The 72089-nt window shown below is 40.4% G+C and overlaps 3 protein-coding genes across 7 annotated transcripts; 2 read left to right on the top strand and 1 right to left on the bottom strand.

The window, feature by feature from the left end:
- The first annotated feature begins 1330 nt into the window (after nucleotides 1-1330).
- LOC108960628 lies at nucleotides 1331-4740 on the top strand. Of its 2 annotated transcripts, none has more exons than XM_039314973.1 (6): nucleotides 1331-1420; nucleotides 1677-1810; nucleotides 3149-3204; nucleotides 3302-3356; nucleotides 3434-3472; nucleotides 3892-4740. In XM_039314973.1, the coding sequence occupies exons 1-6, from the start codon at nucleotides 1372-1374 to the stop codon at nucleotides 3943-3945; spliced, it is 387 nt and encodes a 128-aa protein (XP_039170907.1). In that variant the 5' UTR covers nucleotides 1331-1371; the 3' UTR covers nucleotides 3946-4740. The 2 variants fall into 2 exon arrangements, with proteins under 2 accessions (XP_039170907.1, XP_039170906.1); XM_039314972.1 differs by having other exon boundaries at nucleotides 3434-3484.
- Nucleotides 4741-17663: 12923 nt separating this feature from the next.
- On the top strand, nucleotides 17664-22188 carry LOC120286434. 4 transcript variants are annotated; one of them, XR_005552202.1, is made up of 5 exons: nucleotides 17664-20686; nucleotides 21206-21253; nucleotides 21457-21685; nucleotides 21778-21839; nucleotides 22007-22188. XR_005552202.1 is itself a non-coding variant. In XM_039315624.1 (4 exons), exons 1-4 carry the CDS (start codon nucleotides 20396-20398, stop codon nucleotides 22073-22075), a joined length of 324 nt encoding a protein of 107 aa, XP_039171558.1. In that variant the 5' UTR covers nucleotides 17664-20395; the 3' UTR covers nucleotides 22076-22188. The 4 variants fall into 4 exon arrangements, 2 of the variants coding, with proteins under 2 accessions (XP_039171558.1, XP_039171559.1); XR_005552201.1 differs by having other exon boundaries at nucleotides 21457-21839; XM_039315624.1 differs by lacking the exons at nucleotides 21457-21685; nucleotides 21778-21839 and having other exon boundaries at nucleotides 17664-20497; nucleotides 20582-20686.
- Nucleotides 22189-42374: 20186 nt separating this feature from the next.
- On the bottom strand, nucleotides 42375-71333 carry LOC120294532 (probable LRR receptor-like serine/threonine-protein kinase At3g47570). Its single transcript, XM_039314681.1, has 3 exons — nucleotides 70725-71333; nucleotides 42910-44230; nucleotides 42375-42760 (listed from the first exon to the last, which is right to left on the bottom strand). The coding sequence occupies exons 1-3, from the start codon at nucleotides 71331-71333 to the stop codon at nucleotides 42375-42377; spliced, it is 2316 nt and encodes a 771-aa protein (XP_039170615.1).
- Nucleotides 71334-72089: the final 756 nt, after the last annotated feature.

Below are 72089 nucleotides of genomic sequence, written 5' to 3'. Positions count from 1 at the left end.
GCACCGTCGCTGGCGCCGGCCCAGCGCGATCGTCGGCGACGTCGAGCTCGCGGCGGCGGCGCCGCCATCACGAGCTCGCGACTCCTCCATCGCTAGCGCGTCTCTGTACTCATCTCCGCCTCTTTCGAGAACCTGAGCGCGCTTCGTTCGGTCGTCTGGCGGTTACGGCCGAACGACGCGTTCCTGTGATCTTGTTGCGTGATTAGGTGGTTGCGTTCATCACTGCGTTAGAGCTTCTCTATCGTCAATGTCGTGTGATGCAGAGGGTTCCGATGAATGTCCAGTTCTTACTCGGTCTGTCTTAGCTCGGGGCTCTGTTGACGAAGGAGTTGGAGACGCTAGTTCATAATCGGGAATATAAGCCCTTGCTTTCGCTAGATTTGAGTTTTACGACGCAGTATTGCCGCACAGAAATTTTTAAGGGAAAAGCGCCTTTGTTTGATGATTTTCCGCTTTGGTACATGGTGCGGCAAGTGATATGAATGTCTTTACAGTTTGAAGATGGAGGAATACTTGCAGTACAGGAAGGCTCTGTGATATCGAATGAACGGTACTTCTATACCTGTCGTTCTCTGAAAGAAAAACATGTACACCTTCTGTAAATAAATGTTGCTGAGTTGCAATTGTGAATTGAAAGATGTGGAGGATCAGGCGGCCAAGATCTCAGTCGAAGAGCAGATGCAGATTACTACCATTCAATCTCTGGAAAGCGACCTCACTTCTGGTTCAGTTTATCTCTCTCATGTGCTACTTTCTCTTACACACATGACCACGCTCAGGCACACATGATTGATGTATTTGTGAACTTATGTATTACCTGATCTACACTTTTGCTTATCTACCTGTGGACTACATACTAAAAACCGCAATAACTTTCTGCAAGAGTTCAGTATAGTATGCAATGCTTTCTCTAAACTCATTGCCTATATTCGTGTTGGATATTTAAATTCAAGCGAGATTCATGCAAAGCTTTTCATGAGTGAATGCTTTTCAGTTAAGCTGACATTATTTTAACTCTCAATATGAGTCGTCCCTGGGTAGTACTAATTACACTAAATGTCAATCTTTTATCAAATTAGTGTTGATTATCATTTTAAATTTACATATAAGATGAAGATGATGGTAAGTTGAATCATGATGATGCTTTATTAGCGGAGTTGTAGCTGAAAGACGTTTAACTAAAGAGGTGCATGCTTGCTAGGTCTCTTTGTACATGAGAACACCCAATTATTTGATGCGCATTAATTGATAATTCTGTTTGTTTCAGAGAGCATCTTTCCAATCCATAATTGATATTTCTGTTTGTTTCAGAGAGCATCTTTCCAATGCTGAGCTGGTGTTTGTTCTCCTGTCCCTATCAGTTGATGGGTTATGGACCTTGTTGTAGGGATTCAAGAGCTGCATGATTCTTCTTCACCTCGTGTGTGATAATTACAGTAACTTTTTAAATTTAAGCTTTACTCTTCTTCTATATCTCCTTGAAAGTATTTACACAATCAATTCGTGCAAGTTATTGTTAGTTTGGCCAAAATCTTTTATCCTCGTGTTTCAATCATGACTGCTTTCGGGTGATTTTGTTGTGCAAGCTACTGTATAGACTTGTTAAAAGCAAACAATCTTTTCCTTTTCTTAGAGGACTTAACTTCCTTTTCTTTTTAAAAACGTTGTTTGTCCAGCAAAATCTGAAATTCAGAAGCTTAAAGAAGGAACAGAGCAGATGATGACTTCAAAAGGTCAAATATGCTCTCAGATATTGGACAAACAGAGAAAGGTCGCTTCTTTGGAAGCTGATTGTCGCACACTGATGCAGGTAGAGCTCCTCCTTATTCAAATATGTGTAATTTAATTAATAGTGATGAGTTAGACAAACTTCACCAAAAGAGAGGAAAAGAAGAACACGATCACCTGTTGGGTTCTGAAAAAGGAAGTGATCTTCAGCCTTATATCTGATATGCTGAACTGTGATATCCGTCCTTCACCGAGATCTTGTGATAAGATGCTATTCTACCTGCCTTACTCATTAACTCCAGAGATAAATCTTACGCTGAGATGTAATGTGTGGAACTTGGAAAAATCTTTTCCACCATTCTATCACGTTGAAATTCAACTTTGCATCCAATTCAACAGAAATAGTATGCCGCGTCCTTCCTCAAGTATATGTCTCTCTATTAGTTGATTGGTCTTTTGCTTGTGTTGATGTGAATAATTTGTTCAAGCTGCTAGCTTCATGATATCTTAAAGAAAATCTGTGACTTAAAGTTCAGGCCTTAGTCCACTCCGAGATAGAAAGATACCAGATGAAGAGAAGTATTGAACTCTATTGTTTGCAGCGATTATTTTTTGTGTAATGGCTTTTCTGATGATCAGGTTAGTGCATAAAAGCACTGTAATATGTTGTGGGAATGGAGACGATCATACATCTCAAAATAATTCTGGAGAGTTAGACATTGTATTAAAAACTAATATACCACCGAAGGTTGATAGATAGCTTACAGAGAATAGTTTCAAGATTACAGTTTGGCTGCTTTAGATGGCTAGTACATAGCTTGGGACGTCAAGCAGAACTCTAATGTCAACATGGATTTTAGATTTGGGTCAGTAGCAGAATGTGAGGATGGCGAGGAAGTTGGTAAATTTTCAAATTTGTCTTTCAATTTACCGGACATGGACGTTTATCTGATATGAGCTGACATCCTAAAAGGCAGTCAGACCAGTGATGAAATGCATAAATATCTTTTTCCTGGAGCCTTTTCATAGTTTCCCTGGAGACAAATTTTATGTGCTAAAGTGCTATTTGCTTTAATACTTGGCTGTCGAAGCAGCTAATACTCGAATAGGAATTATCCAAATGTGTGAAGATAGGTAATTTTTCACTCATTTCTGTGTTGATTTTCAAGTTTATCCATGTAGAACTGGCAAGAGCATATGTAATTTTGATTTTGACACTTTTAAAGTCAATTGTGTGAGATTTCTGTACTGTGCAACCTTGTGTTTATTATTTATATTTAAGGAAATTGAGTTGGATCTGATATGGTGGACGATGATATATATGCTGGAGTGTGAGGCTTTCCACATGATCGATTATGCTTAATAAAGAAAACTTGGGTAATTTTATCTTACCATAAATACTTGTTGGAGTTCTTCGCAGACTTTGGAGCTAGTCCACCAAGGAGTAAGCTTATTGGCCAAACTTGTTGAGAAAAGGTTACTGGCCTGTTCTCAAGTATCTAATTTTGTTGTGTCCTTGAACCCAAAAGATGCTGTGTTCTTCACCTCTTCACTGAATTTCTTGCACTTTCAGCACTTACTATGCCAAGGTTGCTGAGGATATAGATGTCAAATTCCAGAAGCTACAAGTAAGATTTCTCAAGTTTTGACCTCTCAACTTCAGAATGTCCACCAAGCTGACAGTTTTTTTATCCTGTTCTTTTAGGGATGGCTTAACTGTCGCATGCCAAGCCCAGACACAGGAGTGCATGACTTGGTACTCCTTTTTGTTTATTCTTCTTTTGGACTTGCTGTTACCTTCAGATTTTAAATTTGTCATATGGAGGAGGATCATCCTTTGTTGTGCTCCAACCATATATGTACTTTTAAATTCGCTCGCTCACAAACAAGTACAAACATCTTGGTTTGCATTACTTCAGTCACTTTTTTCCCTCTTGTAGTTCCTCAATATTGATCTTCGAAAGGCTGAACATTTTTTATTTTGTGAACTGAAGGCTGAATTTATGATGGGACCTCTAATTATATTATGGTTCCCCTCTCGGAAAGAGTCTGTTAACCACCTTCAATTCTCTTATGTCTGCCTTGGCTATTACCTTGCAGCCAAATGGTTAGTAATAAGCTTATTAGACCATAGCAGTGCTTTGCTAACCAGAATATTGGCAGGTCGAGGAAACATTGGATGAAGAAAAGGTTACAGCTGGAGGTATGGGTATTTAGCCTTTTCAAGTTTGACCTATTAGACCATACATGTGATCTTCTTTGGAGTTTTTATTTTCATGTCGTCATGATCTATTGTGCTTTTTAACAGCTTGACACCTGTTTCTTCAGCATAGATCATCATTTTGCCATACACTTAAAACAAGAATGGTTTCATTTTTCTTTGCTTTGGTATGAGTTTAGTTTGACAAATATATTATTGAGATATGTTAGCCAGTTCCCTTTAATAACTGCTGAGTCTCTGTCAACCTTTCCTTAATTTATGCTGGAGCACTGCCAATTGTTGTCAGGCTGTTTGTTGCTTCATCTGGTCATCGCAATCTGATGTTTCAACTTAAGGCAGGATCTACACCAGGAAAACTTATCACTTGCATGTAAGTGTCAGTAAGCAGATACAATTGGAAGCCATGCTCCCTGTACTGTACACCGTGAGGTTTTGTGTTACAAAAACTTCCATTGCGGTTTACTTTTGATATCTAATGCTGATACCTTTGCAGCAGGAGGCAAACTTTCCAATCACCTCCTTTTTGATAACATGGTACTTACATACAAAACTAAAAACAAAAGAATTATGTTCATTGAACAGCGTAGTTACTTAAATTTAATGCTTGAACTGACAGAACAAGGGTGGATTCTGTTACAGCAAAACTTGACGAGATCAAAAGAGCAAAAGCTAAGCTAGCTGTAGAAAATTCTGCAGTTAAGTTCATATCTAAATTTCACAATGTATTGATTTCACTTCTCTGATTAAAATGATTTTCACTAATTGTCAAAGCTTAGAGCGGACATGTGATAATGTGCACCACACTGCTCATCTTGGAAATAAACACTAGAAAAATAGAGCATGCCAACTCAGGGTCCTGAATGAAGCACATTCCATTCCAATTTTATAATCTGGCAGAAAACTGCCATGGAGCAGGTCGATTCAAATTACATGCCTAATCGACTAAACTGATACCTCTAGGGGGGTTTTAGCTTTGATTTGGTACTCATGCCTCCATCATTATCTGTTAATTTCGCCATTTGGCATGAGTGTGATGTACAATTTTTAATCACTAGAAGTAAAGTTGTTAAGAGGCAACTAAACATTAGGAGCTAATATCCTTGATTTACAGCTTATCATCATTTCTTCATGAACACTAATGGTGCTAGTGCAACGCCTATTATTGCAGATGAAGCAGCAAATTGAGCAACTTAAAAGCCAGTCAAATGAGTTCCAGGTGAGTATCAAGGCAATAGGTTTTGTCAAGTATAGGTTATACTCAATCACCATAATACTTGTAGTTCATGCAATACCGATGTAGAATGTCTGCATTTGGTTTTAATGAACCAAATCATTACAAATATAGGCAACTTGAAGTTCTATTAATGCGGTTTGGCTTATCCGCTGAACTTGGTTCTAAAATGGATCCTTAAAGTGCAGGTCCGGGACTTTTTATTGATTGTACTTGGTTGTATTTATGTCTCAACATCTGTTGTTTTCTGTGGTTCGATGCAGGGTGAGCTAAGGGTAATGGATGTTGAGACCTTGGAGAAGGAACACAAAGATCTTTTAGCTGATATTGTTGGGAAACCGAGTTCTGCAGTCTGTGCAGAATCAGATCGAGAAACTGAGGGTAAAACCATTCCAAAACTCTGATTTTCCTTTTTTTGTTTTAAACGTGAAATGGGTTGTCAACAATCTCCTATTTGAACAATGTGCTGTTAAGTGGAGGAGTGTACCCATCAGATAGGATTGGTTTCATCCTATATTCAAACTCTGTTATCTTCCATATTTGCTGTCTCAACTCAAATGAATAATTATGTGACGCAACCTTCTGTTCAGATATTTTCCTTAGTAACCTTGTATAAATGCATTGCCAAAATCATTTGTTTATTTGCTTTTACCAGGGAATATCACAGCTCGTGAAGTGCGCCTGTGGACAGGAGTACAAGATTGAGTTAGATGCTTGTGTGTGAACAGGAAAAGACAGCTGCCAGAACGTTGGATATTCAGAAGTTTTAGCTACTAACTAGCGTAGTAATATGATATTGGACTGGAAGGACAAATCGCTCTAAAGGAAGTTTCATCAACAAAAGGAAGAGTGAGAAAAAGGAAGCAAAAAGTCATGAGAAATGGTGATCGAGTCGAATTGTAGAGGCCACTGCCCAACCAAACAACCAGCTGCTTCATTGTAACATCCATACTTGGTGACCATATTGAGCGGAACACCTTCCAAACATAACGAGGTCAGGAAGTCCTCAAGAAAGAGTTGCATAAACTATTTCTCCTCCTTTCCCTATACTTTCCACATGATTAACATTATGAACCATAGGAGATTAAAATAAATGAAAAATGTCAAGCCATTTGGTTATTTTAGCTACTAATGCCATGAATTTCATTCAAATTCTTGCCTTGTCGGCTGTACTAGTTGACCTCGCAAGTAGAAGAATTAATTCAATTTTTTTTTTTTTTTTGATAATTGTGATGTCAACAAGAGAAGTTACTGTTGCTTCTGCATAATTGACTAGCTCGTGGACATCAAGGACCGGAAACGAAAACGGAGCAGCAACTATATAAATGGTTGGCAACAAGACCAATCAAATCTCAAAACTTCAAGCTCTAGCATTTCACCTCTGATGCAAACCACTGCTTGCGGTCATGACGGAAACAAGTTTTTTGCTTTAATGTAATGTTCGAAAGTTAACCTGAAAATTAGAATTGTAAATCGAAGGGACGCTACATTCATATAAAATCCATTGCCATCTATTGCTTGAGAAAAAGATATTGATATGATATTTGGAGAAACAACAAGAATTGGAAAAAGGAAATTATTTTATTCACGGTTACTGTATATTTAACATCATGATAGGCTAAGTATCGATATGATATTTGGAGAAAAAATTGCATGTCCAGCTTTCTTTCTTAAACCTTCGTTGTAGATCCGATTCTCTTGCTTGAGAAAAAGAGCGTGCTGGCTGTCCTTGGTCGCAAAGGCCGCTATACAATCTAACGCTCCCTCGTTGTTCTCACTGGCCCTAATCCAATTCAACGGCAGCGGCCAACCGAGGAATCGCAATGATCTTGTGGCCAGAGTGGCCCTATGCGCTCCAGCTTGCCTCTCTTGGTCATATCGACGCGCTTCGTGAATTGAGACATTGCCTTCAAGATGGTTATGGCTTGCATCGTGACATAGCTGAGGGACGAAAACTATTGATCCTAGCCAATCTTCGAGAGCTAGAACTGATTTTTACTTGCTATTATGATGATATTGGAAATTGGCACTCGCATGTAGATTTACAGTTATGATCTCTACCCTATGCTCTTCTTAGGAATTTCGAGTGTCATGTGCCCGCACCGGAGTTGCACCTAATAGGTTTTTGTAGGAGTGGCTTGAATTGGGTTGAAGCATGTTAGAGGAAGGGCTTAGGATGTGCTCAAATGTGGGATGCAGTCGCCTTGAGACTCGATCTCATGAGTTAGACTCAATCTCATGGCTTGAATTTCGAGTGTGATGTACCACATCCTCAGCTTCTTAGGTGGGTAAAATGGTTCTCAAAATAGTTTTTTTAGAACCAAACATATGTTATAATTATGATTATAATTATGGTTAATGGATCAACGAATGCCAATAAATTAAGATACGTCTTTTCTATTCACGTATCTCTTTTGGATTCATGAATTTCTTAAATTTTTCCGTTCACGTATCTATTGAATTCATGAATTTCCTAAATTCATGTATCTTTTAGTTCATGTATTTATTGAGTTCATGAATCTCTTGAATTCACGTATCTCTGGATTCGTGAATCTCTTGAATTCATGTATCTCTTGATTCATGAATTTCGTGGATACATGCATCTATTTAATTCATGTATCTCTTCTGTACATGAACTAAAAATCTCTATAAATAGATGGGAGCATAGAGCTTGATTATGGTCTTTGGTTTTTCCGACTCGATTCCAAAAAGGCTCTGATACACTTTTCTACTCTTCTGATTTTTCTGAGTGTGCTGGTTCAATTGAACGATTCGACTAAGTCCTGTTTGCATAGTGCTAATCCAAACAGGTTCGAGGTGTTGTATTTTGGGAGGCATAGTTCATGAATCTGCGGAGCACCATTGGCAAGAACTAATTGCCTTAAGGAGATTCGGATAGCTGTACCTCACCTCCAATTTCATGTTCTGATTGTAACAAACAGTTTGTGTTTTCTTTGGATTAATTTCCAACAATCTTTAGGCAATTATTTTCACTCGCTGTTTGTTGTTCTTGTCAGATTATTGAGATGTCTGGAAACAACCAAGTGCCCTTCAATGTCCCGAATGTTTCAGGAGACGTTCCTATGGTCGATTCGACCATTGCTATGGAAGATGTTCAACCCTCGGGGCTTGAATTTGTAGCAGCCAATGCTACGGGCCCTTAGGCTAACACCAATTTTGGTGGTGCGGGTACAAGTCATACGACCGGTATGCCCGGACTATTTTTCATAACAGTACAAGCCAAATGGCTTTTGGCTCCATTTCTCGGAGGGATGGTTCAACGAACTTTGCCTACCGTGATGGCAACACCTCCGATTACAGCTAATGAGAAACCAGAGAAATTCACCGAAGTGGGCTTTAAACAAAGTGGCAGCGAGAAGATGTTCTTCTATCTCGACCATGCTCAATCCGACGAAATATTTATCGGAGGTGTGCCCAATAATTAGTCCAAATGAGCAAGACGTCACGACGCTTGGTGCGTTGGAGGCTTGGAAGCATGGGGACTTCTTATGTCGAAATTATATCCTTAACGCTTAGTGAATTCTCTTTATAATGTTTATTGTAATATTGAATCTGCTAAACAGTTATGGGAGTTCTTAGAGAAAAAATACAAAACTGAGGATGCCGGCACCAAGAAATTTGTGGTTGCCAAATTCTTGGACTACAAGATGGTGGATTCTAAATCTGTCATGAGTTAGGTTCAAGAATTGCAATTAATTCTAAGTGACATCTCGGCTGAGGGAATGATACTTAGTGAATCATTCCAAGTGGCGGCTATGATTGAGAAACTACTTCCGGGCTGGTTAGACTTCAAAAATTATTTGAAGCACAAACAGAAGGAGATGAGCCTTGAAGATCTCATTCTGCGCCTTAGAATCGAGGAGGACAATAGAAGGAGTGCGAATCCTTCTTCTGAGCCAAAGGCCAATGTTGTGGAATCTTCCAAATCCAAGCAAGATAGAAAAAAGAAGATGTCTTTTCAAGGAAAAGGCAAGCAGAAGGAGCAATTCCAGAAATTCCAAGGAACGTGTTTCATATGCAACAAGCCTGGCCATCATGCTAAGGATTGCAAGAAGCGCCGGAAAAAAGGCAAGAACGAAGGTGCAGCCCAGCAACTGAATTTGACAGAGCGTGACAATATTGAGAGACTGTCTGCTGTGGTAATGTCCGAAGATCTCTGGTGTCAAATACTAATGGCTAATGGCTAGACACAGGTGCCACAAATCACATCTGTGCAGATAAACACATGTTCTCATCTTATGAGAAGGCTGAAGAAGATGAGAAGCTTTATATGGCTAACTCTACATCAGCAAAGATTGCCGAAGAGGAAAGGTGATCTTGAAGTTTACATCTGGCAAGGAGGTCGCCCTGCTGAATGTGCTGCATGTACCAGAGATTCAGAAAAATCTAATTTCCGGCCCTATGCTTGTCAAGAAGGGTTTCAAAGTTGTATTTGAATCTAACAAGTTTGTACTTTCAAAAGGAGGGATGTATGTGGGGAAATGGTACTTGTGTACCTATTTAAGGCCAATGTGGCTGTCATTGATGTAAACTCAAAGTATGTGTACCCAAAGACTATTAATAAAGAAAAGTCTTCAGTTTACACTGTATCTCCTTTTCTATGGCATGATAGATTAGGACATGTAAACTATGGTACAATGAAGATAATAGCAAACTTGGGGTTAATTCCAAGATTTGAGTTGGATGCCTATTACAAGTGTGAGACTTGTGTTGAGGCCAAGTTTGCCAAGAAACCTTCAAATCCATTGAAAGAACGAGTGAACCTTTACAATTAATCCATAGTGATCTATGTGATTTAAAGTTTGTAGAAAGTAGAGGTGGAAAGAAGTACTTCATCACATTTGTGGATGATTGTACTAGATTTTGCTATGTTTATTTACTAACTAGCAAAGATGAGACTATGAGCACGTTTGTCAAGTATAAAAATGAAGTTGAAAACCAACTTGATAAACGAATCAAAGTGCTTAGGTCCGATAGAGGAGGAGAATACAGTTCAATCAATTTGAAAGAGTTTTGTGCTAGTTTTGGAATAATTCTCCAAACGACTGCACCTTATACTCCACAACAAAATGGAGTTGCTGAACGATTGAACATGACACTAAAGGAGATGGCTAACGCCATGCTTTTGAGTTCAGTTTACCTCGAACTTGTGGGGGAGGCAATTTTAACTGCAAATTATATTCTTAATAAAATACCCCACAAAAGATAGGTAAAACTCCATACGAGTTATGGAATGAAAAGTTGCCATCCTACAATTTTCTAAAAGTGTGGGGTGCTTGGCCAAGGTGGCGATTCCTCCTCCGAAACAAACTCGGTTGGGACCTAAAACGGTGGATTGCATATTCATTGGTTATGCTCAAAATAGTAGCGCATATAGATTTTTGATTCAAAAATCTGAAAATGCACATTCCTAGAATCAAGGGATGCTGAATTTTTTGAGGATATATATCCTACAAAAAGAAATCAAGGAGAATCTTCTCGGAAAAGGCTTAGAGAATCATAATCTGAGAATGATGAAGTTGTGGCCAAAGAAGCCGAACTTCGAAGGAGTAAAATGTCTCGAATCAAAAAATCCTTCGGACCCGATTTTCTAACATACATGTTAGAAGGTGAGCCCCAAACATATAAAGAGGCAATGTCATCTCCAAATGCTTCTCTCTGGAAAGAAGCTGTTGACAATGAAATCCATTCTATCCTAAGTAACCATACTTGGGAATTGGTTGATCTTCCACCTGGAAATAAACCAATTGGATGTAAATGGATTTTCAAGAAAAACTAAAAGCTTATGGTTCCATTGATAAGTACAAAGCTCGGCTTGTAGCCAAAGGGTTTAGACAAAAAGAGGGTCTTGACTACTTTGATACTTATTCACTTGTCACAAGAATAACATCAGTAAGGATGTTGATTGCTATAGTTTCGCTATACAATTTGTAAATACATCAAATGGATGTGAAAACTGCATTCTTAAATGGTGATCTCGACGAGGAGATTTATATGGAACAACCTGAAGGGTTCAAGGTCAAAGGACAATAACACAAAGTGTGTAGACTTGTCAAATCATTGCATGGACTTAAACAAGTTCCTAAGCAATGGCATGAGAAATTTGACCAAGTAATGATTCAAAATGGGTATAGAATCAATGAGTGTGACAAATGTGTGTACACTAAATCCACTACAGTTGGATATGTACTTATTTGTCTATATGTTGATGACTTATTAATTCTTGGAGATAACATTGAGGTCACCAAAATCACCAAGAACATTCTCAAGAAGAACTTTGAGATGAAAGATTTAGGTGTTGCAGATGTTATACTCGGCATCAAAATTCTAAGGAATTCTGATGGCTTAGGTTTAACACAATCACATTACATTGAAAATGTATTTGAGAGATTTAAAGGATTCATAAAGATGCAAACAATCCTTTTCTTCCACACCTAACTTTAAGAAAGAACACTAGAAATAGTATTAGACAGCTGGAATACTCTCAAGTAATCAGCAGCATCATGTATATCATGAATTACACTAGACCTGATATTGCGTACTCAGTAAGCAAACTAAGTAGATATACTAGTAACCCAGGTCACGAGTACTGGAATGCTTTGATGAGAGTATTAGGATATTTGAAAAGGACAAAAGACTATGTTCTACAATATGTCAAATATCCAGCTGTTTTGGAAGGTTATTGTGATGCCAACTGGATTTCAGATTTTGATGAATCGAAATCGACTAGAGGATATGTGTTCACGCTAGGAGGTGTTGCAGTGTCATGGAAATCCTCTAAACAAACTCTAATAACGCGCTCTACAATGGAATCAGAGTTTGTTGCTTTAGATAAAGCTGCTGAAGAAGCAGAATGGCTTTGACATTTTTTAGAAGATGTTCCAATATGGCCAAAACTTATGCTTGCAATTTGCATACACTATGACAATCAAGCGGCAATTGCAAGGGCGCATAATGTGATTTATAACGATAAGTCTAGACATATTCGTCGTAGACATAATACCGTAAGGCAGTTGTTCTCAAATTGAATCATTTCTTTAGACTTTGTAAAGTCAAAGGAAAATATTGCGGATCCGCTGACAAAAGGTTTGTCGAAAGAGCAAATAAACTGCGCATCGAAGGGAATGGGTTTAAGAGCCTTAACCCAATAAAGAGATTCTAGGGTGGAAACCTAACCTATGTGATTGGAGATCCCATGGTCTAGGTTCAATAGGACAACACAAATTTTGGAAACTCTAGTGTAAGCACTGTCTACCATTCCTATGATGCAACAGTGTTTTCCTATAGCGTTATTAAGAGTACGCTATGTGTTTAATGATTCCTATAACTTGGAATATAACATCCAAGTGAGATATGGTAGGATATCTTTAATAGGAATGCACCTATATGCGTGGAGTTGGCCGACTCTATGAAAATCTTTAAAGGCTAGATTTTCTAAAGCACGCATGAATCCCGAGAGATTCAGGGCCAAAAGAATGAACACAACCGAGAACCAATCTTGAATTGGAAATACTCCGTGTGAGGTTTATTGTCTAGGCTTACACAAACAACTGGCGATTCAAGGCTTAGTCCATCGACTAGTTAAGTAAGTCCGATAGGCTTTCACTAAAGAAGGTTCAAGGCGAAAGCTACCTATTTTGATGCAGTGTATTTCAACAGGTATGCTCAGATTCCTTCGAGTCAAAAATATTTTATTGATCCATTAATGTGGGGGATTGTTATAATTATGATTATAATTATGGTTAATGGATCAACGAATACCAATAAATTAAAATATGTCTTTTCTATTCACGTATCTCTTTTGGATTCATGAATTTCTTAAAATTTTCCGTTCACATATCTATTGAATTCATGAATTTCCTAGATTCATGTATTTATTGAGTTCATGAATCTCTTGAATTCACGTATCTCTGGATTCGTGAATCTCTTGAATTCATGTATCTCTTGATTCATGAATTTCGTGGATACATGCGTCTATTTAATTCATGTATCTCTTCTGTACATGAACTAAAAATATCTATAAATATATGGGAGCATATAGCTTCATTATGGTTTTTGGTTTTTCCGACTCGATTCCAAAAAGGCTCTGATACACTTTTCTACTCTTCTGATTTTTCTGAGTGTGCTGGTTCAATTGAACGGTTCAACTGAGTCCTGTTTGCATAGTGCTAATCCAAACAGGTTCGAGGTGTTGTATCTTGGGAGGCATAGTTCGTGAATATGCGAAGCACCATTGGCAAGAACTAATTGCCTTAAGGAGATTCGGATATTCGTACCCCGCCTCCAATTTCATGTTCTGATTGTAACAAACAGTTTGTGTTTTCTTTGGATTAATTTCCAACAACATATTATTGAAAAAACAAATATACTTGTTGATTTTCTGTCTTGACCAAAATAATTTATAGTTATCACTTCCATAAAAAGGTATGTGGTAAGGATTCCCATATGAGGCTTTAAGACTCAAGAAATGAAGCCCAAATGGCCTTCCTATTCGTATCCACTAGAAGTCCCTAAGCTCATTGAAGACAACGTTCTCTTTTAAAATATAGGAAGTCTTATGATAATTTATGTCTAAACATATCTATGCATGACGAAAATAATTATCATTCTTTCACCTTTGTAAGTCAATGGTCATTTTTTAAAAAAGGTGTTTTAACTCCAAATCTATTATAGAGCTTAAATTCAAGGGCTCTCCTCAAGAGCTTTCCTCGATGGAGCACATATTCAAATGAGCAAATCAATGTGTTGATATCGCGGCCATAGGAAGGACTAGGGGTGAGCATGGTCCGGGTTGGGCCAATCTGCCCCCTAACCCTAGGACCAATCCGCACAGTACCAGTCCTCAATTTTTGGGACCGAGGATCGACCCTATTGAGCTTGGGATCGAGGACTGGACTGACCCAATGGGTTCAATCCTATTCCAAAGTCAATTTAGGATCAATCGATAATTTTTTATTACATTTTTTGTACTCCTTAAAAAAGCGATTGAGGACCAAACTAACATAATGGGTTCAGTCTGGTTTCAAGATCAATCCAAGACCAACCAATAATTTTTTATTTCATTTTTGTACTCCTTAAAAAAGTGAATGAGGACCGAATTGACTTAATGGGTCCGATTTCAGGATCAACCTAGGATAAACTAATAATTTTTTATTTCATTTTTTGTACTTTTTAAAAGGGCAATCGAGGACCATACCGACCCAATGGGTTTGATAATGAGTGAGGTCAGCTAAGAAAGGCAAGCGGTGAAGGTCAAGTAGGGTGAGCATCGAACAAAATGAGTATCAAATGTCCAACGGGAAGCAACAAGCCTAGCGAGCATTGAGCGGCGAGCGGCATGAGTGACTTAAAGCAAGTGAGGTGAGTGTCAAGTGGTGAGCAAAAAGTTATTTCTTTCGATTTTGACAAATTGAAGACTAAGAAGACAAATAAGATGTAAGAGAACGAATACTAGAGAATGATGACATAATGAGCTGTTTATGCATTTTTGGACGCCATGAGAACTCCTCACAAAAACATTTTCCTCCTTCATAAATTATAACTATTGACGTTGTAAAAGATATTAAAAATCTAAGTTATTAAAGAATAATGTAAAATTACTTGAACTCCTCCCTAAAAAGCTGTTTATTATTATTGACACTGTTTATTTGAAAGTTTTTCTATATAAAAAAATTATAAGTAATATTATATATATAGTCGGGGTTGGTCCGAGTTGGACCGATCCGAAACTCTCAAGACTGAGAATCAATCCGCACAGTGCTGGTCCAAGAATTCTATGACCAATGACCGACCCAATCTCCCTGAAAACCGGACTAGGATCAGTAGGGTTGAGCCGGTCTAAGATCAATCCAGGGTTGACCCTGGATCGATGCTCACCCTTAGGAAGGACGCGTTCTATCAGGAAATCTACTAGTTATGTAAGACCAATCCTCAGAAATTTTAGAAGTTGCCTCTTTCCAAGAAACGTCAAAATTTCGTAGTTCATGTCTCTTTCTTTTCTTTTTTTTTTTGGACCTTTGCCTCTTTCATTATATCCCCCTCCCCATACCAAAAAAAAAAGCTTTGCTCTCACTAGGATTACGATAAGGAGGCAGAGATGAAAGAAACTTGTTCAAAATGAGCTGTTTTCTTAAATCAAACATTTGATGGTAAGTATAGAATTCTTGGTCTAACTCAGGGATCATGGATCCCAATCGTTCCTTTCCAGCATTTTTAACTCCTGAGGAAAAGGACCCAAAGGATCAAAGTTAAGTGAATATTCGACTGTGCAAGTAAAAGTCCCCGTTTTTTTTTTAAAAAAAAGCTGGGCACGTCAATTTAGTGAAGGGTATTAGCGTCGTTTCAATCTTCTTCTTTTTTTAAAATTCATTTTTTTTCCTGCTTTCCGTTCCGGCGGGTTGGAAATCGGCGGCTCTTTGGCGCCCAATGTTAATCAAGTTCCTGACGTCCGATCCTCCCATCCTCCGCTCCACCTCCACTCCCCACTCGCCTCCACCTCTCTCTCTCTCTCTCTCTCTCCCCCTCTCCGATCGCCGTGTCGCCGAAGCCAAACCGCTCGGTCGTCTCTCTCTCTCTCTCTCTCTCTCGTCAGGTGCGTCTCTAGCTCTTCGTCGTCTAGGGATCGCCGCCATCACGAGCTCACGACACCGTCGCCGGCGCCGATTCAGCGCGATCGTCGGCGACGTCGAGCTCTCGGCCGCCACCATCACGAGCTCGCGTCACCTCCATCGCTAGCGATTCTCTGTACTTAGCTCCGTCTCTTTCGAGCACTCGAGCGCGCTTCGTTCGGTCATCTAGCGGTTACGGCTGAGGGACGCGTTCCTGTGATCTTGTTGCGTGATTAGTGGTTGCGTTCGTCGCTGCACTAGAGCTTCTCCTTGTCAATGTCGCCTAATACGGAGGGCTTTAACGAATGTCCAGTTCTTACTCGGTCTGTCTTAGCTCAGGGCTCCGTTGACGAAGGAGTTGGAGATGCTACTTCATAATCGGGAATTTAAGCTCTTGCTTTCGCTGGATTTGAGTTTCACAACACAGTATTGCCGCACAGAAGTTTTTAGGGAAAAGGACCTTTGTTTGATGACTTTCTGCTTATGTACATGGCGTGGCAAGTGATATGAATGTGTATGTACAGTTTGAAGATGGAGGAATACTTGCAGTGCATGAAGACTCTGCGATCTCAAATGAACGGTACATCTCTACCTGTCATTCTCTCGAAGTAAAACATGTATACCTCTGTGGAAAAATGTTGCTGACTGGCAATTGTGAATTGAAAGATGTGGAGGATCAGGCGGCCAAGATCTCGGTCGAAGAGCAGATGCAGATTACTACCATTCGATCTCTGGAAAGCGACCTCACTTCTGGTTTGGTTTCTCTCTCTCTTATTCACTACTTCTTCTCTCACACAGATGAGCACGTGATAGGTGTATCTGTGAACATATGTATTACCCCTCTGTTTGTCTTCAAGGTGAATGTTTAGCTTCGCTTACGGTATCTTTCCTGTTTCCTAATGGATCCACCAATGACTATGATCTTTCTTAATAATACTATCGGTTATAGATGACAACTGTTTTTACTGGTGCTTATCTACCTGTGGCTTACATACTAAAAATGGCGATTAGTTTCTGCAAGAGTTCAGTCTAGTATGTAATGGATTCACTAAACTCATTGGTTATATTAGCATTGGATATTTAAATTCAAGCCAGAATATTCATGCAAAGCTTTTCATGAGTGAATATTTTATTTTTAGTTAAGCTTACATTATTTTAACTCTCAATATGAGTTGTTCCTGGCTAGTACTAATTACACTAAATGTCAGTCTTATATCAATATATTGTTGATCATCATTTTGAATTTACATAAAGGATGAAGATAGTGTTAAGTTGAATCATGATGATGCTTTATTAGTGGAGTTGTAGCCGAATGACGTTTAATCAAAGAGGCGCATGCTTGCTAGGTCTATTTGTACACGAGCAAACCCAATGTTTGATGCGCATAGTTGACATTTCTGGTTGTTTCAGAGAGCATCTTTCCAACCCTAAGTCAGTGTTTGTTCTCCCTCCCTGTCAGTTGATGGGATATGTGGACCTTGTTCTAGGGTGTGAGGTAACTTTCGTGAGAATCTTCATTTGCTTATCGTAGGGATTTGAGAGCTGCGTGATTCTTCTTCACCTCGTGTGTGCTAATTACAGTTACTATTTGAATTTAAGCTTTACTCTTCTTCTATATCTCCTGGAAAGTATTTACCCTACTAATTCATGCTAGTTATTGTTTGCTTGCCAAAATCTTTTGATCCTCATGTTTCAATCGTGATTGCTTCGGGTAATTTTGTTGTGCAAGCTACTGTATAGAATTATTAAAAGCAAACAATCTTTTCCTTTTCTTACAGTACTTAACTTCCTTCTCTTTTTTAAAACATTGTTTGTCCAGCAAAATCCGAAATTCAGAAACTTAAAGAAGAGACAGAGCAGATGATGATTGCAAAAGGTCAAATATCCTTTCAGATATTGGTCAGACAGAGAAAGGTCGCTTCTTTGGAATCTGATTGTTGCACACTGACACAGGTAGAGCTCCTCCTTATTTAAGTATGTGTAATTTAATTAATAGTGACGCGTTAGATGAACTTCACCAAAAGAGGAAAAGAAGAACATGATCACCTGTTGGGTTCTGAAGAAGGAAGTGATCTTCAGCCTTATATGCAATATGCTGAACTGTGATATCTGTCCTTCACAGTCATCCTGTGATGAGATACTATTCTACTTGCCTTACTCATTAACTCCAGAGATAAATCTTATGCTGAGATGTGTAGAACCTGGAAAAATCTTTTGGACCTTTATCTTGTTGAAACTCGACTAAGCATCCGATTCAGCAGAAATAGTATGCCGCATCCTTCCTCAAATATATGTCTCTCTATTAGGTGATTGTTCTTTTGCTTGTATTGATGTGAATAATTTGTTCAAGCTGCTAGCTTTGTGATATCTTAAAGAAAATCCATGACTTAAGGTTCATGGCTTAGTCCACTCCGAGATAGAAAGATACCAGATAAAGAGAAGCATTGAACTCTATTGTTTGCATCGATTATTTTTTGTGCTATGGCTTTTCTGATAATCAGGTTAGTGCATAAAAGCACTGTAATATGTTGTGGGAATGGAGACGATCATACATCTCAAAATAATTCTGAAGAGTTAGACATTGTATTAGAAACTAATGTATCACCACAGGTTGATATATGGCTTACAGAGAATAGTTTCAAGATTACAGTTGGGCTGCTTTGGATGGCTAGTACATAGCTTTGAATGTTGAGCAGAGCTCTACTGTCAACATGAATTTTAGATTTGGATCAGTAGGAGAAAGTGAGGATGGAGATGAAATTGGAAAGGTTTCAAATTTGCCATTCAATTTACCAGACATAGATGCTTATCTGATATGAGCGGAAATCCTTAAAGGCAAACAGACCAGCAATTAAATGCATAAATATCTTTTTCCTGGACCCTTTTGAGAGTTTCCCTGGAGACAAATTTCATGTGCTAAAGTGCTATTTGCTTTGATAGTTGGCTGTCAAAGCAGCTAATACTCGAATAGGAATTATCCAAATGCGTGGAGATAGGTAATTTTTCAATCATTTCTGTGTTGATTTTCAAGTTTGTCCATGTAGATCTGGCAGAGCACATGTAATTTTGATTTTGGCACTTTTAGAGTCAACTGTGTTAGATTTCTGTACCATGCAACCTTGGGTTTATTACTTATATTTAACGAGATTAAATTGGATCTGAAATGGTGGACGATGATATATATGCTGGAGTGTGAGGCTGTCCACATGATTGATTAAGCTTAATAAAGAAAACTTGGGGTAATTTTATCTTACCATGAACATTTGTTGGAGTTCTGTGCAGACTTTGGAGCTAGTCCACCAAGAAAGAGTAAGCTTATCGGCCAAACTAGTTGAGTAAAGGTTACTGGCCTGTTTTCAACTATCTAATTTTGTTGTGTCCTCGAACTCAAAAAGATGGTGTTTTTCAACTCTTCACTGAATTCCTTGGACTTTCAGCATTTACCATGCCAAGGTTAGATGTCAAATTCCAGCAGCTACAAGTAAGATTTCTCAAGTTTTGACCTTCAACTTTAGGATGTCCACCAAGCTCACAGTCGTTTATCCTGTTCTTTTAGGGATGGCTCAACCACCACAAACCAAGCCTAGACACAAAAGTGTGTGACTTGGTACTCCTTTTTGTTTATTCTACTGTTGGACTTGCTGTTACCTTCAGATTTTAAATTTGATCTGGGAGGATCATCCTTTGTTGTGCCCCTACCATATATGTACTTTTAAATTCATGTGCTCACAAACACGTACAAACATCTTGGTTTCCATTGCTTCATTCAATATTTTCCCTCTTGTAGATCCTCAATATTAATCTTCGAAAGGCTGAATTTTTTTATTTTGTGGACTGAAGGCTGAATTAATAAAGGGAACTCTAATATTAATTATATTATGATTCCCCTCTAGGAAAGAGTTTGTTAACCACCTTGAATTCTCTTATGTCTGGCTTGGCTATTACCTTGCAGCCAAATGGTTAGTAATAAGCTTATTAGATCATAGCAGTGCTTTGCTAACCCAAATATTGGCAGGTCAAGGAAACATTTGATGAAGAAAAGGTTGCTGCTGGAGGTATGGGTATTTAGCCTTTTCAAGTTTGAACTATAGGCCAGTGAATGCATACATGAAATCTTCTTTAGAGTTTTTATTTTTATGTCGTCATGATCTTGTGCTTTATAACAGCATGACACCTATTTCTTCAGCATAGATCATCATTTGGCCATAGAATTAAAACAAGAATGGTTTCATTTTTCTTTCCATTGGTATGAGTTTAGTTTGACAAATGTATCATTGAGATAAGTTCGTCAATTCCCTTTAATAACTGCTGAGTCTCTGTCAACCTTTCCTTATTTTTTGCTGGAGCACTGTCAATGTACCTAGTAAAGCAGAGGTAGTCAGTAACTCAATCGTGTCCATCATGAAAGCCATATTACTAGTCTAGTCCTTAGTGTTGTTGGGCTGTTTGTTGCTTCATCTGGTCATCGCAATCTGATGTTTCAACTTAAGGCAGGATGTGCACCAGGAAAACTTATCACCTGCATGTAAGCGCCAGCAAATAGATACAGTTAGGAGCCATGCTCCCCGTACTGTGCACTGTGAGGTTATGTGTTACAAAAACTTCCATTGCGGTTTACTTTTGATAGCTAATGCTGACACCTTTGCAGCAAGAGGCAAACTTTCCAATCACCTGCTTACTGACAACGTGGTACTTACAGACAAAAAACTGAAAACAGAAGAATTATGTTCATTGAGCAGAGTAGTTACTTAAATTTAATGCTTGAACTGACAGAACAATGCAGCAACCAAGGAACTGATCTTCAGTGTGGATTCTGCGACGGCAAAACTTGACGAGACCAAAAGAATGAAAGCTAAGCTAGCTGCAGAGAATTCTGCAGTTAAGTCCATATCTAAATTTCACAATGTGTTGATCTCACTTCTTTGATTAAAATGATTTTCACTAATTGTCAAAGCTTAGAGCAGATATGTGATAATATGCACTATAGTGCTCATCTTGGGAGATAAGTGCTACAAAATAGAGCACCACAACTCATTGTCCTGAATGAAGCATGTTCCATCTCAATTTTAAAATCTAGCAGAAAACTGCCATGGAGCAGCTCGATTCAAAATACATGCCCAATTGACTAAACTGATATCTCTAAGGGGGGTTTTAGCTTTGATTTGGTACTTATGCTTCCATCTTTATATGTTAATTTCGCCTTTTGATTTGGTACTTATGCTTCCATCTTTATGTGTTAATTTTGCCTTTTGGCACGATTGTGATGTCTAATTTTTAATCACTAGAAGCGAAGTTGTTAAGAGGCAACTAAACATTAGGAGCTAATATCATGATTTGCAGCTCATCAACACTTGTTCATTAACGCTGACAGTACTAGTGCAACGCCTATTATTGCAGATGAAGCAGCGAATTGAACAAATGAAAAGCCAGTCAAATGAGTTCCAGGTGAATATCAAGGCAATAGGTTTTGTCAAGTATGTGTTATACTCAATCACCATGATACTTGTAGTTCATGCAATACCTATGTAGAATGTCTGCATTTGGTTTTAATGAACCAAATCATTACAGATATAGGTAACTTGAAGTTCTATTAATTTGGTTTGGTTTATCAGCTGAACTTGGTTCTAAAATGGATTCTTGAAGTGCAGGTCCAGGACGTTGTATTGATTGTACTTGGTTGTAGTTAAGACTCGGCATCTTTGTTTGCTGTGGTACGATGCAGGAAGAGCTAAGGGCAATGAACTTTTTTTTTTCTTTTGGTAAGATAAGGGCAATGGACTTTAAGACCTTAGAAAAGGAACAAAAAGCTCTTTTGGCAGATATTGTTGGGGAAACCAAGTTCCAGCAGTCTCTGCAGAATCAAACGAGAAACTGAAGGTTAAATTATTCCAAAACTGTGATTTTCATTTTAAAAAAAGAGTGAAATGGGTGGTAACAATATCGTATTTGAACAATGTGCTATTAACTAGGGAGTGTGCCCATAAAACAGGATTGGTTTCACTCTACTTCCAACCTCTGTTATCTTCCAGAAGTAAGAGATTGTTTTTCTATGGTGTCTATTTTTCTCTGAAATTTACTGTTCTTCCAAATAAGCTGTCTCAACTCAAATGAATAATTATGTTTCAGATCCTTCTGTAATTTTTTAGTACCCTTATTTATATGTATTGCCGGAATCATTTGTTTATCTGCTTTTAACAGGGAATATCACAGCTCTTGAAGTGCGCCTGCAGACAGGAGTACAAGATTGAGTTAGATGGTTGTATATGAACAGGAGAAGAATTAGCCAGAACATCAGATACTTGTAAGTTTTAACTACTAACTAGCCTAGTAATGTGATACTAAACTGGAATGACAAATCGCTGTAGAGGAATTTGCATCAATATAGTAAAAATGTGAAAGAAAAGGAAGGAAAACAATGAAAAACGGAGATCGACTGCCCAACCAAACAACTTGCTGCTTCATTGTAACATCCATACTTACCGACCATATTGAGCCGGAATACCTTCCAAACATAACATGGTAAGTCCTCAAGAAAAGTTGTATAATGACGTTTCGATCACTTCTCAATAATGGGTTAGCTCTTTGGCTTTGAAAGATGGAAATGCGGACAAAACAACAATTATATAAAAAGCGGTTGGCAACAAGACCAATCAAATCCCAAAACTTCAAGCTTTAACGGTCAAACTCTGATGCAAACCGTTGCTTGTGGTCAGGACTAAAACGACTTTTTGGCTCAAATGTGATGTTTGAAGATTCACCTCAAATATTGTTAATTGGAGGACGCCACATTTAATATAAAACCCATTGCAACTTGGTTTTTATGGGGTGCGGATAGACCTCAACAAGTTGCAATAAAACTTTTCAAGGATCATCATTTTTTTCTGGCAGACTTACAAACCAGATTCAATCAACAACGTCAGCTGACACCCAAATAGCGATGGAGCCATATAGCGAGCAGAGCCTTGTGGAACTCAGAGGGACACTTCTCCCATTTCGTGCATATTGAATCCGTAATTACAGGTCAATTTCACTCATAAATTTGGCTTTTTATCCCATTAATTTGTCATGAAATGTCATTCTGACAAAAAAAAAAAATTGTTAAAAAGTGTGAATTGATGGCTTAAAGTAAGAATGTCGGGATGATACTATTTTAGATTTACAAGGAAACTAGGAAAGCAGACATCCGTCCTTTCCTTTTTCATTTGCAAATAGCACTAGAGAGTCATTATAGGAAATGAACATGCTACTTTCGATGTCATGCAAATGTGTCTCATCTATCCAAGGAAAGAAGCTGCAAAAAGTTTCTTCCTGATTTAGAGCAGCTGGGTTACGACTTTGTCGATGCTCATGCGTCTTCTAGGCTCCACCACAAAGCAAGTGTCTCACGCCCCGAACTCCGGGTACGCGTACATCTCTTGGCGGTCGATTAAAAATGCAATGTTCCAGGACTCGTCGCCGACCTATTCTTTTTATCTTTCAATTAAACGCATGCGGAAGCGAATTAAATAAACCCCTGGTTGATAAACAAACATAGGGATAGTAAAAACAGGACGGCAATCTTTCACAAACTACGCTTTATATATATATCAAGTCAACCTTATGAGTTCATATATACAAGTCTGCCTCAAAAAGGAACTCCTAAGTGACCTACACCCTGGACCCCTTTGACTCGGGCTCTAGATCCACCACGACACTGTTCGGGATGTCAATGTCCATAGGGTGACCTACTTGCCCATCCTTGGCTCTGATGGACAGTCCATCAAAACCCTGCAAGGGACCCTCCCGACCACTGTTGGACTCATTTGAAGCGATGAGGCACCACATCAAAGAAACCCTCATCAACCCAAACCGTAATCACTACTAACTTACGAGTTCGGTTGGTCCCGAGGATAGGGTAGAAGGTAGACTCTACCTCCATATCCCATGGAACCCCGAATCGAATTGGACGGATCTCCATACTAAGGACTTGAAAATGTTTAACTATGATGGGGTGAGATAAAATCTCAGCGAGTTAAACCTAAGCCTCGACTAGGACGCAAATTGGCCGTGAAGACAGCCTAAACAGGCACCACACATAAACTCACCTTGCCTCAGCACACCCTTACAGGTTATCACGTCACATATGCCGTTATCAATATCATAAGCATAATTAATAACCATAACACATAATTCTCATTCTCTAAGCAGTCACACGGGTCTCGATTATAAGGTAAAACTGTTTTGGCACGTCCCATACCATGCCTAACAATTTTGCCTCATAATCAAGCGCAAAGCATCACAACCATTCAGGCGTGTTCCGATTATTACGACCTCTCAGCCACGGCTAACACAAAAGTCGACGGTCATCCAGCATAACCGGGCATCATCCCGCCCCATTGGGCACGGCAACGTCTAGCACCCCCACCTAGACGGCATTCCATAAAGGAGCATCGATCCGGCCTCAACTGCAACTCGGCATTCCGTTGACTTGGGGGCATCCGAACTCAATCAGGCATCGCTCCCAACTCTTGTCGAGTGACGGGTTCCATTAAGTGACCATACAAGCACATATTTAGCTAAAAACACCATGCTTTGCGTTCAAATACCTTGTTTTCAAATAATGAACTTGCTAATTTTTCTTCTTATTAAAAATCCCGGAAAATAATCGTGCGTGGTCACGTATTCAAAATCGAACTGTCAAACTTCGTACACTCCCATTTTAAAACCCCACGGTTTTATCTAGGACATAAAAGTTGGCATCCAAACCTAACATCTCGCATTTTTATTATTTAATTGCCCATAAAAATGAGTTTTTATATTAAAAATCAATAACTATCATCAAGCAATCAATTGCATATCATAGTACATATAAGCCATCAAAATCACACATAATTCCATCCAAGAAAACGGACGTAAAATTCTATGTAACACCTAATCCGTCACTAATTACGCTAATTACGATTAATTAAATAAATTGCGATTAATTAAGCTAAACCAATTTAATTAACCTAACCATGATTAACTTAACCTAATCACGATTAACTAACCTAACCAAGCTTAATTACCATTAATTTAGGATTAACTAAAGCTAATCATCATCAAGACTAATCTAACCACCCTAAGCGTAATTAATGGCCTAATTAATGATTAGGGAGTTAACTCACCGGCTTTCGACGGTGGTGGGCTCGTGGTGATGGTGACGCGACGGCATCGAGGACATGCCACTCGAGGATCAGGGGCTCAATGGCAGCGGTGGCGGTGAAGCTGGCAGGTGGGGCTGTGGGCGGAGTGGTAATAGCTGGATGTGGCGTGGAGGTGGTGAGGTGGTGGCAGCAGCAACGAAATGAAGGGAAGCAGAACCGGTGAAAAGAAAACGGGGCTGCCGTGATGGTGCTATTGGGATGATGGGATGATGGTAGGTGAGGGCGTGCGGCAGCAAGATGGGAAGAAAGGGAGAACCAGAACATGTGGAGAGAAAATGGAGGTTGGCGGGTTGACGGTGGTGGTGGATGGGCGGGTGAAGTTGGCGGTGGGAGCTGCTGGTGGTCGCTCGGTGAGGTGGTGGGTGGAGCGGTGGCTGTGTGGTGCGGCAGCAGCAAATTAAAAAGGAAAGGAAGAACCAGCTGCAGGTGAAAGAGTAGCAGAACCGGTGGAGGGAAAGAAGGAACGTGGGGGAGAAGATGAGAAGAAGGAGCAGAAGGGAAGGGTTGGCTGCAGCGCGCCGGGGGTGGGGCGGGGTAAGAAACGTGCGTGAGAGAGAGAAAGTCAAGGAAAAATATCCTAATTCATCATCCCTTAAGCCCCAAAAGTCCTATGCCTCATCCAAGCTCACCCAATAAAAAATTACCTCTAATTTCCCACAATTAAAATCTTTTTGGGCAACAAATTCCCCTTTTTCCTCTTAATCTGAATTTCATTTTCCCTTTTCTTTTTGTCCGAAATTCATTTTTCTGCAAAAGTCCAGACTCGACGAAAATTTGCCGAAAGATGAGACGACGTCTAATAAATAAATCGTGACACGCTCGAACGTTCGATTTTCGAAACCGAATTAAATTTCGTGGTTAAAATCGATCGAACGCAACTTTAGTATAACCTAATCTACCGAGTAGGTTTTAGGGATTTTAGCGCGTTTAACACGTGGTCGATAATTTTCGATCCATGTTTGTGCATCTTCAAATCGTAGATGACCCTCGGTTTTCATAAAATTGCGAGGGTTCAATTACGTGTCCTGAATACAAATTGATAGAAAATCCGGTTATTGCCGTTTGATGCAAATATCGTAATCATGCAGAACCACCCGTAATTTGACTACATGATTCTATCGAATCGACTTATATCCGTTCCCTAATCGATTTATAACGGTGTAGTATTGACCATTGCCGATTATTATGGTCGAGTGGTCAATTTCCAATCGAATTCTCTAGTCTATTGTGTTTATATTCCTTAACAGCCTCACCTAATAGATTAGTTAACTCGTGAGTGATTTGTTCCGAGTAAATTAACCATAAGCGCGTCGACGAAACAACCATTTCATATATTCGAAACAGGGCCAAATATCGGGATGTCACAAAGCGAGTCCAATATGATATACTTTTTCCAAGCATTCCTGAAATATGTTGCTTCTTTCGTGAAGCGAATCTTGGAAACTGTTGTGGCTGTCTCTTTCATGAAGCAGCACGGGATTGGTGATCTCCACAGCTCGTTGTGGTAGAGCCTCAGCAACATAATTATGAAGAGTCGTGTTATCTCTAAACATGTTGCTAGTGGGACTTAATCCCGTGAACATATCTAATAAGAGGATGCTGAAACTATAAACATCACCTTCTCTTGATACCTGGCTTTCACTAGCATATTCTGCAATTTACACATATCGTGGCATAAGAAATGTCAAAAACATGAATTTGAATTCACAAAACAAAAGAACACTAGTCTCTATAAGGACAAGTCGATAATGATAGGGTCTAAGCTTTCTTTTGGGGGAGAGATGTTTACCGGGAGTGGCATAACCAACTATTCCTCTTAAAGCAGCAGAACTCATAGTTGCTCTAGTGTTAGACATGGATTAAAGGACAATCTTTGCCAACCCAAAGTCATCAAGATGTCCAACCATATCTGTAACATCCCGGGCCCCACTGTGTAATATTGTCCGCTTTGGGTCACCTGCCCTGGCGCAGATGAACCGCCATCCCAGCCACGGTCTTTTCCCTCACGGCTTTAAAACGGGTTACACAGATTAGAGGGACCCAAGTCTTATAAGCTAACCAAGACCTTCCTCCCTAGGCGATGTGGGACAAGAGAGGAGGTTATCACACTCTCCACCTCTTAACAGAACAGTGTCCTCGCTGTGGCCCCACGGGCGTCAAAACAGCATTCGAGTTGTGGTCCCACACGCGGTCGGGAGTCGGCTCTGATACCACTTGTAACATCCCGGGCCCCACTGTGTAATATTGTCCGCTTTGGGTCACCCGCCCTGGCGCGGACGAACCACCATCCCAGCCACGGTCTTTTCCCTCACGGCTTTAAAACGCATTACACAGATTAGAGGGACCCAAACCTTATAAGTTAACCAAGACCTCCCTCCCTAGGCTAGGCGATGTGGGACAAGAGAGGAGGTTATTACACTCTCCACCTCTTAAAGAATAGCCTCGCTATGGCCCCACGGGCACGTAACGCATTCGAGCAGTGGTCTCACACGCGGTTGGGAGTCGGCTCTGATACCACTTGTAACATCCCGGGCCCCACTGTGTAATATTGTCCGCTTTGCGTCACCCGCCCTGGCGCGGACGAACCGCCATCCCAGCCACGGTCTTTTCCCTCACGGCTTTAAAACGCGTTACGCCACGGTCTTTTCCCTCACAGCTTTAAAACGCGTTACACAGATTAGAGGGACCCAAGTCTTATAAGCTAACCAAGACCTTCCTCCCTAGGCGATGTGGGACAAGAGAGGAGGTTATCACACTCTCCACCTCTTAACAGAACAGCGTCCTCGCTATGGCCCCACGGGCGTCAGAACAGCATTCGAGCTGTGGTCCCACACGCGGTCGGGAGTCGGCTCTGATATCACTTGTAACATCCCGGGCCCCACTGTGTAATATTGTCCGCTTTGGGTCACCCGTGATATTGCTAGTATGAGTACCTAGAGGGGGGTGAATAGGTGCCTAAACAATTTATCGATATACGGAAGCAATTCTTAACATATGATAGAAAGTAAATTTTCTCTTAATGAAATACGATTGAGGTAGAGAGAGTGAGGAAGAGAAAATTGAACACAGGATTTATAGTGGTTCGGCTTATTCCAAGCCTACGTCCACTCTTCCGCACCGACACCCACCTCGGCTGGATTTCACTATGATCAAAAGAGGAGTTACAAAGAGCTTTGCCTTGATTCCACAAAGTGTAGATGTTTTACCACACTTCCTCAAGGTCTCTCACAAATATAGACTCTCTCTTTGTATATAAGTATTCGCTCAAAAGATTTATCTAAACAAATAGGAGCTTCGAGACTTTGGAATTCTTCTATCGTGCACTTCTCTAACAACTAAGAACGTCTTCCTTATATACTCCTTTATGCCATCATACCCGTTGGCACTTACCAAAGGAATTCCTCCAATCTACCCGTTGGACGGAATCAATTAGGAAGATAGTTCGAGCTATTAAAGGAACGTGTTGATAGCCCATCAATCCTCGTTCGCCCATACAATCGGGATCTCGGTTTCCATAAGTAGAACCTTCCAATAATATTTAGATAATCATCGAATCTTCAGTCATTGAATCAATCTTGATCAATCAAAGGATTCTTATACGTCTTCTCCAACCACGAGATCTTCTCCAGATGATAAGGTTAAATCGAACAAAACATCCAGGTTCCGGGATAACCTTTCTTCAACGGATTAGAGACTGTCAATGAGGATAGACTTTGAGTCTTGAGTCGGCTGTCCTAAGTCTTCGACTTTAACCAACAGAGTCCGCCGACCCTCGACTAGACCGATGGAAACGTTTTGTCAACTTCAAAACACTTTACGAAGATTTCTCCAACAACCCGCCCCCGGCGCGGACGAACCGCCATCCCAGCCACGGTCTTTTCCCTCACGGCTTTAAAACGCGCGTTACATTAGAGGGACCCAAGTCTTATAAGCTAACCAAGACCTTCCTCCCTAGGCGACGTGGGACAAGAGAGGAGGTTATCACACTCTCCACCTCTTAACGTAACGGCGTCCCGCCGTGGCCCCACGGGCACGAATAGCATTCAAGCCGTGGTCCCACACGCGGTCGGGAGTCGGCTCGATACCACATTTTGTAACATCCTGAGCCCCACTGTGTAATATTGTCCGCTTTGGGTCACACCCATGGCGCGGGAACGCGCCATCCCAGCCATGGTCTTTTCCCTCACGGCTTTAAAAACGCGTTATGCGGGGGCAGGCGCAGGCCCTCCCACGCCCTCTCCCAAGCCATAATATTGTCCGCTTTGAGGCATGCACGCAGCAACCCTCCCCCGACGGCTTTGTTTTCAGCGCAGCAAAGCGTAAGCGTACACGTACGCTCGCTGCGCTGAAAACAAAGCCGTGAGGGAGGAGGTTGCTGCGTGCATGCCTCCAAAGCGGACAATATTATGGCTTGGGAGAGGGCGGGAGTGGGCCGCGCCTCTGCCCCTGCATAACGCGTTTTAAAGCCGTGAGGGAAAAGACCGTGGCTGGGATGGCGGTTCGTCCGCGCCAGGGCGGGTGATCCAAAGCGGACAATATTACACAGTGGGGCCCGGGATGTTACAATATCAGCATCTAGAAGGACATTATTTGGCTTTAGATCACAATGAATTATTGGGCTTTTGCATTGATTATGGAGATAATCTAATTCCGAAGCAACATCAATGGAAATGTTTATCCTTTGGAGGAGACTCAGTTTCTTCGAGTGCCCATATGCATCATTTGGAATTGGATTTGGGTGTAGCCACTTTTCCAGGATGCCATTGACTATGAACTCATAAACTAAAACCTTAAACTCATCACCCTTGTAATCAATGCCCGAACACGCCGTTAAAACTTTTAGAAGATTTCGGTGTTTTATATGCTTTAAAGCCTCACACTCAAGCTTTGAAGCTCTTGAGAGCACCATGCCACGTTAAATTAAGCACCTTCATTGCAATGCCATTTCCATTCTCCTGAAGCAACCCCTTGTAGACGGACCCCAAATTTATGACCCTAATCAAATTAGTTGAAGAAAAACCATTGGTTGCTTTTAGAAGAGCTCTGTAAGATAGATTCAACAACGAATCATCTAAGAAGCTGGAGATCGGCTCGTTTCTTTTTTGCTTCAACCAACATAGATATAAGAAAGTGACAACGAGAGTTATTCCGAGAAGACCAAAAAGGATGGCGACAGGGAGTTTCAACTTGTGGACTCCTCCTTTGCTTTTGGAGTTTCGAGAGACACACCGAGGGAGCTTAAATTCAGGCATTCCTCCACATAGCTTTTCATTTCCAGATACAAAAAGCCTCACTCGCATTCCTAAAAACTCCTTGAGTGGGTAGGGGGCCTTCGAAATGATTGTAAGACAAATTCAGTTTTTCTAAAAACTGAAATGTCTCTAAGAACTTTGAAATTTCACAGTCAAAATTGTTGTTCGAAAGATCTAGTTCCTCAATGCTTCTTAATGATCTAATTGGTTGAGGAATGGACCCCTAGAAGAGGTTATCTTGCATCCTTAGTACTCTTAGTGCATCACAATTGCCTAGAGTGCTTGGGATTTCACCTTTCAAAATATTTCCTGAGACATCTGACTTATCCAAATGTTTCAAATTTTCGATTTCCATCGAAAGGACTCCACTTAGATGGTGTTGAGACAATTCAAATGGAGGAGGGCCCTAGCCTCGAGGAATATAACTGGACTAAGATAGTTATCAGATTGATCTAAATCTATCAAGGTCAATACTGTTCTGGGTATGATGGAATCAGCCCTTCTAGTTATTTCTGTCAAGGTATAACTAGATCAAATTCTAGAGATTTTGCAAAGAGGATGGGATTATACCAAATAGATTGTTGCTTGACAAGAAAAGTTTTGCAAAGTTCAAAAGGTCTCCTAAATCTGATGGGATCTGACCCGAAAGAGGGTTTTCTCCTGTGTGTAGTCCTTGCCAGGTCACAAGATTACCAATCTCCCTCGGGATCTCACCCGATGTCATATTTTGGCCTACTCCTGGAGTCGTTAAAGTAGAGGAGAAATTACCGATGCATATTGGAAGCGTCCCACCAAATCTATTTTCATTCATGTCCAATAGCTCCAAGTTAGTTGCATTTGTTAGTGACCTAAGGAAGCTCGGTTTGTAAGAATTATTGTGGTCCATATTATGTGATTTATTATATGGTTTAATAAATGATTGAAATGCTATAAATAATATTTGGTTATGAGAAGGTACGACTCTAATAAAACGAAAGGGTATATTGATTTGATTGAAGGCACCTTTTCAACGAACGTATAAATAGAGTCCGGTCCTCTCTCCATCCACATACGAACAACAGTAACTAAAAGAACGTATTCTCTCCTCCATCAATTGAATACATTAAGGTTTAGTGGGTTAAGGGAGAGAAATCGGATTTCTTCTTTTGATCAAGTTCAAGCGTAGCGCTATGGATAAAGGTATGTTTTCATCTGTTTGTGAGAATCATGAAGATCAAAGATCCTTGATTTGTTATGAATTTCCGCATCAGGTTTTATATGAATTAACTAACAGCTGGTATCGAGCATTTGGTTTATGATCTCATGATTTTTCCATTTAAAGAAATATTATGATTTATGCATGATGATTTGTTGAATGATCCTGTTCGTAGCATTTGTTGTTGTTGAAATGTTTTGGAAGTTTCTGTTAAAGAAAATCCGAATGATGGACGTTCTTCATGGACGAAAATTGCGAAGAAAAGTTACTGTGCACGAGTGGAAAAGGACAAAAATGGAGTAATCTGGAATTTTGAGGGCAGGGAAGAAACGCGCTGGTTCCGGGTAAAATCTGGCGACCCACCGCTTGATTTCGGACCCAAACCGTCGCACTGCCATGAGGAACATTAGCCATGAGTTTTTCCGGCATATCGGTGTTCGCTGGAGGCTAATCGAGCGGCGGAAGCGGCGGTGGTGGAGGGTTTGCGTTTTGGGAAACTTTGGTTTGATTTGAGGCCAATTTTTGGTCATTTTCTCCGAAACTTGACCCATGTGGTCGTGCCGGCATGCTCTTCAAAACCCATTAATTATTTGTGTCTGGGATGGGCTGCCGGAGAAGAAACGGCCGGCGAAACCGCGGCGGAACGGCGGAAAAACGGCGAAGAATCGCGTCTGTGCGCGAGGAAGAAGGCGCGTGGCTCCACGCGCGCTGCTGCGGTTGCGGGCGTGTGGAAACCACGCGCCACGCGCTTCACGCGCGCGCGCAGCGCGGCGCGCGTGGGATCCACGCGCGCCGGGCTTCCGCGCGGTTGCAGGCGCGTGCAACGCACGCGCCCGCACGTTGGACGCGCGCGTGCGAGGCACGCGCCCGACGTCCCCCGCGGCCTTATTTACGTTTTTACCCCTAGCCATTTTTTAAAATTCCAATTTTGTCCTTCTCGCAATATATTTACTGTTCTGCCCTTGTTTAATTAATAATTACAGTTCTGCCATTGCTGATTATTTACCATTTTGCCCCTGGATTATAACTTTATGATTCTGCCCTTATGAAATTATGATTTTACGATTTTGCCCTTCTGCTTTGATTAAGTTTTTGTCCTTGTGTGCAATTTGGTAAATATTTGTATTTTACAATATTAAAATTCATATTATGAAAGGTTTGTTAGTCACCAAAGTGGCCGAACCTTGAAGTCTTTTGAATTTTTTTTTAATATTGTAAATTGTTTTATTCAATTACCCATGATTAATTGATGCTATGTATGAAATTGATATGTTTTGGACTTATGGGTATATTGAAGTTCATTTATTATAAGAACTTAGGGATTAACCCAAAGGTTAATTATTTTCTTATAATTCATGAACATGATGGTTGATAATTAATATGATTTGTTAAATTTGTTTGTATATCCAAAGATAACAAATAAATTTTAATAAGATATATTTACAATTATCAAATAAAAGTTATTAGCATCATTATGGTTTATATATATTTGTATATCATAGGATCGCCCAAAGGAGAACTATGATGTGCATGTGTAGTTTAGTTTGAATCTGATTATGTGATATTCTCAAAGCATTAACGTATGAGTATTTTCTTGCACATTTGCAGTATCTGTACCTGTTTCACTCCATTCGCACGCCTCATCTGTTCCATTATTCAATGGGATAAATTTTCCTGATTGGAGTGAACAAGTCCAATTTCACTTAGGTGTCTTGGATCTTGATTTAGCACTTCAAGCTGAGAAACCAGCTGCTATTACTGATGAAAGTAGCAATGATAAAAAATCTTTCCATAAAGCTTGGGAATGATCGAATAGACTGAGCTTAATGTTCATGCGGATGACAGTTGCAAACAACTTAAAGACTTCTCTTCCCAAGACTAATAATGCTAAGGAATTTATGAAATTTGTGGAAGAGCGTTCTCAAACCGCCGATAAGTCACTTGCTGGTACACTGATGAGCACACTGACCACCATGAAATATGATGGTTCGCGTACTATGCATGAGCATATACTTGAAATGACCAATTTAGCAGCAAAGTTAAGGACTTTGGGAATGAATGTGGATGAGTACTTTTTAGTACAATTTATACTTAATTCCTTACCTCATGAGCAATATGGGCCATTTCAAATGAATTACAACACTATAAAGGATAAGTGGAATGTAAACGAATTGGCCAATATGCTAGTTCAAGAGGAAACAAGGATAAAGAATCAAAAGGCTCATTATGTTCATCTCTCAAGTCATCAAGAAATTCAAAAGAATTTTAAGAGGAAAGGTGGAAGGAGCAAGAAGAAAGGATTACATGTCCTAAATGATTCTTCAAAGGCTTCTCAAATTCATAAGAAGGAACACAATCTTATTAAGTGTCAATTTTGCAACAAAATTGGACACTTGAAGAAAGATTGTCTGAAATGTAAGGCTTGGTTCGAAAAGAAAGGTAAGTCTTGTGCTTTAGTATGTTTTGAATTAAACTTTACTGAAGTTCCTTATAATACTTGGTGGATTGATTTCGGTGCCACCACTCATGTGTCAAATACAATGCAGGGATTTCTTACGATCCAAACTATAAAGCCAAATGAAAGTTATGTGATTACGGGGAACGGAAACAAAGCTCCAGTTAAAGGCATTGGCACTTATCGTTTGATCTTAGATACTGGGCATTATTTGGATTTGTTTCAACCCTTTATGTACCTACATTTTCTCGCAATTTAGTTTCTTTGCCAAGACTTGATGTGGCGGGATTTTATTGTAAGTTTGGATCTGAATCTTTCAGTCTATTTAAGAATGATACTCTTATTGGAACTGGAACTTTATGTGATGGTCTTTACAAATTTAGACTTGATAATACTTTTGTTGAGACATTAATGACCCTGCATCATAAAGTTGGCATTAAACGAAGTTTGGTGAAAGAAAATTCTGCTTACTTGTGGCATAAACGGTTGGGTCATATATCCAAAGAAAGAATGCAAAGATTAGTGAAGAATGAAATTCTTCCAAATTTGGATTTTACTGACCTTGGAGTGTGTATTGATTGTATTAAAGGTAAACAAACAAAGCACACTAAGAAAGGTGCCACAAGAAGCACAGAGCTTCTTGAAATTATACATACTGACATATGTGGTCCTTTGATGTTCCATCTTTTGGTAAGGAAAGCTATTTCATAACCTTTATTGATGATTTTTCACGTTATGGTTATATTTATCTATTGCATGATAAGTCTCAATCAGTGAATGCACTTGAAGTGTATATTAAAGAGGTTGAGAGGCAATTAGATAGAAAGGTGAAAATAGTAAGATCGGATAGAGGCGGTGAATATTATGGAAAGTATGATGAATCAAGACAATGTCCAGGTCCATTTGCTAAATTCCTTGAAAGACATGGTATTTGTGCTCAATACACAATGCCAGGTACACCACAACAAAATGGTGTAGCAGAAAGGCGTAACCGTACTTTAATAGAAATGGTTAGGAGTATGATGAGTCATTCATCTTTACCCTTGTCTTTGTGGATGTATGCTTTAAAGACTTCTATGTACTTATTAAATAGGGTTCCTAGTAAGGCAGTTCCAAAGACTCCATTTGAACTGTGGATGAAGGAAACCTAGTTTACGACACCGCATGTTTGGGGTTGTCAAGCAGAAGTAAGAATTTATAATCCACATGAAAAGAAATTGGATTCAAGAACAACCAGTGGTTATTTCATTGGTTATGCAGAGAAATCCAAAGGGTATAAATTTTATTGTCCTAATCATAGTACAAGAATTGTTGAATCTGGAAATGCTAGGTTCATTGAGAATGGTGACATCGTGGGAGTGAAAGAATGCGTGATGCTTGCATTCAAGAAGTAAGGGTAGAAGTTCCTATGCCTAAAGTTTTCTAAAGTTGTTGTTTATGATATTGTAGTACAATCTAACAATAATCGAGAACAACAAACACTCAATAATGGAGATGTCAATAATGAACCTCCAATAGCCGAGTCACAAGAAATAGCATTAAGGAGATCTCAAAGAGAAAAGAGGTCGGCTATTTCTGATGACTATATGGTTTATCTACAAGAGTCGAAATTGACTTAGGAATTGGAAATGATCCAGATTCATTTTTCCAAGCCATGGAATGTGAGGATTCTAATGAATGGTTTAATGCCATGGAAGAAGAGTTAAAATCCATGTATCAAAATCAAGTTTGGGATATTGTTGAATTGCCTAAAGGATGTAAGAAGGTCGGGTGTAAATGGGTCTTTAAGACCAAGCGCGACTCAAAAGGCAATATTGAACGACATAAAGCCAGACTTGTTGCAAAGGGTTTTACTCAGAAAGAAGGCATTGACTATAAAGAGACATTTTCACCAGTCTCTAAGAATGACTCACTTAGAATCATTATGGCTTTGGTGGCTCATTATGACTTGGAGTTACACCAAATGGATGTAAAAACCGCATTTCTTAATGGGAATTTAGAGGAAGAGGTTTATATGGACCAACCCGAAGGCTTTTCAGTTAAAGGAAAGGAACACATGGTATGTAAATTAAAGAAGTCAATGTATGGACTTAAACAAGCTTCCCGACAATGGTATCTTAAGTTTAACGATACCATAACTTCATTTGATTTAAGGAAAACACCGTTGATCGGTGTGTATATATATGAAGATTAGTGGGAGCAAGTTTATTTTTCTAGTTCGTATGTTGATGATATTTTGCTTGCTGCTAATGATCTTGGTTTGTTAAATGAAACCAAGAAATTTCTCTCTAAGAATTTTGAAATGAAGGATATGGGAGAGGCAACATATGTGATAGGAATAGAAATATTCCGTGATAGATCACAAGGATTATTAGGATTGTCTCAGAAAGCCTACATTGAGAAAATTTTAGAGAGATTTAATATGAGTAAATGTTCAGCAGGAATAGTTCCAATTCAGAAAGGTGATAAATTTAGCCTTATGCAATGTCCGAAAAGTGAATTGAACGAGGACAAATGAATAATATTCCTTATGCATCTATTGTGGGAAGCTTAATGTATGCACAAACTTGCACTGCACGTACATCGCTTTGCTGTTGGAATGCTGGGTAGGTATCAAAGTAATCCTGGAATGGATCATTGGAAAGCTACAAAGAAAGTTCTTAGATACTTGCAAGGAACGAAGAATCATATGCTCACTTATAAAAGATCTGATCATCTCGAGGTGATTGGATATTCAGATTCAGACTTAACCGGATGTGCCGATACAAGAAAATCAACATTTGGTTACTTGTTTCTTCTGGCTGGAGGGGCAATTTCATGGAAGAGTGCGAAGCAGTCAGTTATTGCTGCATCCACTATGGAAGCTGAATTTGTGGCATGCTTTGAGGCCACAATTCATGGATTATGGCTGCGGAATTTTATTTCAGGACTTGTGATCGTCGACGTATTGCCAAGCCGCTGAAAATCTATTGTGATAACTCGCAGCGCTTTTCTTCTCTAAGAACGACAAGTATTCTAAGGGTGCTAAGCATATGGAGATCAAATACTTGTCTGTCAAAGAAGAAGTTCAGAAACAAAGAGTGTCAATTGAGCACATTAGCACTAATCTTATGATAGCAGATCCCTTAACAAAAGGATTGCCGCCCAAAACATTTAATGAGCATGTTGAAAGGATGGGCATTATTGGACGTCATTAATGTTTGTATTATGATTGTATTAAGTTTATGTATTTGACACTTTGAGCTCACTTACATGTTTATGATATTTCCTGTTTTCTATTTAGTATACATTATGGAAATAGATGAATGTTAAACAGGATAGTTTCTAAAGAAACATTATGGTTGGACTATTACTGTACTTCTCATTTATGGATCATGTTAAGTAAAGTGCTATAGTTGTAGTACATAGAAGGGACTATGTCGATTAATGACATATAACCGCTATGACTCGCATTAGTTTTCTTTACTTAATTGTGATTATTATGTGATTGCCAATTTAATGAAATTTTATAGCATAATCTTATTGTGCACATTATAGTCTTCATTAAACCATGAAAGGAGAATCATATGGGCCAAGTGGGAGAATGTAAGAATTATTGTGGTCCATATTATGTGATTTATTATATGGTTTAATAAATGATTGAAATGCTATAAATAATATTTGGTTATGAGAAGGTACGACTCTAATAAAACGAAAGGGTATATTGCTTTGATGGAAGGCACATTTTCAACGAACGTATAAATAGAGTCCGGTCCTCTCTCCACCCACATACGAACAACAGTAACTAAAAGAACGTATTCTCTCCTCCATCAATTGAATACATTAAGGTTTAGTGGGTTAAGGGAGAGAAATCGGATTTCTTCTTTTGGATCAAGTTCAAGCGTAGCGCTATGGATAAAGGTATGTCTTCATCTGTTTGTGAGAATCATGAAGATCAAAGATCTTTGATTTGTTATGAATTTCCGCATCAGGTTTTATATGAATTAACTAACACGGTTCATCTACAGTGGACTCCCTGCTACCGAGATAATTAGTGAATAAGGTAACTCGCTCAAGGTTACGGAGATTCCCCAATGAAAAGACTTTCCTAGAGAGCTCATTGCCTCTAAGTATGAGATGTCTTAAATATGTAGCATTTGATAGTGACAAAGGAATTGATCCAACAAACTGGTTATAAGATATGCTCAGAGTTTGAAGGTTCAGAAGAGTGAATCCTACATCTTCAGGAAGATTGTCGTGGATCTGGTTTGTAGTAACTTCGATTCCTATTAGCGAAGACAAGTTGAATACTGAAGGCGGAATGGTACCTGAAAGCTCGTTGATTCCAAAGATGAACGCTTTTAGTTTGGTTAGTCCACCTAAAGATTGAGGAATAATCCCACTCAAACTATTTCGGTCACAAAAAATCCCCTACAGAGATGATAAGTTCCCCATGGATAAAGGGATGCTGCCAGTTAATTGGTTTGCACTCAAGCTGAGCATTTGAAGATTTGACACAGAGCCTAGCTCCACTGGAATTCCTTCACCCACCTAGTTGTACTCAAGGTGGAGAAATACAAGGTTCGAGCAACTTGATATATTCCTAGGAATCTCGCCGGTAAGTGAATTATTAGATAAATGCAAGATTTGGAGCCAACGTGGCCAGCCAATTTGGGGAGGGATTTCATGGCCGAAGCTATTGTTTTGGAGCCACACTTCTCTTAAGACGCTGAGGTTCCCAATGTGAGGTGAGATGGGCCCGATAGTCCTTGGGAACAAAGGTTTAGTACCATGACTGTGGTGTCAACGACCGCACATAACCCCATTCCATTGGCAGAAGTCAGTGCTGTCATTCCACGAGTTGGAGACCTGAAAGGGTCGCTATTTATTTGAGCCTTGAACAAGCAATGCAAGCCTATTTGTATCGTTAATAGCAAAAATTACTACACCGAAGCAATATGAGAAGGGCAGCGAGAGGAAGACAGGAACAGCAGAGTTGTGCACAATTGAGACACGAGTGTCCCATTTTATGAGCATAAAACGGTACTAATTCGCCAAGAGAGGGCAAGAACGAACGAGTGATGTGTTGGTTGAGCAGCCGGGGCTATATATCGAAGAGCCTCGCAGAGGAGCTTTTTTATAAGCTGTGTAGACCCTCTAAAATTCTGTCTTGTATGCATTCATACCTTTTTCCCGGCGAGTCATCCCTCCTGTACAGTCGGTTGCGATCGACAACTCAGTTCGCTGAGTGGTCCTCGTACAAGCTGATGCGCCATCGATTGACCTACCATGGGAACTCCTATTTGGGGAGAAGACCACGTAACCATTACTCATTGGACACTCCATTTACATTATTTTCCACGCTCTCGCATCATATTTCGACCCGTCATAATTCTGCGGAAAGGGATCTTTATGTCCTTGTTCCTTGAAGCATCGCTTGACTCTTTCACGCTCTAATTAAGATTGACAATTCGTACCATCAAATCTAAAATTTTCAAGGTTCTTTTTTTTTTCTTTTCAATTTAATATAAGTTGAAACGTGTCAATCTATATCATATTCGAATTAACTTAGTCCTATCATATAGGATTTTTCTCAATACATCTCTAACTCATCCAAGTTCATCATAGCTATGAGTTGCCACCGCTACCTCTATTAATGTGACAAATTTTGGATGTTGGGAAAATATGGCTTCGAATCAATATAGTAATCAAGTCAGACTTTAAGGTGTGACAAAGTGCAGTTGTCGACGGCTGCTTTCAATCGCCAAAATTTCAAACCATTTGGATTTTCTCGATGACTTCGATTATAATCAAATTTTAAAACATGGAGGGAACTATTAAGGATCCTTATGTCCTTGTTCCTCGCAGTATCGTAGACAAAACGCTTGGCTTTTTCACGCTCTAATTAAGGCTAACAATTCGTACCATCAAATCTAAAATTTCAAAGGTTTTTTTTTTCTTTCAATTAAATATTAGTGGAAATGTGTCAATTTATATCACCTTTGAATTAACTTAGTCATATCGTATAGGATTTTTCTCAATACATCTCTAGCTTGTTCAAGTTCATCGTAACTATGAGTTGCCACCGCTACCTCTATTAGTGTGACAAATTGTGGAGAGATGATCATTTTAACATGTTTAATGCCTTATTTAAGTTGCAAAAGAAGAAGATGGAGGAGTATTAAGACAACAGCTGATCATTATTAGTTCTACCAAGTGGGATTACTTTGCACATGTGGTAAACATGAAAAAGGAAAATTACATTAAAAATTCTAAGTGCTTTTTTTTTTTTTTTTTTTTTTATGGATGCATTCAAGTCTTAAATGCTTCAAAAAGCACAATCAAGTTCGAAAGGAGTAAAATGGTTGACGGCTGCTTTTAGTCGCCAAAATTTCAAACCATTTGGATTTTCTCAATGATTTCGATTATAATCAAATTATAAAACATGGAGGGAACTATTAAGGGGTCTTTATGTCCTTGTTCCTCGAAGCATCGTAGACAGAACGCTTGACTTTTTTCACGCTTGACAGTAGTGCAAGATTAAGTTAGATGATTGTGTATGAACAGGAAAAGAAAGCAGCCATCGGATACTCGGCAAGTTTTTAACTACTAAGTAGCCCTGTAATATGATACTAAACTGGAACAACAAATTGCTCTAGAGGAAGTCGCATCAATAAAAACTAAAAGTGAAAAAAAAAAGAGGAAGGAAAACTAATGAAAAACGGAGACCGAGTCAAATTTAAGAGGCCACTGCCCAACCAAACAACTTGCTGCTTCATCGTAACATCCATACTTAGTGACCATATTGAGCCGCCATACCTTCCTAATTAGGGGTGAGCATGGTCCGGGTTGGTCCAAGCCACCCCCTAACCCTAGGACCAACCCGTACAGTGTCGGTCCTCAATTTTTAGGACCAAGGATCGACCCTATTGAGCCTGGGACCAAGGACCGGACCGACCCAATGGGTTTGGTCCGGTTCCAGGGTCAACCCAGGACCGATCGATAATTTTTTTCGTCTTATTTTTTATACTTCCTAAAAAAGTAAACCTACAAATTCAAATTACACATCCATCAATAATACGGTATTGTGCAACTAAACTATAAAATACCAATACATATTTAGCAAATTTAAGATGACACAATAATAGAAATTTCATATCCGCTAACTGCTCATCGAGATATGGGACAAGATGGAAAATTCTTGTAATCATCTATCTTTAATATTTATAACACCGTATGCAAAAGCGTTTTTTTGATCATGTAGAGTCCACTCAACCAAAAAATGAGCTTCGCACCACTTGACGAGTATTTAATTATGTAGATTCTACTCAACCAAAAAATGAGCTTTACACCACTTGACTAGCAAATCACCGTAGCAACTGTAGTACTACTCTACTCTTCAAAAACTTCTATCATTTGACACAAATTGAAAAGCAAAGTGCAGCTGAAATTCATTAGTAAAATACAAATTAATCATAAAAAGTTCAAAATACTTAATATAAACCATGAATATATAACTTCACATCTTGTTAATTCACTTGAACTTCTAAACACTTGAAAACAAAACAAACGGCACATAATTAATACTTAACAAAGTTTTAAATTGAAATTACTATTAGTGCTATTGATAGAACATTTCAATATAATATAATATAATAGACATTTTACTTAGGTTTGAATATATAAAAGAATTATAAATAATATAATATAATATGTGGTTGGTCTAGGGTTGGACCGACCCAAAACTCTTAGGGCACAGTGTTGGTCCTGGAATTTCAGGACCAAGGACCGACCCAGTCCCCTTGGGAACCGGACCAGGACCGGCAGGGTTGGGCCGGTCCAGGGTCGGTCCAGGGTCGACCCTAAACCGCTGCTCACCCCTATTCCTAATAAAACAAGGGCATCAAGAAAAAGCTGCATAATGACGTTTCGATTGCCTCTGGATAATGGACTAGCTCATTGACTTTGAAGGATGGAAACAAAGACGAAACAGCAATTATAAATGTGATGTTTGAAGATTTACCTCAAATATCAGAATTGTAAATTGGAGGGACGCCACATGTTGCAATAAAAATTTTCAAGTATATGATATTTATCATCATTTTTCTGGTAGACCTACAAACCAGATTCAATCAACAACGTTAGATGACACCCTAATAGCGATGGAACCATATAGAGAGCAGAGCCTTGTAGAGCTCAGAGGGGCACTTTTCCAATTTCGTGTATATTGATCCGTAATTACAGGTCAATTTGGCTCATAAATTTGGCTTTTAATCCCATTAATTTGTCATGAAATGTCATTCTAAAAAAAAAGTGAACTGTTAAAAGTGTGAATTGATGGCTTAGAGTAGGAATGCGGGGACGATACTCCTTAAGATTCACAGGGAAATTAGGAAAGTCGGACATCCGTCCTTTCCTTTTTCATTTGCAAATAGCAACTGGGAAGAATCATTGCAGGAAATGAAGAACTTGCTACTTTCAATGTCATCTAAACATGTCTCATTCATCCAACTAAAGAAGCTGCAAAAAGTTTCTTCCTGATTAAGCACAGTTGGGTCGCAACTTTGTCCATGCTCACGCGTCTTCTAGGCTCCTCCATAGAGCAAGCAAGTCCAATACGATATATTGTCTCCAAACACTCATGAAATATGTGGTTTCTTTCGCGAAGCAGATCTTGAGAACTGCTGTGGCTCTCTCCTTCGTGAAATAGCCCAGGATCGGTAATCTCCATAGCTTGTAGGGGCAGAGCCTCATCAACATAATTATGAAGACTCAAATTTTCTCTCAACATGTCGCTAGTGGGACTTAATCCCGTGAACATCTCTAATAAGAGGACGCCGTAACTGTAGACATCACCTTCTCTTGAGACCTGGCTTACATAAGCATATTCTGCAGTTTACACATACCGTGGCGTAAGGAATGTCAAAAACAAGAATTTGAATTCACAAAACAGTTTCTTGAAGAAATGATAAAACAAAAAACACTAGTCTCTATATGGACAAGTTGATAATGAAAGGGTCTAGCGGGAAGATGTTTACCGGGAGCAGCATAACCAATTGTTCCTCTTAAACCAATAGAACTCATACTTGCTCTAGTGTCAAACGTGGATTCAAGGACAATCTTCGCCAACCCAAAGTCACCAACATGTCCAACCATGTCAGCATCTAGAAGGATATTGCTTGGCTTTAGATCACAATGAATGATGGGGATTTCGCATTGATTGTGGAGATAATCTAATGCAAAAGCAACATCAATGGAAATGCTTATCCTTTGGAGGAAACTCAATTTCTTCGAGTGCCCATCTGCATTATTTGGAGCTGGATTTGGGTGCAGCCACTCTTCTAGGTTGCCATTGACCATGAACTCATAAACTAAAGCCTTAAACTCATCACCCTTATAATCAACGCCTGAGCACACTGTCAAGACTTTCAGAAGATTTCTGTGTTTTATACTCTTTAATGCCTCACACTCAGCTTTGAAGCTCTTGAGTGCACCATGCCGCGTTAAATTAAGCACTTTCACCGCAATGACATTTCCATTCTCCTGGAGCAGTCCCTTGTAGACGGACCCAAAACTTCCGACCCCAATCAGATTAGTTGAAGAAAAACCATCGGTCGCTTTTAGGAGAGTTCCATAAGACAGATTCAACAATGAAATGTTTGAGCCACTTGAAGTTGGCTCGTTTCTTTTCTGCTTCAACCAACATAGATATAAGAAAGTGACAACAAGAGTTATTCCGAGAAGACCAAAAACAACAGCAATGGTGATTTTCAACTTATGGATGACTCCTCCACTTTTGGAGTTTCGAGAGATGCACTTAGGAAGCCCAAATTCAGGCATTCCTCCACAGAGCTTTTCATTTCCTGTGACAAAAGTCACACTCACATTCCCCAAAACTCCTTGAATTGGTAGCGGGCCTTCCAAATGATTGTAAGATAAATTTAGATTTTCCAAAAACTGAAATGCCTCTAAGAACTTTGGAATTTCACCATAGAAATTGTTGTTGGAAAGATCTAATACCTCAAGGCCTCTTAATGAGTTAATTGACTGAGGAATGGATCCATGGAAGAGGTTGCCTCGCATTCTTAGTGTTACCAATCCATCGCAATTGCCTAGACTGCTCGGGATTTCACCGTCCAGAATATTTCCCGAGACATCCATTGAATTAAGATGTTTCAAGTTCCCGATTTCCATCGGAAGGACTCCACTCAGACAATTCCAAGACAAATTCAAATAGATGAGGCTCCCAACCATGGGGAATATTATAGGACCACTAAGATTGTTGCTAGAAAGATCTAGTAATGTCAAGCTCTGATACATTTCTAGGTATGAAGGAATCAGCCCTTTGAAGTTATTCATCTGAAGAAACAAATAGATCAAACTCTTCAGATTCTGCAAAGAGGATGGGATTATGCCAGATAGGTTGTTGAATGACAAGATCAAATATACAAGATTCGAAAGGTTTCCTAAATCTGATGGGATCGGACCTGAAAGAAGGTTGTCATGCATTTGTAATATTTGCAAGTTCACAAGATTACCAATCTCTCTCGGGATCTCACCCGATATTAGATTCTGGTGTGCCGTCAGAAAACTAAAAGTTGTGGAGAAATTACCTATGCATACAGGAAGCGTCCCCTCAAATCTATTTTCATCAATCCCCAATGCCACCAAGTTAGTGGCATTTGTTAGTGAGCAAAGGAGTTCATCTGCATCAGACCCTCCACTCCCAAGACAATTATAGGATAAGGCAACCCTCCTAAGGTTACGGAGATTCGCCAACAAAGGGACTTTCCTGAGAGCTCATTTTTTGAAAGTTGGAGCAGTATTAGATTTGTGGAATTGGATATCGAGGAAGGAATTGATCTAGTGAACTGGTTAGAATAAATGCTCAAAACTAGAAGGTTTGGAAGAGTGAATCCTATATCTTCAGGAAGATTGCCGTGAAGCTGGTTGTCGCCTAGGACAAATCGAATTAGTGAAGACAAGTTGAAGATTGAAGGCGGAATGGAACCAGAAAGCTTGTTTATTCCCAAGGCGAGCTCTTTCAGTTGGGTTAGTCGACCAAGAGATTCAGGAATAACCCCACTCAAACAATTTTGGACACAATTAACTGTCACGAGAGACGATAAGTTGCCTATGGATGAAGGGATGCCACCAGTTAATTGGTTTGCCAAAAGGTGACCCATCTAAGATTCGAACAGCAGCCTAGCTCCACCGGAATTCCTCCAACCAACCGGTTGTACTCAAGGAGGAGAATTTCAAGGTTTGAGCAACTTGATATATTCCTGGGAATCTCACCTGTCATTGAATTATTGGATAAATTCAACACTTTGAGCCGACGTAGCCTGCCAATTTGTGGAGGGATTTCAAGGCCGAAGCTATTGTTCACGAGCCATAGTACTCTCAAGAAGCTAAGGTTCCCAATGTGAAGAGAGATGGGCCCTGAGAGTCTTTGGGAATTGAGGTCCAATACCGTGACTCTGTGGTGTCGACGACCGCACCTAACCCCATACCATCGGCAAAAATTGGTGCTATCGTTCCATGAGTTAAGTGACCCAAAAGGGTCACTTGCTATTTCAGCCTTGAATGCAAGCAATGCAACTCTGTCTGTATCATTAGTAGCAGAAACGATGACTGCGAAGCTCGACCCAAGGAGGGCAGCCATAAGAAGACAAGAACGAGTGAGTTGTGCACAAATGGGACGCGAGTGTCCCATTTTACTAGCTTAAATTGGGAATTAATTGGCTAAGGGAGAGCAAGAAGGAATGATCGAAATGATATGTGTAGGTGGAGGAGCTTGAGCTATATATCAAACAGCCTCATAGAGAAGAGCTCTTATAGAAGCGTGTAGGACCCCGAAAGAGTTCTTTCGATGCGCGTTCAAACCACAAAATCCATTCGAAAATAGGGAGAATTACCAAAAAAGTCATAAACCTATTGCAATTGTGCCAATTCAGTCCTAAACTTTTTTTTTGACCAATTTAGTCCTAAACCTTTTACAATTGTGCCAATTCAGTCCATCCGACCAAAATTGGCCGGCCGGTGCCGACGTGGACGCCGGTCGCCTGGCGAACGATTTTTTAATAATAATTTTTTAATTTTTTTCGATTTTTTAAATTTTTAAATTTTTTAAATTTTTTAAATTTTTTTAAATTTTTTTAAATTTTTTAATTTTTTTTTTTTTTTTCCTATCTTCTTCTTCCTCCTCGGCCCCGGCCGGCCGGCGAGGCGAGGGCCGGCGAGGTCGCCTTGCCGGCCACCGGGCGAGGCTCGCCCGCCGCCACCGGCGAAGGCGAGCTCGCCCTGACGGCGAGGTGCCGTCGCCCAGCCAAGGCGAGGCTCGGTCTCGCCAGCCCATGGCGAGGTCGAGCCTCGCCGATCTAGCGACGGCGGCCTCGCCGGCCACCGGCGAGGTCGACCCTCTCCCTGCCAAGCGAGGGTCAACCTCGCCGCTGGCCGGGCGAGGCCGCCGTCGCCAACTGGGTGAGGCTCGACCGCCATGGCCGGGCGAGGCCGAGCCTCGCTTGGCTGGGCGACGGCGCCTTGCCGTCGCCGGGCGAGGCTCGCCCGCCGCCACCGGCGAAGGCGAGCCTCGCCCGGCCGACGGCGAGGCCGCGTCGCAATCCGGCGAGGCTCGACTCGCCATGGCCGGGCGAGGCCGAGCCTCGCCTTGGCCGGGCGGCGACGGCCCGCCGTCGCCGGGCGAGGCTCGCTTCGCCTGGTCGGCGAGGCTGACCTCGCCGGCCAGAGGAAGAAGAAGATAGGAAGAAAAAAAAAGAAGAAAAAAAATTTAAAAAAATTAAAAATCGAAAAAAATAAAAAAATTATTAAAAAATCGTTCGCAAATGGCCAAGGCGTCCACGTTAGCATTGGCCGGCCAATTTTGGCTGGATGGACTGAATTGACACAATTGTAAAAGGTTTAGGATTAAGTTGGCAAAAAAAAAAAGTTTAGGACTAAATTGGCACAATCGCAATAGGTTTAGGACTTTTTTGGTAATTCTCCCTTCGAAAATATGAAGCAACTTAAGATGGTCTTCTAATGCTATAATTCATGTACCACAGTACCAGTATTGCCACCCTCCTTTTTTCCAATTTGAAAGCCCGGAAGACACGCTCGGGCACCCATTGGCACTACCCGTTAAATGTCAACAAATCGTACTTCTGTGGATAGGGATCTTTACGTCCTTCTTCCACTCAATGGACAAAACAAAAAAGTTAACTTTTTCTTATTGGATTAACATCAAATCTAATTAGAATTATAATCAAGATGATTGACAATTCATATCATCAAATCTAATAGTGATTAACTGTGTCATTTCGCTGTGATTACAACTTTTTTCCAATTAAGTATCAGTGACAATGTGTTAATTTGTATCATCTTTAAATTACCTCTATCATATTGGGTACAATTTTTCTCGATATATCTCTGGCTTGGTCAAATTCATTCTGGTTATGAATTGCCACCCCTAGCTCTGTTAGTGTAACAATTTCTGGAGGGAAGAATTTCGATGATGGCAAAATCATTCTAACATGTTTAGTGCCTTATTTAATTCGCAAAGGACTAAGACAAAAGCTGATGGTCATCGTAACTTGTACCGATTGGGATTCCCTCGAACGTGTGATAAACATGAAAAAGAAAAATTATATTAGAAACCTAAACCCCTCTTACGAAATGCTTTAAAATTGCACAATCAAGGCCTCACGGAGTGCAATTATCGGCAGCGGTTTCGGACCACCAGATGCGAGGCGGAGTGGGGCACATCCTCCCGAGACGAGGCATTGTGCCCCACCAAGGGAAAAAATTTCATTAACTTTTTCTTAAATAATGTATGTTATATGTATAACTGTTAATATTTTCTTGACCATTATGAATTATTCTTTCTAATATTTTTTGTATTCTATAATTATTAAAAATCACAATCTCATTAGCTTAACTCTATTTATTTATATTCATGTGTTTATATTATTTATTTGACAATGCGACTAAGCTGTCCTATGCACATGGCTTTATATGGACGAGCCAGTCAAATGTGGACCCAACTCTTTCTGCCACAAGTCAACATATAATTCGTTCACATAACGCTTAGTAGCCATGCTATCACATAACGCTTAGTAGCCATGCTATCCCCTTAATTGTCATGCCACCATCTAACGGGGCGCCACCACGTCATTTGCCATGTGGGGACACGTGTCGCCACTTATCGGCAGAATTTTCTTTACATTTTACTGTCATATTTATGCTCTCTCTAGGTCAAAATCATGATATTTCATTAAGAAAAATACTATATTGCGCAAATTATGGAATGCAGTGCGTGGAAAACAATCAACACTTGCCCTGATACCCATGTTAGGTTTTGGCATTAGTGGAATCACACCGTTCTTCTCATAATCAATAATTGTGTCACCAATAAACGTATTACCAGTGGTCGAAGACGAATCACAAAGTGGAAAAACACACCCAAGTTTGCACGGCCAATTATGATACCTGTCCCCCACAATTTAAGTTTACTCTAGCATGTAACATGGCTTTGATGGAGATATGACGTACAGTTCTTCGAAAAGGACATAGCAACTTATCAGCAGTCTTTTCTTCATCACTTATACATTTTGCTATCCTATTTGCACTCTCTCTAGGCCAAAATCATGATATTTCATTAAAAAAAATATTATATTGTGCAAATTATGGAATGCAATATGTGGAAAACAATCAACACTTGCCCCGACACCCATGTTAGGTTTTGGAATTAGCAGAATCACACCTTTCTTCTCATAATCAACAATTGTTTCACCAATAGACGTATTAACAGTGGTCGAAGATGAATCACAAAGCGGAAAAACACACCCAAGTTTGCACGGCCAATTATGCTCCTTGACCCCCGCAATTCAAGTTTACTCTCACATGCAACATGGCTTTAATGGAGATATGACATACAGTTCTTTGAAAAGGAAATAGCAACTTATCGATAGTGAGTGCTAGACACTGAGTGCCAAAACTTGGAGACAGATGGACACTTAAGTGTCAAAAGTTAGGAAAGTGACACTTAAGTGCTAAAATCGGACTAAAATTGATCACTTAAGTGCCACTGCGAAAATCCGGCAAAATGCTAACGTAGCGATTTTCGGTGAAATAACCGCAAAACGACATTGTTTTGATGCTGAAGTGGTAAAAAATTGATATAAAATTAATTTAATTTAATTTAATTTAAAACTAAATTTATTTAAAACATTTAAAAATACAAATACAAATATTTAAAAAATTAAAAAATAAATATATTTATTTATTTTATTTTATTTTTTTAAAAGAAGGGGCTGGCCGAGGGCCGAGCCTCACCATCGTTGAGAAGGGCCTGGCAACGGAGGGGGAGGGTTGGTCTGGGTTGCCGGGCCCTAGCTGTGGTGGGCCGGCGACCCCAGCCAACCAGCGCAAGGGCCCGTGAGCCCTGCCCTGATCTAGGCAGGGTCACGGCCCTCACCTGCATCCGGCGGGCCTAGTGGGTGGCGGCCCTGGCTCACCCGGCGAGGGCTGCCGACCCTCATCGGATTTGGGTGAGGGCTCGCAAGCCCTCACCGCTAGTTGGCCAAGGTCACCGGCCCTTGTCCAGGCTTGGCCGACCCTCCCCACTCCGTCGCCGACTCTTCCCTGAGCGGCGGGGAGGCGCGGCGAGGACTCGCTCTCGCCTGCCCCTTTTTTAAATATTTTGTATATTTGTTTTTAAATGTTTTAAATAAATTTAGTTTTAAATTTAATTTAATTAATTTTTTTAATATTATTTTTTACCACTTCAAAGCATCAAAACGACATCGTTTTTGTATTGTCTAGCCACGTCAGTGTGCAAAACGACACCGTTTTGCACTTATTTCGCCGGAAAATCTCCACGTCAGCATTTTGGTCTTGTTTTGGCCGGAGTGGTATTTAAGTGATCCATTTTGCTCCAATTTTGGCACTTAAGTGTCACTTTCCTAACTTTTAGCACTTAAGTGTCCCTCTGTGCCAAGTTTTGGCACTTGGGCTGTACTTCTCCCTATCGATAGTATTTTCTTTATCACTTATCCATTTTGCTGTCATATTTGCACTCTCTCTAGGCCAAAATCATGATATTTCATTCAAAAATATTATACTGCGCAAGTTATGGAATACAATGCGTGGAAAACAATCAACACTTGCCCCAATACCCATATAAGGTTTTGGGATTAGTGGAATCACACTTTGTTTCTCATAATCAACAATTGTTTCACCAATAAACGTGGCCGTTGTAATTGCAAGTTTTTCCAATAAAATATCAGTGAAAATGTGTCAATTTGTATCGTTTTTAATTACCTCTATCGTGTCGGGTACAATTTTCTCAATATATCTCTAGCTTGTTCAAATTCATTCTGGTTATGAATTGCCACCCTTAGTGTAACAATTTGTGGAGAGAAGAATTTCGATGATGGCCAAATCATTCTAAAATATTTAGTGCCTTATTTACTTTGCAAAAGGAGGAGGACTAAGACAAAAGCTGATGGTCATCGTAACTTGTACCGATTGGGATTCCCTCTAACATGTGATAAACATGAAAAAGAAATTTTTTATTAGAAACCTAAACCTTTTTTATGAAGTGCTCTAAAATTGCACATTTAAGTCCTTATGGAGTGCGATTATCGGCAGCGGTTTCCGACCACCAGATGCGGGGCGGAGTGGGGCACATCCTTCCGAGACGAGGCATTGTGCCCTCAAGGGAAAAAAATTTCATTAACATTTTCTTAAATAATGTATTTTATATGTATAAGTGTTAATATTTTCTTAACCATGATGAATTATTCTATTTTAAAATTATTCATATTCTATAATTATTAAAAAAATCACAATCTCATTAGCTTAACTCTACTTATTAATATTCATGTGTTTATATTATTTATTTGACAATGCGACTGAGCTGTCCTGTGCACATGGTTTTACACGCGCGAGCCAGTTCAACTAGGGACCCAACTCTTTCTGCCACAAGTCAACATGTGATTCTTTCGCATATCGCTTAATTAGCTATGCTATTCCCTGAATTGTCACGCCACCATCTAATGGGACACCACCACATCATTAGCCATGTGGGGACATGTGTCGCCACTTATCGGCAGCATTTTCTTCGTCACTTATACATTTTGCTATCAGATTTGCACTCTCTCTAGGCCAAAATCATCATATTTCATTAAAAAAAACATACTATATTGCGCAAATTATGGAATGCAATGCGTGGAAAACAATCAACACTTGCCCCGATAGTGGAGTTACGTTTTGGCATTAGCGGAGTACACCTTTGTTCTCATAATCAACAATTGTTTCACCAATAAACGTAATACGAGTTGTCAAAGACGAATCACAAAGCGGAAAAACACACCCGAGTTTGCACGGCCAATTATGTTACTGGACCCGCACAATTCAAGTTTACTATCGCATGTAACATTGGCTTTGATGGATATATGACGTACAGTTCTTCGAGATTTTCACTTTTCTTTTACGTTAGATAAATATAGTGTGCAAATAAGAAACTCTTATCTCTTATATCGTCCAATCACCTCCTATTTGAACCGAAGATGGCTTGGTTTAAGCAGAGTGGTGCTTATACACATTGACTGTCCCCTCAGAAAGGAACTCCAAGAACCACATGGGTTGGGGTTTTTGGTCGATCATAGGCGAGACTCCACCTGATATCCAAAAAATGTAATTGCCTCGGTCGTGCAAGAGGTGTTCTTAATTTTGAAAGCAATCATTTCACACGGTCGCCTGATCCAATGCCAAAGTGCGAAAAAAGGGAAAAATCCTCCCTGTGATGAAGTCTAGTCATTACTGAGAAAATTTCCTCTATCTGGAAAGCCTAAATTATCTACGATAAATTAGCTCCCACGTGATAAAATCTTTCATAATATCACTACTTGGTGAGGGTTAGAATTGTGTTGGTAAAATAGTTATTTTGATGATAAAAAGTCTCATTCCGTAAAAAATGTTTATTTTATTTTACTATTAACTGTGTAACAAATAATAATAGGGTGTATGATTTTATAATTAAATCTTCGTATGATAGGGTATAAGATATACCAACTCACCTTGCCCTATGAATTACCCCCACCTTGTGCTTTCATGGGGAAAATTGTCTCATTCAGAATGGTGCACCACAAGACTCAAATTCTTTCTCTCGTTCCTTTTGTTCTTTTTCTTTAATTACAATTCTAATTATAAATCTTTTTTTTGTGATATCGAATCAATCAACTGATGAACCTTTGGCATACCTTGAACCTATCTCAAAATCCCTTCTATACTTTCCAGAAGCTGTGATGACCCTGAAGACTTCCTTTTGGAATGCATTCATACCTCTTTTCCCAGCAAGTCATCCCCGCTGTTTGAAGTAAAGACCCTGCATTTGACGAGACACACATTATTTCTCACGTTCATACCACTTTGCCATATCTAATTTGTTCTACCTTTTTGTTCATAAATTATATAAAGGTCCAGTACTGTGACTCCACACACGTCATTTTCCATATTCCCGCTGCCAATTTGAGCCCAAGTCACATTTCTGTGGAAAAGGGACTTTACATCCTTATCTAGTGGAACATCAAATCTAGTCTTATGTCATGCCCTGAACCTCCGAGCACGCGAACATCCCACAATGGTCGATAAATTTGCGACGTCCGAGGACGCGTCACCGACCCATTCTTTTTGTCTTTCAATTAAACGCAAGTGGAAGCATTTGCTATAAACAACACCCAGTCAATCATAACAAATATAACAGGGATAGCACAAAAAACACCACAAAATCAAACCAAACACTCCAATTACAAATTTACTATTAACTATAGGAAGTTTAGTGATTACAAACCCTTACACCGGCAACTTCAAACCAACCAACAAAACTAACGGTGGGTCAGGGTTAATCTAAACTTCACTAACGCAAGGCCAATCTCTCGTCTCCAAAGGGACCTCGAACTGAACATGACGGTTGTCCATACTACGGGCCTAAAAAATATTAAACAACAACAGGATAAGATATAAATATCTTAGCGAGTTAACGACCTAAGCCTCAACTAGGATGCTAATTCATCTTGAAGGCAGCCTAAACATGCAACATTATATCAACGGCAGATTAATAGCAAAGCAACCCTTGCTTTGCTTTAACTATAAACATGATCTAGCAATCGACCCCAAAGACAAATATTAAAGTCGTCAAATAACTTGCAGGCATCCTTCCCTCGCCTTGGCACATCCCTGCTTATAACAATTCACATATGCTTCATGCGACTCATATATATATCCATGCCATACATGTGCAAGTCATACATCACTCTCATATTATGTATTCAGCATTCATGCACTTTGCACATGTGTCTCATGCAACTCATCTATCTTCATGCCATATATGTGCAAGTCATAACATCACTCTTCGACTATGCATTAGCACTCACGCATTTTACACACGTGGCGTCTCAAGAATACCATGGCATCCCATACTACCATGTTATTCTCGAGACCATGATTCTAGATTATTACGACCCCTCGGGCCACGGCCACCACAAGGGATGGTGGTCTTCCGGCATGACCGAGCATCGTCTCGCCCCATCGGGCACGGCAACGTCTAGAACCCCCGTCTAGACAGCATTTCATAAAGGAGCATCGGTCCGGCTTCAACCGCGACTCGACATCCGGAACCCCGCCAGGCATTCGATAAACATTGGGCATCGCCCCCAAACTCCCGTTGGGTGACAGGTTCAATTAAGTGACCACTCAAGCACGCCAATACTCAAGCCAATTTTATCTGTCATCAATTAGCCTAGTGTGAAAGAGTTCATGCTCAAATAACAAATCTTAGAAAATCTTTACACTTAAAATTCCTGTGAAATAATCACGTGTGGTTATGTATTTAAAAGAAACCCGCCAAACTTTGCACGTTTTCATTTTAAAACCCCATTGCCTCATTTAGCACATAAAACATGGCGTTCAAACATGACGCCTCAAAGTTTGTCATTTTCTTGTAAGTAAAACATTCTTTGAAAATAGCATTTAAAACTTATGATTTGGGCAATCAACATCATAGCATAATAACCTCAAACAATATGAATTATGCATAAATTCATCCAATAAATTAAGTACAAAACACATAAAAATCATCACCCATCGTTCTACTACGATAGCCTATCAACCTTAAATCGATAGCTTATCGCTTATTTTCCGATAGTTTATCACCCCCTTTGGCGATAGCTTATCACCAATTTCTCGATAGCTTATCATCCCTTCAATGATAGCTTATCACCTATTCGCGATAACCTATCACGTCTACTTATCACCTATCGCAATAACTTATCAAGTTCACTTATCAGTCCACTTATCACCTATCGCGATAACCTATCAACTAAACCATACTAACTACCATTAGCCTTGATCTAAACCACCCATACATGCAATTAACAGCCTAATAAAAAATTAGGAAGTTAACTCACAGTTTTACGATGACGACGAGCTAACAGCGACGATGGCACGATGGTGACAAGAACGTGAAGCTCACGGTTCAAACGGCGGCACCATGGTGGCGGTAGTGGCTTGAGTTCACGGCCAAGGAAGCTTGGTGGCTTGGTGGTGGTCCAGCGGTGATGGTGACTCGTGGCTTGAGGGACGGTGAATAGCAAGGCAGCACAGTACGACAACATAGGGCAGCAAACTAAGAGAGAAAGAGAGAGGAATGGGTATGAGATGAGAGAGAGGGATGAAGGAAAATTCGTCCAAAGGAAGGGGTAGAGAGAAAGTGAGAGAAATGAGGGAAAAGAGGAAAACTTGGGGAAGAAGTTGGCCTATTAAGGCGCGTTTGGTAACGATTTTGTTCCCTAGAAATGAACTGATTTTGAGTAAAAACCGCGTTTGGTAACTATTCAAAGTTTTTTATTCGGAATAGAATTGCGTTTGATACCGTGCTCATTGATTTTGTTCCAAATCAATTTCTTTTAATTTTTAAATAATTTTTTTTTACTTTTTCCTTTTTTTTTTTTTCCCCATTTTTTCCTATTCTTCTTTTCTTCATGTGGCCAGCGACTCCGGTGAGCGTCACCGGCCTCGCCGGGCTGGGCAAGGTCAGCCTAGCCACCGCCGAGGCCGGGTGAGCCTCGCCGTGGCTAGGTGCGCGTCGGCGGGCTGGGCGAGCCTCGTCCAACTGCCAGCAAGGCTCGCCCAGCTCCATCGGTGGCCAGGTCGGCCTCATTGGGGCTGGGCGAGGCCGGCCTCTCCGATGGCTGGGCTTGCTTCCGGCGAGCGCGCTAGACCCGCCCTAGCCCGGCGAGCCTCCAGCGAGCTCACCGAACCGGCGAATGGCGGACGACGGTAGACGGCAGCGACGAACGGCGGCGGGCAGTGGCGGACAGCAATCGCAGGATGACGGAAGGAAATAAAGAGACTTTCTTTCTTTTGATTCTTTTTTTGATTCTCAGACGGAGAATCACATTTTTTATTTATTCTCAATTATCTTCCCAATCTGTTCTCGGGAACAAAAATTTTACCAAACGCGATTCTCATCCCAAACTGATTCTGGGAACAAAAAATCAAAATCAGGCATTGTTTGTATGGTTACCAGACAGTGCCTTAATACTCCTTGACTTAAAGTTCTAACTTGGGGAGCAAGAACACATCTTGGCCCTCCATTCCAACTTGTGGAGTAAGGGTATATCTCAACCGCACAATTGCCCAAACTTGGGGAGCATACAATTGATGAAACTTGGGGAGCAAGGAGCAATCTTGGCCATCCAATAGTCTAAGCTTGGGGAGCAAGGGTTGATCTCAACCGTGCAATTGCCTAGGCTTGTCCTCCAAGCTTGGGCGTGTGGCCTTCCCCCTCCAATGTAAAGAACAGTTTCAAGCAACTTTTGAAATAAATGTCATTACCTTATCAAACGGATTCGAAAAATTATGAAAATTTAATATGTTGTATAGAAGACCTTAAATAACATTTTACATGAAGGAAACCAAACCCAATTCGTTTTTCATAAAGAGAAGAAAATCACCAAAGACAACCCAATGTTTTGTCGGTCGGACAGATTCAACGACCACAAAAGAAAATTCATTTCGACATCCAAATATTCATAAAAAAAAAAAAAACTTTGAAATTTTAGTATATTATAGATATGGATGTCCTTTATAACTTTTGTGAATGAAGAATATCCAGATTCCAAAGGAAAAATTTTATGAAAATTCGAGAAGACAACCTGGTTACTGTTTTTACTGCACTGGACAATCTTCACATGGTAAAAATTTAGGCTCATTTCACCTCAGAAAATTCTGAAATTAAAGTATGTTATACATCAAGATATTTTGAATGACTTTCATGAAAGAAGTTTCTCCAAATTCGAACCACAAGAAATTCTATAAAACCGGAAAATAGTGAGGATTTAGGAATTTCGAAAATTGGAATCAAAGTAGAAATTAAGAAACCAAAGGTGGCAAGTCTTCTTGCAAGACCAAAGTCTTTGTCTCTTGTAATCATGGCTTCTAGAAGGCATTAATGAATCAAGACTTTGAAGGCAAGCCTAAAATTAGGCTTCTAGAGGCTAGGTTACTATTCACGCGAGTTACTATTCACGCACACTATTCATTAGGGCTTGGGTTTGGCTTGACAAACTTGGACTTGGGCTTAACTCATCCAATTTGGGCCTTTAATTTGGGCATGAGACCCATTGAGCCTTCGCTTGGCCCGGCTTCCTTTCTGGCTTCCAATTCTTGACCTACTAATCCTTGTCCAAAGATTAAGGCTTACCGACAAATTGACAGATAAATGAGGCGACGTCCGATAGGTTGATATTGGAATCCTTGAAAGTTCGATACTCGAAATCAGATTGAAATCCATAGTTGAAATCGATCAAATGCAACTTTAATAGGGGTTTTCACGCATTTGATCCGTGGTTGATAATTTTCTATTCACGTTTGTGCCTCTTCGAATCATGGATAACCCTCGATTATCATGTAATCGAGAGGAATCAATTACTCACATTAAATACAAAATCAATAGAAAATCGGTTTACTATTGTTCGTAGCAAGCATTGTAATCGTGCGGAATCACCCGCAATCCGACTATGTACCTCTATCGAATCGATTTATATCCGTTCACTAATTGACTTGTAACAGTGTAGTATTGTCCCTTGTTGACCCTTATAGTCGAGCAGTCTATCTTTGATTGAATTCTCTGGTCATTCGCGTTTTAATCATCTGTGACCTCTTCCAATAGATTAGTTAACTCATGAGTGATCAGTTCAGAGTAAATTCTATTATTAGTGCATTGATAAAATAACTATTTCATATATCTTGAGAATGGTCGAATTTCAGGATATCACATTTTCACTAGTGCATTAGTGAAAATGTGTCAATTTGTGTCATTTTAGAATTAGCTATCTCGTGTCGTGTACTATTTTTCTCTATAAATCTCCTACTTATTCAAGTTTAGTTTGGTAATGAATTACCACCCCCACCTCTATGAGAGTGATAATTTATAGAGAGAATGATTTTGGTGATCGCAAAATCATTTTAACATGCTTAATGCTTTATTTAAGTTGCAAAAAGGAAGGAGAAGGAGGAGGCAGAGGATTAAAACAGAAGCCGATCATCACAAGTTGTACTAATTTGTAGTTATGTCAAAAGTTGTAGCCTATACTCTTCATAGTGATTTCAAGAGCATTGTGCCCACGTTCGTGGTGCACTGGATCATAGGTTTTCTGAGAAATGGTTCGAGGGTCGAGGCATAACGAGGAAGTGCTTAAAATATGCTCACATCCGGGATGCGCTCATCTTGAGACTCGGCTTAGTTTCTTTTGATCTCTTACGTGATGAATTATTGCTCTATGTGAAGTCTTGACTGAAAGTGAAATCACTAGTGTGAATATATACTAGTGGAACAACAATCGTGTGATGCCATCTTCAATTGATGGTTGAAATCATTCCCTTTACCGCTCTAATATGAAGCTTGCGAATTCCCACCAAAAGTAGAATTGTTTATTGCAGGGACCCTACACTTCCCACTGACTATTGAATTAAACTAGTCAGCAATGATAAATCGATATGAGTGAAGAGACCCCAAGATCCTCCACCATGAAGAGGATCTCAGATCATGACATTAAATGAAGAATCAATTGGACTACATAGCACTTTCTTCCGTGTATCCACTCTAGTTAAAAACCTCCACCATGAAGAGGATCTCAGATCATTACATGAAATGATGAATCAGTTGGACTACAGAGCACTTTCTTCAATGTAAATACTCTACTTAAGATCCTCCACCATGAAAAGGATCTCATATTGTGACATGAAATGATGAATCAATTGGACTACAGAGCACTCTCTTCCATCTATCCACTCTGGTTTCCAGAAAACGTATTAATTTTCTTTTGCGTTGCTGATAAAAAAATTGTACTATACTTTTTATTATGAAGTAAATAATCTGTTCATTATCAATCAGAAACTGCATGCAGGAGTTTATTTTGACCATAATTCATTACTATATTTTTTTTCAATGCTTTTTGAGAGTAAAATAATTTCTTAAATCAATGGGGAACGAGTAGTCTTTACATTAGGGAGACAATATGCCCTTGATTAAAAAGCATCCAACCCAGATCTCGATATGTGCATTTTCAACATCAATATTGTGATCCATTGTGCTTTATCACAGCATGACACCTATTTCTTCAGCATAGATCATCATTTGGCGATACACTTAAAACAAGAATTGTTTCATTATTCTTTACATTGGTACGAGTTTAGTTTGACAAATATATCATTGAGACAAGTTCGTCAATTCCCTTTAATAATCAACGCCTGGCCACCCATCGGCAATACCCGTTTATTAGAAGAATTACATTTTCTATAATTTTTTAAAACTTATTTATATTCTATAATTAGTGAAAGAATCACAATGTCTTGAGCTTAACTCTTATTATTTAAATTAATGTGTTTGTATTCACTTAATAAATATTTTTTTTTTTAAAATTTACTATTAAGTGTGTAACAAAAAAAAAAATTATAATGGGGGTATGTGATATACCAACACACCCTGCCCCGTGAATTGCCCCACCTCACGCTTTCATGGGGAAAATTGTCTCGCTTAGGATGGGGCACTGCAGGAGCAAATTTTTTCTCTCATTCCTTTCGTTCCTTTTCTTTAATAGCAATTCTAATTATAAATCTTTTTTCTTTTTAGGTGATATCGAATTAATCAACTGACATATCTTTGGCATACCTTGAACCTATCTCAAAATCCCTTCTATGCTTTCCAAAGGCCGTGTTGACCCCGAAGACTTCTTTCTGGTATGCATTCGTACCTCTTTCCCAACAAGTCATCCCTACTGTTTGAGGAAAAGACCCCGCAATTGACCGCACACACATTATTTCCCATATTCATACCACTTTTCCATGTCTAATTTGTTCTACCTTTTTGTTCACAAATTTTATGAAGGTCCGGTCCCGTGACTCCATGTACATTATTTTCCGTGTTCCCATGGCGAATTTGAACCCAAGTCATATTTCCGTGGAAAAGGGACCTTACGTCATTAATAAGCGGAACATCAAGTCTAGCATTGACTAATTCTGTCATTTTCCCGGTGATTGCAAAGAGCTTTTTTCAATTGAATATTAATGAAAGTGTGTCAATATGTGTTGTCTTTGAATTAGCACTCCCGTGTCGTATTGTATCGTGTCGTGTGCCATTTTACTCGATAAACCTCTAACTAATTCAAGTTCGGTCTTGTGGCCACCTCCCACCTCTATGAGCGTGGCAATTCACGGAGAGAATGATTTTGATGATCGCAAAATCATATTAAAATGTTTAATGCTTTATGTAAGTCACAAAAGGAGGAGGAAGAGGACTTAGGCAAAAGCCTCATAAGTTGTATTAATTTGTAGTTATGACAGAAGTTGTAGCCTATGCTCTTCATAGTGATTTTGGGTGCACTGTGCCCACGTTCGAGGTGTGTTGGGTCTTAGGTTTTTGAAGGTACGTTGGGTCATAGGTTTTTGAAGGATTGGCTCGAGGGTCGCGGCATATGGAGGAAGTGCTTAGGATGTGCTCACGTCCGGGGTGCAATCCTCTTGTGACTCGGCTTAGTTTTCTTTTTGATCTCTAGTGTGATGAATTATTGTTCTATCTGAGGCCTTGGATCGAAAGTGGAAATGTATACAAATGGAACAAGTTGTGTGAATCCATCTTGAATTGATGGTTGGAATCATTCCCTTCTTCTTTGTAACATAGCATGATTGGATAACGGCCTACTAGAGCCCATTTGGTGTCGTCACGGTTAAACCGTAACTACAATGTGTTTGACTATGTTGTGAAGTGCGTTGTAACTTTTGTGGTCATTGATATACATTTTTTAGTCTGCAACACCTCAAAATTGAATGAGGTAGCCCTTGAAAGTTTCTATACACTGATGTGGTTTTAAAGAAGCTGCAATTATTAAGTATTTGCACCTCATAAGAGTTACAACAACCTTTTCATAGCTAAGTTAACGTCGATAGCTTCGGATTTGTAACTTCACGTAGATTAGTGTTGTTATAATTTCTTGTAACCATATATAGAATAAAAAAGTTATTTGTTTTCAAGATAGGATTTGGAAGTTATCTTTCTGAATTCAATAACCGTTTGTAATTGCTGATTGTGGGCTATGAATAGCCATATCATAATATTTATAAATCTCGCAATCAATCACAGAACTTAGTGTTCTTTATAAATTTATCTTTATTTTTACTTTCCTGTAATTTCTTTCCTGCAATTGAAATGGTTGTCCACAATTGCCTTCAGTCTCTATACTTTTAAATTTCTTGTCATCTACTTTCCTATCCAAAATCAACAAAGGACCCTATGAAACATTTATCGATTCACATATTGATCCGTATATATATTCGAAAGATATTTCATCATCGATTCCATTCCAGTGAAATGTCTTTTTGGATATATTGAAAGGTATTTTGTCGTCCGTTCAATTCCGGTGAAACACCATCAAAAGCATCCAATGAATTTCCACCCGGAAGATTCAAAGCATGAGTTCTGTCGAAAGAGCCGTCAAATGGCAATTGGCAACTTCTCTATGCGCTGCATCTTCCCCATACCAATAAGCCACTCAATTTCACACGATGGGTTAAACTTTAGTGACATTTTAAACATTAATATATCAATCTCCCAATAGATTGTGCAGAACAATGTGAAACTACCCGGGTCAGTCTGGGCTCTGACAAGAAGCACGCGCCTGAGATCATCCATACAACAAGGAATCGAGCGCAATGTCAAGAATAAAAAAGATCCATTCATACAAACAATGGGCTTCAAGCTAATATGCAAAACTCAAAAGCGACTAATAGACCAACCTCACAATCATCCCAGTTGCCATTACCGCAGTGGAGGCCGAAGTACTTTGGGATTGGGGATGCTATCATCATTTAAGTCGCATTTTGAGCCGGAATACCTTGCAACTATAACAAGGTCACTCAGCCCCTCAAGAAGAAGGCTGCATGAACTATTGCTCCCCTTCGCCTATTCTGTCCACGTGATTAACATTAAAAAGAACAGGAATGCGTTTAGTACAGTCCACAAAATTTTTTGAAACGTAGAATTTCTTTTAATTTTTTAAGATTTTTTTTTCTTTTCTTCTTCTTCCTCGTTGCTCGCCGCCCCCATGCCGCTGCCACCCACCACCTGCTGATGGCGAGGAAGAAGAAGAAAAGAAAAAAATGATTTATTTCTAAAAATTATTCCTGGGAACAAGAAACTACTTTTTTTCTACTTTTTGTTTCTGTTTCAAATCTATTCCCCGACCACTTTTTTATTCTGGAGAATAGAAAAATTAATTGACATTATCAAACGGATTTCTGTATTTTTTTTTTCTATTTCGAGGAGCAAAAGAACAGAAAAACAAAAGAATAGAAGTGTTGCCATGCACACCCATGGTTACTAATGCCATCGATTTCATTCAAAATCTTGCCTTCCCCGCTGCAAATAGTTGGCCTCTCGAGTAGAAGAATTAATTCGAGTCCTTTTTGCTTGTGATGTCGACCGGTGAAGTTGCGGTGGCCTCTGCTTAATGGACTGACTAGCTCATGGACATCAAAACAAAGCAGCAATAAGCGGTTGGCTACATGACCAATTAAATCCCAAAACTCCAAGCTTTTGTATTGATCTCTGATGCAAACCAGTTCTTGCGGTCATGACTAAAAAAAAAAAAAAAAAAAAAACTTTTTCTCTAATTTGATGTTTGCAAATTCATCTAAAAAATTTGAATTGTTAATTGCCGGGACGCTACATTCATATAAAATCCATTGCAACCTACAATTTGAGTGATGCGGATAGACCTTAACATGACGTGTTGAAAGTTTTTTTGTACATGATATTTATCATTGTTTTTCCCGGTAGACCTACGAACCAAATTCAATCAACAAAGCAAGGTGACACCTTGTTTGTTCCATTTTGGTATACGCTGAACCCGTATTACGCAAGACAAAGGGGCATGGGATCAAGTTTAGCATCTGGAAATAATTGAAGGAAACCAAAAGAAAGGAAAATGTCACGCCCCGAACCTTGAGCGCGCCAACATCCCACCATGGTCATGCAAATGCGACATTCCTAGGTAGTGTCGCCGACCCCATTCATTTATTATTGCGCAAGCGGAGCGTAATATAAAACCCCTGACAATGAAATACGGGATAGAAAAGCATGAAACAAAAACCACAACATAACACTTTCATAATTCAACAGAATTACAAACAGAGGTCTATGGCCAAAATCTACAAAAGACCGGCTCTTAAAAAGGAACTGTCCTATGACCTACAAGTCGGACATGTTCTCCAATCTTTATGACTTCACCTCTGCAATTCCTCAAGGCCAACCAAAGCTATTTGGTTGCTCCGTCCACCAGGGACCTGAAATTTTAATCCCACAACCAGGATGAGAAATTGTCGCAGCAAGTTCAACCCCCTAAACCCCTATTAGAAAGAAAATACACCCCGGGTGGCATAGCCACATCACACAGAAAACTTACCTCGCATTCGTCTTCATTTGTAGGTTAGCACAGTTTATATAATTCAACCACGTGCAATTATGATAACCAAACGACTGAGGCACAATCACATTATCAGAACAATTCAACAACTTGGATCGTCTCAACAATCAATCGACTCGGCTGATTACATGTCATTCTAGCAAATCAATCACTGCTTCAAATCACGACCCTATAGGAAAGTTTAACAACCAGTGGCAATCACGGCTCCACTCGGCACGACCTTTAATTAGGTGGTAGATCTCGGCCCGATGGGCACGACCTCTAATAGGTGGTCAATCACGGCCTCACCGGGCACAACCTTTAATAGGTGGTCAATCACGGCCTCACCGGGCACGACCTTTAATAGGTGGTCAATCACGGCCTCACTGGGCACGACTTCTAATAGATGGTTAATCACAGCCAATCTCCCATCAATTTCCACACTTAGGATTTTATAAAGAATCCTTATTTATCGCAATCACACTCAATTTGTCACAACCAATCATCAATTTCGAATTCTAAATGCACAAAGAGCGATCGGCACGAAATTCTGAGCAACCGGAGTCAAAAATAATTTTTCCTTTATTTATTTATTTATAAATAATAATATTTTAATAATTTCGGAATATAATATAATATTATAAATTCCAGAATTTCGAAACAATTAAATAATTCAAAAATAAAACCCTATTATGTCCCATCAAGGCTTATTATTAAATAACTCTATTAGCCTTAATTAAACACACTTTAAATTAAACAAACTTCTTAATCCAAATCACAATTAAATAAACTAAACTATCCACCTAAATTTGCTTAACTTAGACTAAGCACACTTAGGGCATAAAACTGTCTAATCAAGATTTAGTGAGCTAAACTCACCGGATTAACGAGCCAAGCGGACCAAAACGACGAGAACGACGCGAGGATCGACTTTTCTCAAGACGGGCCGAGCATCCGGGGCCGAGAAGTCGGCCAAAACGGGCCAAACGTCCGCTGCCATACCCATTTTCTGCAACCCTCTGTTCGCAACTAGATGAGGTGGATCCGGGGCTGAGATGGCAAAGTAAGGCTAGCGGAGGGCAAGCGGGGCTCCAGTGAGCCGAGGTGGTGGCGTACGGTGGCTGAAGGGAGCTCCGGCGGCTCCTGCGCGAGCTGAACAGCAGCTCGAGACGACGAGCTAGGCAAGAAGATCGCCAAGATGCGCAACCAGCAGCAGCGCGCGAGGACGGCAGCTCGGCGGTGAGACGACGCGGGGCGAGGACGACGACTTCCGGCGGCGGCGAGCAGAGGCGTGGGTGGCGAGCAGCTTCCCCGACGGTGCTGCAAGCTTTGCTGGTCTTTGACGGGTCGGGCAAGCGAGCGAGGCGCGCGGGCGGCGACGGACGAACGGCGAGGCTCTAGCTGGTGGCGTGCGACGGCCATGGCTGCTCCAGCTTCTTCTCTGCATTTCTTTGACCTTCGCACAACAAAGATGGAGGAGAGAGGCGACGGGAGAGAGAGAGGGAGGAGAGAGAGGAAGGAGAGAGAGAGAGAGATAGGACAATTTCTCTCATTTTCTTTTCCTTTTCTTTAATCCCTCAAACATGGCCCACCATGACCTCACATGAGGTCATCTTCCACTCACACCAAGCTTCCACAACAATCCTCCAATGGGTCCAATTTCATTTTCCGCCGGGACCTAAAATCTTATACATCAACTTCTTCAATTCCAATCAATTCTCTTTCAAATGAGTACAATTAAAGTCTATAAATTAATCCAATGTTCCTAATAAGACTTGTGACACACCATGACTTCAAATTTCAGAATTCGATCTCAATCTCACGGTTAATTTCACTTTGGCACGATGTTAGCGTGGCCCAACCTACCGGGTAACCTTTAGAAATTTTCATGCATTTGACTTGTGGTTGATCATCTCAAGCCACAATGTACATCTTTGAAACATTGGCGATTTTCGGTTGTCGAGGTAATCTCAAGGTTTCAAATATGGACAGAGGGTACCCAATCGACAGAAAAGTCGGTCTAGCGCCGATCGACAAAATTGTGCAATCCGGTGGAATCACCCACACTCGATCACATGCCTCTGTCGAGTCGACCTATCTCCGGTCTCTAATCGATTTTTATTTGTGCAGTAATGACCCTTACAGATTAGCTCGGTCGAAAGGTCGCTTCCTGGTCAAATTCTCGAGTCCGATGCATTAAAATTTCTTAACGGCTTCACATGATAGACTAGTTTTCATATGAGTGGCCAACTCAATGAAAAGAACTATATGCGTGCCAACGAAATGCCCGTCTCAATTTATTGAAAATAGAATTGGAAAATCGGGATGTCACAACTTTTCCCCTCTTATAAAAATTTCGTCCTCGAAATTTAAACATTTACCAATTCTTAAACAAAAAGGTGGGGGTATAGTCGTCTCATATAATCTTCTCTTTCTCAGGTTGCTCCTTCTATACCAGTGCTACCAGATCACTGCTATCTTGCCCAAACCACTTCGAATTCAAGATACTAAACACTTACCCACTTAAAATTCCAAAGGTCTTCAACACAAAATCTGCGAAGCTAAACTAGCGATTTTGAGCGGTCTCTAAACTGTCTCTGATAATTGTGACTGAATCATTGATTTCTGAACCAACTCTGGACCTGCAATTTTCTAATCTCTGATCTCATCTCAACCGACCGAAGTCTTGAACACTCTGCTCTACACTAACTAAAAAGAAACTCTCAGACTGATCTGCTAAAATTGGGAACCTCTGGTCAAGATTTGACATAACTCTGACACTGATCTTGGCAACTGCAATCACTAACTACTATACTGACCCTGACCTGTGATCTTTTTTTCCCTGACTTCGTCTCAGCAATTGAAATTCTGCACTCTCGATATGCACCGCTTAAGAAAGAACCATCCGAAAGCTCTACCAACTTGGAACATCCGATCTAAATTTGAAATACAACTCATCCTCAAAGACTCCATGCAAATGAATTATATGATATATACACATTTCGATATACCTATTCTAATCGAGATCTTTTCGTGCTGTACTAAGGTGAGTCAACTCCGTTCATCTAATGACCACAACCCCAAAATGAATCAATACTCTTCCCAACTCCTTAATAAGCTTGTCATAACATTCCATCATGCTATACTTCCATTCCCACATAGGACTCTCTCAAGTGCTTGAAAAACTTTCCTGGCTTACATTACCAAATTCTCACTTACTGATACATCCAACACTTACAACTTGTTCGGCGATATCTATCTTCATACCGATCTACCAATCTCGATGATGTAGATTCTGACTAATCTTCGTATTGTTTGGACAACGCTAAAGTTGCTATGATGAGCTTCCCATAAGATCCCTTCTTTAATCTCTGCATCGTCTATGACACACAATCGTCCTCAGAACCTTAGCGTTCTGTCTTTAGAAATCTGAAAATCAACCTCTCTCATTTGCATTCTCTTATAGAGTCTTCTGAATTTTTGAATCTGTCCACTGAAGCGTTTTGATTCTGATCTGAACTTTCGGCTCGATTATGAGGGTAGTCATAAGATTCAAAAGGTGGCATACCTTTGATTTGAAAACTAAATTTTAGACTTCCTCGAGTAAGATCCAACTCTTGAGTACCAACTATGCAATTAAAGACTCTCGACTCAGTGCATCTGTAACTTTGCTCACATTTCCAGAGTGATATGAAATATCATAGTCATAATCCTTAAGGAGTTCTATCCAGCGACGCTGTCTCATTTTCAACTCCTTATGAGAGAATACGTACTTGAGACTTTGATGGCGAATGAAGATATGAAATCTTTCTTTATACCGATAGTGCCTCTAAATTTCCAGAACGAACATAACTACTATAAGTTCTACAACGTGCATCGGGTAATTTAGCTCACAAGATCTCAACTGACGGGACGCATATGCAATAACCCTATCATGCTGCATCAACAAGCAACCAAATCCTTTAGACGACGCATCACTACAGATCTCATAACTTCCAGGACCATATGGAATGGTCAGCACAGGTACGGTAGTTAACTTCTGCTTAAGCTCTTGGAAACTACTCTTACACTTGCCTGTCCACTCGGACTTCTCTTCTTTCCTCAGTAGTCTTGTCAACGGCAATGCTAACATTGAAAAACCCGTATACGAACTATTTGTAATACTTTGCTAAACCCAGAAAACTTTTGATCTCTGTTACTACAGTCAATCTTGGCCAACTGATCACCGCTTCAATCTTGGACAGGGTTTACGGAGATTTCTTCGCCTGAAATCACGTGACTTAGGAGCACAATACGAGTCATCCAAAACTCACACTTGCTAAACTTAGCATAAAATTGAAGAGTCCTCAAGGTCTGAAGTATCATCTTCTAATGTCTCTCGTGCTCCTCAACACTCTCTAAACACACTAAGATAACTTCAATGAACACGATCACAACCAATTCAAGTACCCTTAAACATTCTGCTCATTAGACCCAAACAAATAGCTATGGTATCCATCAAACCATACGGTATTATAGTGAACTCATAACTGCTGTATCGAGTGCGAGATGCTAACTTCGGTATGTCTTTCTTCCTGATCCTCAACTGATGATACCCTGACCTCCAATTGATCTTGAGGAATATCGATGTACAAACACAACGAACCAAAAACTTTCTTCTTCACGAATAGAATAGGTGCTCCCCAAGGTAATGCATTGGAACGTATAAATCCCCTATCCAATAATTCCTGCATCTACACCTTCAATCCTTTTAACTCGGGTAACACCATTCGGTAAGGAGCCTTAGGGATTGGCTCTGTTCTAGATGCTAACTCAATCACAAACTCTATTCCTCTTTCTGACAGCAAACTTGACAATTCTTCAGAAAATACCTCAGAAAGCTTCTGTACCACAGCTATGTTCTCCGTATTCGGCTCCTCAACTGACGCATCCATTACAGTTGCCATGAAGATTCAGTAACCAACAACTAGAACCAAGTCATCTTTGGTGACGAATAACAAGGATTGAAGATCATTTCCAACTTTCAGTAATTCAAAACTTTCTCACGCTAACTGAACAAATTGAATTATATCGCTACTACGATTCAAAACAACAGAAAGCTCCTTAGGCCAAACTCTTTTTATAAATGACTTCCAAGTTATACTTAAGCAAACCCTTCAAGTACAACTATAGTCAGGGATTCACATTTCTATTACCTTATTACCACAACGAAAACCCTACAACCCTCACTGAAAATTCTGCTGCACTACTCTGATAAAAACATCTCAAAAGCATTCTTCCCTTGATCGATGCTTGGTTGACCCATTTATGCTCTTCCAGCCATCCTAGTGGCGTCCTATCTGTAGTAACAGTGCTTACGCTCTCCTGAACTTACGTGGACAATTCCTAACCCGATGGCCGTGCTAGCCATATTCAAATCCTGCTCCCTTTTTACTCTGACACCGGGCTAACTCATGCCTCCTTTCCACAAACTCGGCACACGATCAGTGAGTCCTCTACCTCCCATCAAGTGACATCGTGCACCCTTTCTTGCACTGGGGTCCATTCCAAGTACCCCACTAAACATCTTGAAGCATGCTTCCTCTGTTCTGTCTTATCAACAGCGGTGACAGAAAAGCTGTGATTCCATTCGTCTATATGGACAATCTTTGATCAAATGGCCTTATTGGCGACACTTGTAACAAGTCATTTCCCTCTTACAGCATGGGATAGATCCATGTCCTTTCTTACAAACACGACACACATCGATTGAGTTGAGCACTGACTTTCTAATTCTACTCTTCCGATTGGGTGAAACAGGGCACCTTTCTTCTGACATCGGCCTTTCTCCCTAATCAATTTCCATTTCTGTCTAAACTGAACCTTGACTCAAATATGGCGGCTTGATCCTCGATCACAACTCCAGATTGGGCCTCAACAGGTGCGACAACAATAGCGGTCACAACATTGGTAGCGGTAAAAACAACGACAACAACGGCAACTTGGTCTTGAGCTTGCTGACCCAAAATGCTTTCCAAAGACTCTAGCGCCTAAACAATCCTATCGAACCTAGGATTGCTCGGTGCTGCTACACTCCTAGTACCGACTTGCGGCGATACTCTCACACTCGCGCTGGCAAAAGCCTGCGCTCTACCTTGGGTACCGACTCATGTCAGCGTCCTACCTCGAGATACAGGTCCTACTGACCTCCCCTAAGGAGTTCTCCACTCCTGGTCACTCATCCTACAGGCTCTTTATAGATGTCTATTTTCCGATTCCAACATCAGGTTAGAATTTGAGTGACCCCACAAATACACTATCAAACAACTATCAATCACATGCATCAGCATATTAAAAGCCTTTTTCCTACTAACTATCCCATGATTCATCACACATTATCACTCCATACACAGACCATGCTCTGATACCACTTAAATAGGGATGTCACGCCTCGAACCTGGAGCGCGCCAACATCCCACCATGGTCATGCAAATGTGACATTCCCAGGTAGTGTCGCCGACCCCATTCATTTATTATTGCGCAAGCAGAGCGTAATATAAAACCCCTGACAATGAAATACGGGATAGAAAAGCATGAAGCAAAAACCACACCATAACACTTTCATAATTCAACAGAATTACAAACAGAGGTCTACGGCCAAAGTCTACAAAAGGCCGGCTCTTAAAAATGAATTGTCCTACGACCTACAAGTCGGACATGTTCTCCAATCTTTATGACTTCACCTCTGCAACTCATCAAGGCCAACCAAAGCTATCTGGTCGCTCCGTCCACTAAAGACCTGAAATTTTAATCCCACAACTAGGATGAGACATCATCTCAGCAAGTTCAACCCCCTAAACCCCTATTAGAAAGAAAATACGCCCCGGGTGGCCTAGCCACATCACACAGAAGACTTACCTCACATTCGTCTTCATCTGCAGGTTAGCACATTTTATATAATTCAACCACGTGCAATTATGATAACCAAACGACTGAGGCACAATTACATTATTAGAACAATTCAACCACTTGGATCGTCTCAGCAATCAATCAACTCGGCCGATTACATGTCATTCTAGCAAATCAATCATTGCTTCCAATCACGACCTTATAGGAAGGTTTAACAACCAGTGGCAATCACGGCTCCACTCAGCACGACCTTTAATTAGGTGGTAGATCTCGGCCCGATGGGCATGACCTCTAATAGGTGGTCAATCATGGCCTCACCGGGCACAACCTTTAATAGGTGGTCAATCACGGCCTCACCGCGCATAACCTTTAATAGGTGGTTAATCACGGCCTCATCGGGCACAACCTTTAATAGGTGGTCAATCACGGCCTCACTGGACACGACCTCTAATATGTGGTTAATCACGGCCAATCTCCCATCAATTTCCACACTTAGGATTTTATAAAGAATCCCTATTTATCGCAATCACACTCAATTTGTCACAACCAATCATCAATTTTAAATTCTAAATGCACAGCAGCGATCGGCACGAAATTCTGAGCAACCGGGGTCAAAAATAATTTTTCATTTTTTTTTATAAATAATAATATTTTAATAATTTCAGAATATAATATAATATTATAAATTCTAGAATTTCGAAACAATTAAATAATTCAAAAATAAAACCCTATTATGTCCCACCAAGGCTTATTATTAAATAACTCTATTAGCCTTAATTAAACATACTTTAAATTAAACAAACTTCTTAATCCAAATCACAATTAAATAAACTAAACTATCCACCTAAACTTGCTTAACTTAGACTAAGCACACTTAAGGCATCATTAACCGTCTAATCAAGATTTAGTGAGCTAAACTCACCGGATTAACGAGCCAAGCGGACCAAAACGACGAGAACGACGCGATGATCGACTTTTCTCAAGGCGGGCCGAGCATCCGGGGCCGGGAAGTCGGCCAAAACGGGCCAAACGTCCGTTGCCATACCCATTTTCTGCAACCCTCTGTTCGCAGCTAGATGAGGCGGATCGGGGCTGAGATGGCAAGGCAAGGCCGGTGGAGGGCAATCGAGGCTCCGGTGAGCCGAGGTGGTGGCATACGATGGCCGAAGGGAGCTCCGGCGGCTCCTGCGCGAGCTGAACAGTAGCTCGGGACAATGAGTTGGGCGAGAAGACCGCCAAGACGCGCAGCCAGCAGCGGCGCGCGAGGACGGCAGCTCGGCGGTGAGACGACGCGGGGCGAGGACGGCGACTTCCGGCAGCGGCGAGCAGAGGCGTGGGCGGCGAGCAGCTTCCTCGACGGTGCTGCAAGCTTCGCTGGTCTTCGACGGGTCGGGCAAGCGGGCGAGGCGCGCGGGCGGCGACGGACGAACGGCGAGGCTCCGGCTGGTGGCGTGCGACGGCCATGGCTGCTCCAGCTTCTTCTCTGCATTTCTTTGACCTTCGCACAACAAAGATGGAGGAGAGAGGCGACGGGAGAGAGTAGGGGTGTGCATGGTCCAGGCGGGCGATTCCCGACCTAGAACCGGGAACCTCCCGCTAAGGACCGGTTCCGAAAAATTGAAACCGGGATCCACCCGTTTGTTGCATGGATCCACCTGAGAACTGGACCGCCGGTCTAGTCCGGTTCCCGGGTGGATCCATGGAATCGATCGACGCGGAGCGGTGGCGGAGCAGCGACGGAGGCGCAGCGACCGGTTTGGGATCTGCTTGCGTTGGTCGTCGCGGTTGTAGGGGCTGCAACGGCATCGTGGGTCACTGTTGGGCGAAGCAGAGGCTGTGGCGGCCGGCGCGAGGGGGCAGACAGCAACGGCGGAGGAGCAGCGGCGGTAGTGTCGACGCTCGGGGAAGAATCGAAATGGCTGCCGAGATCGCGCGAAGGGGCGGCGGAGTAGCGACGGAGGCGCAGCCACCGGTTCGGGATTTGCTGGCGTCGGTCGTCGCAGCTGTAGGGGCTGCAAAGGCGTCAGATTGCTGGCGGAGGGGGCCCGTAGCAGAAGCAACGGCGATGGGCGAGCGGGCGAAGGGTGCTCACGGCTGCTGGCGTGGTGGTCGACGCGGAGGCGAGCCGAGCCGGGTGCAGCGTCATGGGTCGGCACAAGGGCGAGCAAAGGCGTGGCGGGTGGGGAGGAACCGAGGAAGGCGAAGAGAGGAGTCAGTAACCGAAGAAGTCGAGAAGTCACGCTGGGAGGAAACCGAGGAAGAGACAGAGAAGAGAGACAGAGTCACAGAACCGAAGAAGTCGAAGACAG

Source organism: Eucalyptus grandis, chromosome 6 (assembly GCF_016545825.1).
Source record: "Eucalyptus grandis isolate ANBG69807.140 chromosome 6, ASM1654582v1, whole genome shotgun sequence".
NCBI lineage: Eukaryota > Viridiplantae > Streptophyta > Magnoliopsida > Myrtales > Myrtaceae > Eucalyptus > Eucalyptus grandis.
The sequence above is the reverse complement of the archived record's forward strand: the minus strand, read 5'-3'. Positions and strand labels throughout refer to the sequence as shown.

What these genes read in the sequence shown, in the direction of transcription:
- LOC108960628 (XM_039314972.1), top strand. Translation starts at nt 1,372, where the DNA reads ATGGACCTTGTTGTAGGGATTCAAGAGCTGCATGATTCTTCTTCACCT. An exon ending in ATTGTCGCACACTGATGCAG is followed by an intron (nt 1,811 to 3,148) that starts GTAGAGCTCCTC and finishes AGTTCTTCGCAG; the next exon opens with ACTTTGGAGCTAGTCCACCA. An exon ending in ACACAGGAGTGCATGACTTG is followed by an intron (nt 3,485 to 3,891) that starts GTACTCCTTTTT and finishes GAATATTGGCAG; the next exon opens with GTCGAGGAAACATTGGATGA.
- LOC120286434 (XM_039315624.1), top strand. Translation starts at nt 20,396, where the DNA reads ATGTGTTACAAAAACTTCCATTGCGGTTTACTTTTGATAGCTAATGCT. An exon ending in ACCTGCTTACTGACAACGTG is followed by an intron (nt 20,498 to 20,581) that starts GTACTTACAGAC and finishes TTGAACTGACAG; the next exon opens with AACAATGCAGCAACCAAGGA. An exon ending in GCCAGTCAAATGAGTTCCAG is followed by an intron (nt 21,254 to 22,006) that starts GTGAATATCAAG and finishes TGCTTTTAACAG; the next exon opens with GGAATATCACAGCTCTTGAA.
- LOC120294532 (XM_039314681.1), bottom strand. Translation starts at nt 71,333, where the DNA reads ATGCACACCCCTACTCTCTCCCGTCGCCTCTCTCCTCCATCTTTGTTG. An exon ending in GCGTCGTTCTCGTCGTTTTG is followed by an intron (nt 44,231 to 70,724) that starts GTCCGCTTGGCT and finishes TTGTTTCTTCAG; the next exon opens with ATGAATAACTTCAAAGGGCT. An exon ending in AATTGGTTATGCTGCTCCCG is followed by an intron (nt 42,761 to 42,909) that starts GTAAACATCTTC and finishes TGTAAACTGCAG; the next exon opens with AATATGCTTATGTAAGCCAG.